Source organism: Salvelinus fontinalis, chromosome 4 (genome assembly GCF_029448725.1).
Source record: "Salvelinus fontinalis isolate EN_2023a chromosome 4, ASM2944872v1, whole genome shotgun sequence".
NCBI classification, from domain to species: Eukaryota; Metazoa; Chordata; class Actinopteri; order Salmoniformes; family Salmonidae; genus Salvelinus; species Salvelinus fontinalis.
The window spans coordinates 17,306,674-17,363,186 of record NC_074668.1 but is presented as its reverse complement, the minus strand read 5'-3'; the positions used below and the strand labels follow the sequence as shown (position 1 = coordinate 17,363,186).

Genomic DNA, 56,513 nt, shown 5'->3' with positions numbered 1-56,513 from the left:
CTTATCTGTAACCCATCTGTCTAATCCTGCCATGGGTTTGTAGCACCTCATAAAGCAGGTCTTGTCTGCTACGTGAGCTGGACTGGAGACTCTAACACTGCACATGAATCAGAGCAAATAACTACTCTGTCTGGCTTGACTTCCTCCACCCACTGCAAGGCCAACAGTATGGCCATCAGCTCTGCCATATATACAGCTTGATGACCTGTTATACATTTCCTGACGTCCACCCCACATTACTGCACTACAAATGCTGACCCAGTACGTCCTGTCCTTGGATCTTTTGAACCATCTGTGTAAATGGCAACAAAATCCTGATACGTCTGCATACTGTGTATCTTAAACAAATCAGATGGATCAACACCCTCCCTATCTTCCTGTAGTCTCTCCAACACTTCTAGATCAACTACTGGAGGCGGGAGTAGCCATGGTGGATTTACAGGAATAGCTACCATTGGACTAAACTCCCTTCCATACAGTCCCATCCCCTTCGCCTGGGTATTACCCACCCACCCAAAGCTCGTGTTCTGTCTTTGCTCATGTTCCCAGCGTGCCTGTAAAATCCCTTTCGTAGGATGAGACACCCCATGTCCCTGTAGGTTGACCCAATAATTAATTGCCTGCTGCTGTCTCCTAATCTGCAATGGCATATCCCCCATCTCCACCTGTAGTGCAGACACTGGGGAGGTCCGAAACGCCCCACTACATATTCTGAATCCTTGCTCCTGTATGACATCTAGCCTTTCCAATGAGGTCCGGGCTGCTGAACCATACGCTATACTGCCATAGTCTATTACAGATCGGATCAATGAGGAACACCCAACCCACCACTCCTTCCCTGTCAGACAGCCATCACATTTAGCACCTTCTTACACTTTCCCACAACTCTCTCAATGTGTTGTGCTCAGGTTAGTCTAGTATCAAAGTATACCTCAAGGAACCTGGGTATAGTCCAAGTTTTTCCCATATAACCTCATCTCCCACCTTCCTCCTGGTAAAGAACACTGTCTGCGTTTTCTCTACAGGGAACCTGAATCTCCACATTAATGCCCACCACTCTACCTCATCAATTGCTTCCTGACTATGTATGGGACATTGTTTTAGTTTAATTTAACTAGGAAAGTTAGTTAAGAACTATTTCTTATTTACAATGACGGCCTACCGGGGAACAGTGGGTTAACTGCCTTGTTACAACAGGGGCAGAACGACAGATTTTTACCTCGTCAGCTCAGGGATTCAATCCAGCAACCTTTCGGTTACTATCTCAACACTCTAAGCTCAACACTTTAAGCCATTTCGCCACAACTTTGGAAGTATGTTTGGGGTCATTGTTCATTTGGAAGACCCATTTGCAACCAAGCTTTAACTTCCTGACTGATGTCTTGAGATGTTGCTTCAATATTTTCACATCGTTTTCTTGCCACATGATGCCATCTATTTTGTGAAGTGCACCAGTCCCTCCTGCAGCAAAGCACAACACAACATGATGCTGCCACCCTCATGCTTCACGGTTGGGATGGTGATCTTCGGCTTGCAAGCCTTCGGCTTGCAAGCCTCCCCCTTTTTCCTCCAAACATAATGATGGTCATTATGGCCAAACAGTTCTATTTTTGTTTCCTCAGACCAGAGGACATTTGTCCAAAAAGTACAATCTTTGTCCCCGTGTGCATTTGCAAACCATAGTCTGGCTTTTTATGGCGGTTTTGGAGCAGTGGCTTCCTCCTTGCTGAGCGGCCTTTCAGGTTATGTCGATATAGGACTTGTTTTACTGTGGATATAGATACTTTTGTACCTGTTTCCTCCAGCATCTTCACAAGGTCCTTTGCTGTTGTTCTGGGATTGATTTGCACTTTTCGCACCAAAGTACGTTCATGTCTAGGAGACAGAACACGTCTCCTTCCTGAGCGGTATGACGGCTGTGTGGTCCCATGGTGTTTATACTTGCATACTATTGTTTGCACAGATGATCGTGGTACCTTCAGGCGTTTGGAAATTGCTCCCACGGATGAACCAGACTTGTGGAGGTCTCCATTTTTTTCTGAGGTCTTGGCTGATTTCTTTTGATTTTCCCATGATGTCAAGCAAAGAGACACTGAGTTTGAAGGTAGGCCTTGAAATACATCCACAGGTACACCTACAATTGACTCAAATGATGTCAATTAACAATCAATCAATCAGAAGCTTCTAAAGCCATGACATCATTTTCTGGAATTTTCCAAGCTGTTTAGTGTATGTAAACTTCTGACCCACTGGAATTGTGATACAGTGAATTATAAGTGAAATTATCTGTCTGTAAGCAATTGTTATAAACATGAATGGTGTCATGCACAAAGTAGATGTCTTAACCGACTTGCCAAAACTATAGTTTGTTAAGACATTTGTGGAGTGGTTGAAAAACAAGTTTTAATGACTCCAACCTAAGTGTATGCAAAATACCAACTTCAACTGTACATGCGATGTTAAAGCTATTGGCCGATAGTTTGTTGGCCTTGTTTGGTCTTTTCTTGGCTTCCGGATTGGTACAACTACTGCCTCCTTCCAACTGCCTGGTAGTTTCCCCTACTCCCACACACTGTTGTACAACACCAATACCTTATCCAGTGACTCATCACTAAGATGGGCCAACATAACATAGCACACCTCATCTTTCCCAGGTGAAGTTAATCCAGCATTACATATTGCCCTTTTCACCTCTGCCATGGTAAGTGGTGCATTCAACACATACTTTACTTCCTCCCTCGTATCCAGCGCTCCAGGATGCTCCTCTCTCGTTCTCCTTATCCCCCTCCTTTGACAAATTTGCCAAGCAATGCACTTTGACAAATGCTTTGGCCATCATCTCTGCCTTCTCCTCGTCTGTTACTGCTCGTCAACACTGGATAATCCCACTCCCTTTTGACCAATGGTGTCGCCCTTCCAATGGTGTCACAGAACCAACGCTAACAGTACCTCTTTGCCTGACGGATAGTTCTCCTCAACAGGGCCTGGGCCTATTTATACTGAATCAGATGTTGGAAGTTATGCGTCCTTTTCAGTACTCTAAATGCCCTGTTCCTACTCCTCACCATTGCCCACACTCATCCGTCCACTATGGGACTGCTTTCCTCCTCCCTGAACTCTTAGGTATAGCCTCAGTAGCTGCCCCCACTAACGCTGTTCTCACCCAGTTATTCATACTATCCACATCCCCTCTCATATCCACACGAGCCATCACCTGCTCACTCAGTTCCTGAAACTAATCCAACTTTTCCCTTCCAACACCCACCTGCCTACTCCATCCACTGACCCCTCCCTCTGGCCTACTGTGCATACTAGGGGGTAATGATTACTCCCTACTGTCGACTCTTCCCATACCTCCCACTCACAGATTCCTGCCATCACACTAGATACCAGAGTGAGGTCCAAGGCAGACTCTTCCTGTGGCTACATCAATCCTGGTCCCTCTGCCATCATTCAGGCACACCAGATATTTCATTTCTATCAGGTTTTCCATCACTTGGCCATTTCCAACCATCTGTCCCAAGAGCATATTGTGGGCATTAAAATCCCCTCACCACATTACCTTACTTCTATCCTGGCCCTCCACCCTCTCCAGCACTTCCAGGTCCAATATCTGACAAGGATTATAGTAGTTTACTACCACTAGCACCCCTCCTCTCAACCACACCTCCACCACCACATATTCCTGTTCAATACCTTTGACTAGCAGTCATCCGAGCCTGGGAAAAAGCACAAATATGATGGTATTACGTTGCACCTTTGGACATGAAGTCCCACAGCATAGCTAGCTATCGCAATAGCCAGCAGATCCGACACGCTCACTTACAGCTGCACTAGCGTCAGACAGCATTCCTCTAAATATTAAAGCTGCTGAATGTTACTTTTCTGGTGACCCCACCAAATTCACATAGAAATTCACATATAATTAGCACTAGCGCAATTGGTAACTGGCGTTATCGCAATGATGGAAGTACCAGATACCTATAGACTTTGTGTACCAGATACCCATAGACTTCCAGTCATTGTGCCAACCCTAGTTAGCATTGGTTTTCAAAACTACCTCTAACATCCTTCATACTGGACACAGAGACATACAAATGTTATCCCCTAGTTCATCTGACTCTGGGGAAGTAGATAAAGGGCATCATTGCCTAGTTTTTGCATCTTTTACTTTCGTTTTTTTACACCAGATTCAAACAGCTGAAAATACAATCTTTGGTTATTGAAAAGATATTTCATAGCGGTTTGTCACAAACTGAAATTAGGCAAACGATTAGAATTTTTGCAACCAGGAAATGGAGGAGCAATTTCTTCTTATTGCACCTTTAAGACACCGCGTAGCCCCTTCGAGATATAGTCCAAAAAACATACCTCAATCCAGGGATGATGGAAATGCGTTGTACTCCGAATTGTCCCATTATACCAACTGTTACACCAAGAAGATTGAACTACTATTTTTTTGCAGTCGTTCAATCTTCTCAGTTTAACAGTTGGGATAATGGGACAATTCGGAGTACATTGCATTTCTTATCCTTGGATTGACGTACGTTTTCCGAGCCATATCTCGAGCCGGCTCCACAGTAATGCTGTCCGACCTTAATACAGCTGTAAGCAAGCTGGTCGGTTATGCTTGGAGGTTCGCTTTGGGTGATAATTTCAGGCCAGTATGGGGGTTTTGCCCCCTATTTTGTTAATGGTGTATGTGATGTTTGATCCGCGTTTATGACCAGCTTTCATTCGTGCCGTGTTCACATGCTAGTCGGAATTAGGACACTCTGAAAAGTACGACTTGCTAACCAGTTGTAGTTATACAAGTCCAGTGTTCAACGAATCAGTAAGTCGGAAATGTCAGAGTTTATTCGTTTCAACTAGTATTTGAACGCAGCATCATAGCTGCTCCTTATGGAACGCCGTTTGGGTCTTTGCGTGTCAAAAAAGATACACGTCAAATAACACGATTTGACGTGTAAAATAAGCTTGTTGTCCAATCAGGGCTTGAATATCACAGCACGTTACATAATAATTGAACATGTTCATACATTTTGGTTGTAGTTATACAATTTGGAAATACTAGGAGTTTCCTAGTTCCAACTATCCCATGAACGCAGCATTAGAGCTGCTAGTCATAATTTCGTGTCGTGTCTAAAAACTAAATTTGCATTTTCGCCTTGTTCACGCCTCCTGGCAGTTCTTCTTGACATTGAGGGAGTTATGTTAATGGTAACGCCCCGGGTGAAGCGGGTTAGCATTGATTGTATTCGTTTTGGAAACCGCGTTCGAGCCAGGTGATCCGTTTTGGCCGACAGCGAAGTCGGCTCAAAACAAAAGTGATGTAGGTTAATTAAGCACGTGGATGAGTAGCATCAAAGATTGTGTACTATATTGTCAAGTGATCGCTCTAAAGATGGAAATACATGTCCTAAAATATGGAAGGAGGCGAGATCAGGTGGGACCATTTTAGCCAATGAGAGGACATATATGTGTGTGGAACAACAGGTCATAGATATAGATAACGATGATATAGATAGAGGCTATGTGTCTATGACAGCATGGGCAGTGCCATTTAGTTTTTTTTTATTGAACCTTTATCCATTTTAAAGTAGTCAATTCTTTTTCAATGTCTAATTGTTTCCAATTTATAGGAATCCCCACACTGTTGACTACTTTAAAATGGTGGAAGCCCTCATTGGGCTCCCAAGTGGCGCAAGGCACTGCATTTCAGCGCAAGAGGCGTCACTACAGTCCCTGGTTCGAATCCAGGCTATATCACATCCGACCATGATCGGGAGTCCCATAGGGCGCAGCATCGTCCGGATTTTGCGGTATTGTAAATACAAATTTGAATTTGTTCTTACCTGACTTCCCTAGTTATAATAGAAATAATAATAATAATTTGGCAAAGTACATGCTAAATCAGGTTATATCCATGATGAATCCTCTATCTCTATGACAACAGGCACAACCTGATATAACCTGTTTATTTTCCAGAATTTGCCGAAATGACACGTGCGTCCACTTATATCAGTGCATTTGTAACAATACGACATTTATATTCGATCAAATACGCCTCATGTAGCAAATTAGCAATTCCATTTTTTTAAACCAAATTCGACACTATAATTAACCTCCATACAACATTTCCTCACTTCGTAGTCTTATTTTCGTGGACAGATTTTTAAAAAGTAAAACTTCTCGATTTGCCTCTTTCTCTCTGGTACGATTCTGTGTTTTCACACTGGTGGGTGATATGTATGTTTCTGATCAATGCATCATGCTGCCTTGTTGACAACATGACTGTGCGGTGCAGATTACTGTTAGATTTTCGATTTTTCCTGTTCTCGTCAAGGCCTCGTTTCTACAGCCCAAGTCAAGGTCCGGACCCTAATTTCTCCAACCGAGTAGGGGGTTTGTATCATAACGTCGGGGCTTTTCAGGCAACACAAATACGTCTATGAATTGGCTCGCCCTAATGGGACAACAATTCCTTTCAATATAGGTTCGAAAAATGTATTTGTTTGAAGTATTTTGCATGGCTAGTACATGTCATTGTTTACAAATTTATGTCTAGCTAGGTAGCCAAATTAGCAGGAATGTTAAATTATCTAGCTACGTTAACGTCAGCTAGCAAACTGAATGGACACTGACTGAGCAGGTGCAATGTGGGCTGTGAAGTCCTTAGCTCGCCAGCCAGTTATCTCGTAAACCAGTCAGTCACTGCTAGTTAGCTGTCTAGCTGATTTCGCCGTTGTGCTAACTCTAGTTCTGTTGTTGTCAATGAAGATTTGCAACACACTTGACAGATGGGCAGCCTGGCCAGATTACGCTGAATAAGCACAACAGCCTGGCCAGATTACGCTGAATAAGCACAACAGCCTGGCCAGATTACGCTGAATAAGCACAACAGCCTGGCCAGATTACGCTGAATAAGCACAACATGACCACTGAGAAAGGGTGAGTAACCAGTCTTGAACACATGCGCCAGGTTCTTTCTCTGTGATACGCATGTGTGTGTGTGTGTGAACACAAGTGTTTCTGCCAGATTCTCTTAGTCTCTCACACACTGCCCCTTGCCCTCATATGCTACACTCTTCTCTTGTTTGCTCTATGTCTTGTGACACTGTAAGGTCAGTCTTAGGACAGCAACACCACAGATCATTAAACTTGCTAGGGCCTGTCATGATACCATCTTGACCCTAGCTATTGTTGGGTTCCTCTGTCAAACATTACTGTTTGGGGGTCAATCACTTTTTGGGGCCTTGTAATAACTAGCCTATTATCACTTTAGCCTTAGTCTTGCGTCGCCAGACACTGAGGCAGAAGCTAGCCTATTTTTGCTTCTCCACCTGTAATCATTAGCTTTTTTCCCTATAGTAAGAAGGCCTAACATTTCAATGGCAAAGCACAATTTCTAGGCTACATTTTGATAAACTATGAACTCTGAAAACAGTCAATGTTTACCCTCTTGTAAGGCCTTGGCAGAATGTTTGACTGAGTGTGAATGTCTGTTCTCTTTAGCCTAACTAATGTGTCTGTGTGTGTTAGTAATGCATGAAGGTATATGTATGCGCATGTGTATTTTTGCTTTGGTAGATTTGTTTGGGCAGTATCTCACTCCATCTCCCTCTCTCACTGTATTTTGGTCTGTGAGTTTGTTTGTCTCTCTTTTTTCTCTGTCTGTCTGTGTGCATCTCTCACTGTCTTTCTTTATAAGGTCATATGAGAGACATTGGGTCTATTTCTACATTTTGATTCACTCTCCCATGGCTGTTGTCATTCCAAAGTGACCTTTGACCTCATTGCCCCTTATGAGCTTAATATAACCATAGAGCAGGGTCATGTTCATTAGGGCGTAATACGGAAAATATTTGCTTTATGAGAGCATGGGCTGATCATGTCCGGCTATGTGTCAAGTATTAAACCTCTCTCTCTCTCTCTCTCCCAGCATTCCCAGTAATTCCAGGGTGCTGATGTTGTTTGGCCAGCTGGAGAAGCTGAACAGGGAGTCCATGCTGGTGGACCCTGAGATCGCCAGGCAGATCACTGCCAAGGTCCTTCACCTCATACAGACTCAAGGTGAGAAGAGTGCTAGCCTACTGTATACTACCCCTTTCACACTCACTGAGCCTAGCTGATCAAGCTAGCCTGTTACTCATTGACCATATAGTTGCTGAAACCATGCCATAAAGGCCAATGGGAAATAATATCCTATATTAGAGTCAGCAAACCGTAAAACTTCCATTAAACGCTGAGTCTCCAACAAGTGCCTGTTTCTTGTAATAGCTGGGTATAATTTCACATTTTTGCAAATAAACGCTAGCCTCTAATAAACGCTTGTTCAAAAAAAGTATAATTAAGCTGCACACATTTTGCCAGTCTACTTGGTGGAATTTCACAGCATCTCTAGCTCACACTGAATGATTGCTGGCAATACAGCCTGATAATAGCTGCACCCTATCATATTTGTATAACATACATATCTGATCATACCTGTATCGCATGTCTTTGTGGAACCACTCAAACAAGTCAAGTTGAGGCACTTGTGCTACAGATGTAGGATCTTAATTTGATCACCCTGTTGTAGTATAACTTTCCTGCAATGCAGGACATTTTAAAGTTGTAATGTATTTGAGGCTTCAGACTTGATTTTCCCAAATGAAAAATGTATCGACCCCTACAAAAATGTCAATTTAATTATAATCCAAATAATAATTCATATTTTCTGTTGCTGCAGGATTATTTCCCTGCTGTAGCAAACTGGCTCAAATTATGATCCTACATCTGTACCTTTGTGGCTGCATTACACCTGCTCCAAACCTATACCTCACCTGCGTCGCCAAACCCCAACAACGGCTCATAACAACACTTCAACATTATTTGTATTCTTCTCATGGCTGCACCTCCCTTCAGCTCAACTCCATTACAGTATTACTCTCATTACTTACAGTATTATGCACACATGACATTCACTCACTCACCCCTGTTATTCCAGCTGGCACATATAGCATTATCAAAGGTTGTCTTGGCCATCTTCTCCTCTGTACCTCAACTCTAGTGCTGATGTTGTTGTAGCTCATTCTCTATGGTTATCCACCATGTTGTCTTGGGCCTTCCTTCTGGAGTCCAGATGCCGTTCATGATTCTTTGGAGACAAGTTGTGTGGAAGGTGTATATATTTTTTGGTCATTTTCAGCACTTAGAATAACCTTATAAGCCTGCTCCTAGAAGTGTTGTTAGTAAACCGCTCTGGTAGATATTGAGTTTTGTGTTGTCTTGATCTTAAAATTAGTTTGAACTTTGAAGGTTGTTTGTTGGGCTGGGAATTGCCAGCGACCTGACAATACAATATTATCACGATACGTAGGTGCCGATATGATATGTATTGCGATTTGATACTGTGATTTTATTGCGATTCGATGTTCCAAACATGTTGCTCACCAAATGTTGGCTGCAGAGGGACAAGACAGAGAACCTTGAGAAAGTTTTGAGCAGTCATGGAAATAAAAGTGCTGAAAACAAATTTGCTCCCTATTTAAAAGAAGATTGACAACAAGCTAGGAAGGAAAAATACTGTTTTGGTGTAGGTACAGCCAACTAACGTAAAAAGGATATTGCGATATTGTCAATGCGATATATAGTCATCACTAGTCGTTTGTTCTTTGTTGATCCTAGTGCTGGTACACTGTCATGGCAGATGGTGCTCCCTAGGTATGTAAAACTTTGTCAATTAACTCCAGGTCATGTTCCTTTTCTTTCTTTTTTTTGTTGCTGTGTTGATGGGCATGACCATTGTCTTGCAGTTAATAACCAGTCTGACTTGCATCTCAGTTTTTTTTCTTGTAGGGTAGTTGTTGGTGAGTTTTGTTGGTGTGTGTGTGATAAAACATCCTGGTCATCAGCAAAGTCAAGGTCTTCTGGAGATGAATACAAGGTCCATCGTAATTCCTCTTACCTGATCTTGTTTTTTAAAATTTAAATGTAATTTTATTATGTTAGTTGCCGCATGACCCAGTCTATGGCAAGGTTGAAGAGTAGTGCTGACATCACACATCCCTGACGACCTCCGGACTTTACAGCAAAGCTTGTGTTTGTGTGCATGAACAATTTGCTGTAGAACTGTTTCATGATGTTCAAAATATGGGTAGGATAGCTATAACTTCATAAGCTCTTCCACAGGCTTTCGTGGTGGATGCTGTCAAAAGCCTTCTGGAAGTCAGTAAAGTTGATGTAGAGCTGACCACTTACTGTCCTGTAGCCTGTCTTTAGCATCTCTGGGTAGATGAGGACTGTGGTCAAGTGACAGCCTATAGGATATGTGAATAGGTCAAAAGGTATTTGGGCGGCTAAGTAGATGTTTGGTGACATCAAAGGGTATGTGTTTCAGTTGGTCAGGGAAGATTTACGAGGGTGAAAGGAGTGTTGGGATGTTAGTGGGTAGATATTTGGGGTGGTTGTCCTAGGATGGCTTGTTGCATGTCTTTAGTGGTGGAAACATTTTAGCAGAGGGACGGTTAGCTCTGTAACTGGGCCCCCCCACCCAGTGATTGCTCAACTCTCTGCCCCATTGGGAGTGATACCTGACACCCTCCACCCCTCTTGGACTGCCCTCCTCCCTCACCAATGTGAGTTCCTCTTAATCCTTCCTCCTTCCCACCCCCCTGCTGGCTCTTACGTCACAGAGAATCTGACATTTGAGGAAAAGCTGTTTCACTCAGTTTATAATTACCCAGCCAGCACCCCTCAGCGAATCTTCCCAGACATACTGCACTGAGGAAGGCCATCGAGTGTGTGTGTGTGCGCACACACACACAGGTCCTGGTTTGAGTGAATAACAAACATTTACATGTCGTTATGCTGTATAGGGCGACTGCTTCAGAAAAAAGAAAAGCCTTACAACTAATCTGGTGTATCACATCATTCCGAGGGAAGACTGCTGGGTCAACAGCTGATGGAGAAAGTGAGATCCCGTCACTTCGTTCATTAGTCAGCAATGTGATACTGTTTGGGAAAAAAACACATTGGCCTTTTGCTATTGAGATAAATGGCATAGCGAGAAATATAAATGTCAGAGACTCGCATGACACAGCTGTGTTGTGGACACTCCCATCCATATATAGACATCTGTTGTGATGACAAGGGTCAGTGGTGCTAGGTTTGTGGCACTAGAGCAAAGTTGAGACTTTGAAAATGGAAACGAGAGAACTGGATGTCAACATTGATTGAAGATCACTTCAAGATCAGCATTAACACATGGATTGGTTTTTCGTGCCAAGTTGAGTTAGATGTAGAGCACAGGAGGTTGGTGGCACCTTAATTGGGGAGGACGGGCTCATGGATAACAGCTGGAGTGGAATGGAATCAAATGCATCACACATGATTTCCATGTGTTGGATGCCATTCTATTCACACCGTTCAAGCCATTATTCTGAGCTGTCCTCCCCTCAGCAGCCTCCACTGATGTAGAGGTCACTTGGCTGGATCAAGTTCTTCATTCTAAGCTCATAGCCACTTAGCAAAACTTGGCTTTCAGCCATTACACCTCTTTGTTTTAGATCTGTTTCTTTGAACATGGGCAGCAAAGACTTTCCGATGTCTGATGTAGCCAGTAGAAGTCACGCTTCAGCACTTTTGGATTCATTGAAGGTCATCACATTATCTATTTGGTTGTTGTTGCTCAAATAGGTTTTCAATCAAAAAAACATGATACTGTATGTGTCTTATGGAAATATAGTCTTCTAGAGAGGGAATGCTGTCTCACAGCTGTAGTTTCTAGCTGAAATCAGAGCAGCGGTGCGTGTTGAAACGTGAGCGTGTCTCTCTTGGTGGGACGTCCCTCTTGCAGTGATAAATCTTTGTGGTCCTGACTCCTGCATGCTACAGCTCTTCTCGGGCTCGGCCTCCGGCCACACCCTGACACGGTCAGCCCCACTTGGGAGACATCCAGACCTGTTTCACACAGTCATCATTAGGGTATAGAATAGTCAGGGACCTTGGTATATGATATAGAATTGTGAGAAAAGCACATGTATCGACACCAAATACATATTGGCACCAAATTATCATGATTATATGTATTTCGATTAGATTGTTTTGTCGTGGAAATTCTAGAGAGACTAGATTCTTCAAACAACTTTATTATAAGATTTGCAAAAATGGAGCAATCATCAATCACTCAAATAGTTCAGGGTTGAAAGCCCAACGAATAAAGTTGGCTCTCTCCTTTTATAGAAAGTAAATCCTCTTATCTATGTAACAGTTAGCAGATGTGCAGAAACGGGGCCGGGGAACAGAGTTGTAAGAAATAATTTGTCTCATCTGTGCAGATCAAGAAAGCTGATATCGCCACCATTCTCTGTTCCTCCGTGCAATTCCCACATGGCTGAATTCCTGCCGATTGTAGACACAGGAGGTCACATACTGTGGTCGCACCCAAATAGCTCATAAATCTGTACGCTCAGATGTATGACTAAGTCACACAAGACAAGTTTGTATGAGTAAAAATATTTAAGTAAAAAACAGCATAGTATGTAATTAATTTCCTCCAGTTTCCTCTCAATGTTTTTTGGGGGGGGGGGTTGTGGTGCGGGTCCGTGAATCCCCCCAGGATCATTTTTATATAGAAGTACTGAAGGACAGTTCTGGGGACTTTTTAAAAGGACATTCTACTCCAAAATTAATGAAGTAAATGTATAAAATATAATTTCCACCTACAGAAATGAACCCAATATAATTTTGGTACAATTATTTGTTTAAATTATTTTAACATATTGGACCATGGATATAATAACAAACATGTTTTATTGTCACATACACCAGATAGAGATAGGTGCAGTGAAATTAGTTGTTTTACAGGGTCGGCCATAGTAGTAAAGCACCTCTGGCGCAAATTATGGTAAAGTTCCTTGCTCAATGGCACATCGGCAGATTTTTCACCATGGCGGTTCGTGTATTTGAACCAGCAACCTTGCGGTTATTGTCCCAACGCTCTAACCGCTAGGCTGCCTGCCACCCTATCCATAGTTTGGTGGATGAGGAATAATGGTCTGGGCCTGTTTTCCTGGTTCGGGCAAGGCCCCTTAGTTCCAGTGAAGGGACATCTTAACGCTACAGCATACAATGACAATGAGCGTTGTCCGGGTTTGGCCGGAGTAGGCCATCATTGTAAATAAGAATTTGTTCTTAACTGGCTTGCCTAGTTAAATAAAATAATTAGCTAGATCCCAAATGTGATCTTTTGACTAGTTAGCATCCTATTGATTAGTTTTATGTCCCAAAAAACGTGCATAAACACAGTCTATTTTGCAGGCCTACCTGTTAGACTAACTAGGGGTAACTCGCAACCCGGGGTAACGTTCCCCCTGCCTGTACTTCTCACAGAAACCTCTTCATGTCACTGTTTCTTCCCCCAACACTTTCCATTGTTGCCACTACTCTTGCTCAACTAAAAATTTAATCTGTCTCATCACAATTTAAGTCAGTCCAAAACAGTCATTTTGAAGTAGGGTGGCATTTTTAACCGAAGATGTCCTACAATTGACCCAAGTTACATTTAGCCCCTCTCCCCTATGCACTCACAGAAAATTGGTGCGCAAGTAACATGCTTACCATGCTGCTGATAAAAACGGGGTTTAAAATAGTACAGTTCGAGCATATTTAGGAGTTGAGAAATAAGAAAGTAGGAATGGAAAGCTGGGATCCCCCTCTTTTAAACAAAGGCTGTTTTCCCCGTGATTGCAAGAATTGTTGTGCATTGACTGCATGTTTCCCTCCCTATGGCACTCATAACTTGAATGTGCCTCGAGGAATATTTATATTGCATAGGTCGGCTTGTTGTTGTGTGTTCTAAGTAAATACTGTAGATGTAAACTAGTCTACTATGGGGTAATCTGATTTTTCTATTCGTTACTCGTTTTGTTTGCCAACAAAGTCAATGTGGACTTTTCAAGCATAAATATTTTTTCATGTTACAGATTTTATAAACATATAACTGCAGTGGAAACACTGGCGATTTGATACTGTTCATTTTATTGCAATTTGATGTTCCAAAGATATTGCTCTCTATATGCCTGCTGCAGAGAGACGCGTCACTTATTTCCATAATCAGTCATGGAAATAAGTGCTGAAAACATGTTGGCTTGCTATTTTAAAAAGAAGATGGAGAACAAGCTATTGGATGAAAAAATAAGTGTTTTTGTACAAGTACTGCCGATTAGCGCTAGCTAACGCTACCTAGCAAAAACGAAATACATTTGCAGTCAAAGTATCGACGTAATATCGTCCAAAATAATATTGTGATATGGAACTGTATCCATCGGGAGGGAGAGCGAGATAAAAGGACAACTGCCTCCTATCTTTCTATCCATGCCTGGGTATTGTGCTCACTGTATGCATAGGAGGTGCTGTCTGCATGGCTGGAACGCAGTCTGGTCTGCCTGACCATCGGTCTGGGCTTGAATGCTGAGTGGATGCTGGGTAGTGTTGTAGCCTTCTAGGTCTAAACTTTTAGAGTGCACGTGCAGGAGGAGGTGCTAAGAGCTGTGTTCTATCCTGGTTGGGCTTGGGGGCGGTTAGCTTCAGTGTACTCCTGGCTGTTTGGGGGGATCCTACCTCTGGGGAAGATGGAATATAGATACACGGAGAGATCTAGCCGTTTGGCGGAGCCCGCAGAGCGATCCACCTCCCCAGGTAAGGAATGGGACTGCGACTGAGACTGGGGGATGAGGAAGAAAGCACTACAGTTGTGCAGCCCCTGTAGTGCAGAACACCATTAGATCTACCACAGCTACTGTAGCTACTGCTTTGAGCAGTTTGTGCAGCTAGGCTACTGTTCAGTGGGACAAAGGTTTCTATAGAATCTGCAAATCTTGTATTTGCACAAATTAAAATCACTACTCTGTTATTAAAATAAAGTTGTGTAAAGTTTAACTGATTTCTGAAGTGTTTACGGTTCACCTTGCCAGCCAATATGTCAGTGTAAACCCCACTGTATTCTATTATCCTGTAGATTACTTCAATAACCAATAAAACCCTTGTATTGGTTATTTCTTGTGCAGATAACACAACATGAATATCATAACACCCATGCCCATAATAGAGGTCCTTACTTTCCTATTACAAGACTGTTACAGTGAAGCCATTGGATAGTAACATTTGTAACATTTGATTTGAACCATTACGTTTATTTTACTTGATGAATTTTTTGATAGGTATTTGCATTCTTAATTTGTTTTGTTTTTCAGGATCAGCTGTGAGCTATTGTTTTTGTTTTCGAGGAGCTTTAAAAAGTCTATGACAGAAATGATTTTAGAGGTCACTTTTTCTCATAGCCACTGACTGTTGAAGTGTGTGTGTGTGCGCTGGGGAATATATGAGAGACTGGACCGGGTCTTGTGAAGCTGAATTATGCACCAGGGAGTCTGTGTGGGTGTACGTGTGGGTCTGTGTATGCACATGTTGGCTGCCCCAGTGCTGAAACCTGATTTGTGACGTGTGCTTTATTTATGAGCCTATAAATCAGAGGGGGGATGTTTCACACTTTTCATCTCCATATTCCCATTCATCCTGGTGTTCATAAGGTCCGCTCCATCAACCATTTATTGGTCCGGGTGGTGTGACTCTATTTGATGGGATATGAGCTGCCCTGGGTGCTGTTGACTGAGTTTTATAGGCCTTATTTTGTTTGCGTTCCTAGACTTTCTGTTATTTCTGTAGGTTTCTACGCCGGAGGGTATACATTGGGGCACACATTAGTTTTTGCTCCGTTGGTTTTTTTGTGTGTGAGTGAGACCCCGCTAGTATTTTTACAAATTGTTGAGGAGCCGTCACGGAGAGGTTGCTGGAGTGTCTTGTCCATCTGTGTGGTTAGTGTTTCAGAGAGAATCTATGGCAGGCAGAGGCATAGGTTTGACTTCAACCCATCATTGGGGAGGAAAATATTGCTTAATTTGTTACGTTACAGCCTTATTCTAAAATGGATTACATTCATATTTTACTTCATCAATCTACACACAATACCCCATAATGACAAAGTGAAAACAGGTTTAAAAGATACCTTATTTACATAAGTATTCAGACCCTTTGCTATGAGACTCAAAATTGAGCTCAGGTGCATCCTGTTTCCATTGATAATCCTTGAGATGTTTCTACAACTTGATTGGAGTCCACCTGTCAGAGCAAAAACTAAGGCATGAGGTCAAAGGAATTGTCCGTAGAGGTCCGAGACAGGATTGTGTCGAGGCACAGAACTGAGGAAGGCTACCAAAAAATGTCCGCAGCATTGAAGGTCCCCAAGCACAGTGTCCTCCCATCATTCTTAAATGTAATAAGTTTGGAACCACCAAGACTCTTCCTATAGCTGGCTGCTTGTCCAAACTGAGCAATCGGGGGAGAAGGGCCTTGGTCAGGGAGGTTACCAAGAACCCGATGGTCACTCTGACAGAGCTCTTCTGTGGAGATGGGAGAACCTTCTAGAAGGACAACCATCCCTGCAGCACTTCACCATTCAGGCCTTTATGATAGAGTGGCCAGACGGAAGCCACTCCTCAGTAAAAGGCACATGACAGCCCGCTTGGAGTTTGACCAAATCAAAGTTTATCACGTGCGCCGAATACAACAGGTGTAGGTGTACAACCGGTGTTCACCTTACAGTGAAATGCTTACTTACAGGCCCTAACCACAGTGCAATTTTTAAGTAAAACATAGGTATTTGGTGAACAACAATAGATAAGTAAGGAAATAAAAAACAACAGTAAAAATACAGTGAATAATAACAGTAGCGAGGCTTTGTACAGGCGTGCTAATTGAGGTAGTATGTACATGTAGGTATGGTTAAATTGACTATGCATATATGATAAACAGAGTAGCAGTAGCGTAAAAGAGGGATTGGTGGGTGGGGGGACACAATGCAGAAAGTCTGGGTAGCCAATGTGTGGGGGCACCGGTTAGTCGAGCTAATTGATGTAGTATGTAGACTAATGTATAGTTAGTGACTATGCATATATGGTAATCAGAAAGTAGCAGCAGTGTAGAGGGGTTGGGGACACACACACACAATGCAAAGTCCAGGTAGCCATTTGATTACCTGTTCAGGAGTCTTATGGCTTGCGGGTAAAAGCTGTTGAGAAGCCTTTTGGTCCTAGACTTGGCGCTCCGGTACCGCTTGCCATGCGGTAGTAGAAAGAACAGTCTATGACTGGAGTGGGTGGGGTCTTTGACAATTTTTAGGTTCTTCCTCTGACACCGCCTGGTTTAGAGGTCCTGGATGGCAGGCAGCTTAGCCACAGTGATGTACTGGGCAGTACGCCCTGTAGAACCTTCTGTGGACCGATGCAAAATCTTTATATTGTCCCGAGGGGGAATAGGCTTTGTCGTGCCCTCTTTACGACTGTCTTGGTGTGTTTGGACCATTCTAGTTTGTTGGTGATGTGGACGCCAGGGAACTTGAAGCTCTCAACCTGTTCCACTACAGCCCCGTTGATGAGAATGGGGGCGTTTCCTGTAGTCCACAACCATCTCCTTAGTCGTGGTTACGTTGAGGGATAGGTCAGGACCCGTCAGGAAGTCCAGGATCCAGTTGCAGAGGGAGGTGTTTAGTCCCAGGATCCTTAGCTTAGTGATGAGCTTTGAGGGTACTATGGTGTTGAACGCTGAGCTGTAGTCAATGAATAGCATTCTCACGTTGGTGTTCCTTTTGTGCAGGTGGGAAAGGGCAGTGTGGAGTGCAATAGAGATTGCATAATTTCTGGATCTGTTTGGGCGGTATGCAAATTGGAGTGGGTCTAGGGTTTCTGGGATAATGGTGTTGATGTGAGCCATTACCAGCCTTTCAAAGCACTTCATGGCTACGGACGTGAGTGCTACGGGTCTGTAGTCATTTAGGCAGGTTGCCTTAGTCCCTGTGCCCAAGAACACTATGGTGGTCTGCTTGAAACATGTTGGTATTACAGACTCAATCAGGGACATGTTGTAAATGTCAGTGAAGACACCTGCCAGTTGGTCAACACATGCCAGTTGGTCAACACATGCCCGGAGCACACGTCCTGGTAATCCGTCTGGCCCTGCGGCCTTGTGAATGTTGACCTGTTTAAAGGTCTTACTCATGTCGGCTACTGAGAGCGTGATCACACAGTCATCCGGAACAGCTGATGCTCTCATGCATGTGTTTAACTTTAGTCCGTCCCCTCGCCCCGGGCGCGAACCAGGGACCCTCAGCACACATCAACAACAGTCACCCACGAAGCATCGTTACCCATCGCTCCACAAAAGCCGCGGCCCTTGCAGAGCAAGGGGAACCACTACTTCAAGGTCTCAAAGCGAGTGACGTCACCGATTGAAACGCTATTAGCGCGCACCACCGCTAACTAGCTAGCCATTTCACATCGGTTACACATGCCTCAGTGTTGCTTGCCTCGAAGCAAGCATAGAAGTGATTTAGCTCGTCTGGTAGGCTCGTGTCACTGGGCAGCTCACGGCTGTGCTTCCCTTTTGTAGTCTGTAATAGTTTGCAAGCCCCGCCACATAAGTCGAGCGTCAGAGCCGGTGTAGTACGATTCAATCTTAGCCCCGTATTGGCGCTTTGCCTGTTTGATGGTTTGTCGGAGGGCTTAGCAGGATATCTTATAAGCTTCCGGGTTAGAGTCCCGCACCTTGAAAGTTGAAGCTCTACCCTTTAGCTCAGTGAGAATGTTGCCTGTAATCCATGGCTTCTGGTTGGGGTATGTAGTCGCATTCCGCTTCGCTCCACAGGTAGTATTACATTTCATTTCATTTCATTACAGTACAACGGTTTGATTTGTTTGATCTTAGCTAGCTACATAGCCGTCTTTGTATCTAAGATAATTGTGTAGTTTAGAGGAATTATCGAGGTTCGCTAGCCAGCTATTTTCGTCCTTCTAACGTAACGTAGACAACACTGCTAGCAAGCCAGCTAGCCACCGAATAGCAGCACTGTATAAACTATTACATTACAACGGAACGACTTGATTAGTGTAGTGTTAGCTAGCTACATAGTTGTCTTTGTATCTAAGATAATTGTGTAGTTTAGAGTAACTATCGAGGCTAGCTAGCCAGCTATTCTCGTCCGCCGCGCCACCGTTCTCCAAAACTGTTCGCTGCTCTGGCACCCCAATGGTGGAACAAACTCCCTCACGACGCTAGGACAGCGGAGTCAATCACCACCTTCCGGAGACACCTGAAACCCCACCTCTTTAAGGAATACCTAGGATAGGATAAAGTAATCCTTCTGACCCCCCCCCCCCTTAAAAGATTTAGATGCACTATTGTAAAGTGGCTGTTCCACTGGATATCTTAAGGTGAATGCACCAATTTGTAAGTCGCTCTGGTTAAGAGCGTCTGCTAAATGACTTAAATGTAAATGTAAATGTATGTATGTACAGTCACTGTGGGGACGACGTCCTCAATGCACTTATTGATAAAGCCAGTGATTGATGTGGTGTACTCCTCAATGTAATCTGAAGAATCTCTGAACATGTTTCAGTCTGTGATAGCAAAACAGTCCTGTAGTTTAGCATCTGCTTCATCTGACCACTTGTTTATAGACCGAGTCATTGGTGCTTCCTGCTTGAATTTTTGCTTGTAAGCAGGAATCAGGAGGATAGAATTGTGGTCAGATTTACCAAATGGAGGGCGAGGGAGAGCTTTGTACACGTCTCTGTGTGTGGAGTACAGGTGATCTAGAATTTTTTTCTCCTCTGGTTGCTCATTTTAACATGTTGATAGAAATTAGGTAAAACTGATTTAAGTTTCCCTGCATTAAATTCCCTGGCCACTAGGAGCGCCGCCTCTGGGTGAGCGGTTTGCTTATTTCCTTATACAGCTGACTGAGTGCGCCCTTAGTGCCAGCATTTGTCTGTGGTGGTAAATAAACAGCCACAAAAAGTATAGATAACTCAATTGGCAAATAGTGTGGTCTACAGTTTATCATAAGATGCTCTACTTCAGGTGAGAAAAATCGAGAGACTTCCTTAGATTTCATGCACAAGCTGTTTACAAATATGCACAGACCCTCCCCCCTTGTCTTACCGGAGTGTGCTGTTCTATCTAGCCAGTGCAGCGTATATCCTGCTAGCTGAATATCCATGTCATCAGCCACGATTCTGTGAAAAAAAAAAGGCACCTAAAGGACTCTCAGACCATGAGAAACAAGATTCTCTGGTCTGATGAAACCAAGATTGAACTCTTTGGCCTGAATGCGAAGCGCCACGTCTGTAGGAAAACAGGCACCGCTCATCACCTGGCCAATACCATCCCTGCGGTGAAGCATGGTGGTGGCAGCAACATGTGGTGGGGATGTTTTTCAGCGACGGGACTGGGAGAGTAGTCTGGATTGAGGGAAAGATGAACAGTGCAAAGTACAGACGACCTCAGACTGGGGCGAAGTTTCACCTTCCAACAGGACATTGACCCTAAGCACACAGCCAATACCATGCAGGAGTGGCTTCGGGACAAGTCTCTGAATGTCTTTGGGTGGACCAGCCAGAGCCCGGACTTGAACCTGATCAAACATCTCTGGAGAGACCTGAAAATAGTTGTGCATCGATGCTCCCCATCCCACCTGACCAAGCTTGAGAGGATCTGCAGAGAAGAATGGGAGAAACTCCCCAAATACAGGTGTGCCAAAGCTTGTAGTGTTATACCCAATAACTTGAGGCTGTATTCGCTGCCTAAAGTGCTTCAACAAAGTACTGAGTAAAGGGTCTATTTAGGTTTATTTAAAAAAAAAATATATATATATATATTTGCACAAATTTCTAAAAACCTGTTCTTGCTTTGACATTATGGGGTCTTGTGTGTAGATTGATGAGGGGGAAAAAACGATTTAATACATTTTAGAATAAGGCTGTAACATAACAATGTGGGAAAAGTAAAGGGGTCTGAATAAGGCACCGAAGGCACTGAATGTTATTTTTATCTTTGCTTATACACTACTACTCACTTTCACATGAACTCTGATATTTGATTAAGAAATGGCATGGTAAAAAGGCCAGCATGATGATGATGATGATGATTACTTGTATTACAGTAGCCTATTTGTAAACGCTAACATAGTGGAGGGAAATGTAATGTAACTAAGGTCCCTCTTTGTGTTACAGAGAAGACACGGAAGGAGATCATGTCCAAGGGCTCCAGTGGCATGGAGGTTATCCTGGCGACTTTGGAGGTGAGTTTCCGCCGCATTCCACTATAGAGTTAAGTTAGTGCCAAAAATCGAGCTTACATGTCACTAATTTAACTCCATATTTTGATACTATACAATACCACAACATAATAAGGAGAGGGAATAAGGAGACTAACACATTCATAACAAGGAATATTGTGCTGGCGTTATTAATTTATTTTCAGTTTGCCTTTTTTAGCACTTGTCCAGCAAGTATGGTGGATGCGTAACCAGGCCAGTACTGTACAGCTTGGTTCAGTCGTGTGAAAGGGTACAACTCACTTATAACAATAACTATCAACTAGGGCTGGCCGGTATGGGTTTTTACTTTACCTTCTGTAACGGTATTTGAATGTTTGGTTTGTTAAATGTGATACGCCATGTGTAATGTCAATTTTTATAGTTTATTTCGCTACTTGAGTCATCTCGCTCCGCTCTTTCTCTCCGTGCCACTTTCCACACAGACCTAGCCATGCCCCCTTTCACTCAAGGAGTGCATTTGATGTTTCTCAACCACAAGGCACTTGCGTTCAGTCTGCATGATCAATGCAGCACATGCAACAATGTTGATGACAACAATGCTGTTTTCACTTTGCTTCTTAATATAAATCCACTAGCGTTCTATAATGACACTTTGTTTGTGTTTCTTGCATCAGCAAACAGCTAGTTTGTCTTTTCATAGCATGTTGCCCTAAATCTTTTGAGATGCTAATTGATAGCCGCTAATGCTAATAGCTAGCTAATAAATGTACTGAGTAAGAGCAAACGTAGCTAGCTAATACAGCCTGATAATACCAGTGATGGTGTACTGTATACCTAAATCAGCATGTTTGTGCAACAGTATCTTCTAAATCGAGAGGAATATGCAAAGCAAGAATATGTTAGCTACATGAAGTAGCTAAGAGAAAACATGCACTATAGCCGAAGCTTATAGGGTCCCCTAGGAAACACTCATCAACACTTTAGTTCTTACCATGTCACAATTACTCCTCCCTGGCATTTTAATTAATTGTCTCAAACACACTGTATTCAAAGTGCCCACTATTATATTCTATATTCTCATTCTATTTCCATGATTCCAATAGTTTTGCTCTAATTCACAAGTCAAATTGCAATTGCAACATTTGGTTAAAAATAAGTCCTAGATTATTTGCACATATAGTGCAGCCCTACGTGGCAGTGTGGAAGTTATCTCAATTGAGCAGTGGTGTAAAGTACTTAAGTAGTACTTGAAAGTATTTTTACTTAAGTTGTTTTTTTTGGTATCTGTACTTTACTATTTTTTATTTTTGACAACTTTTACTTCACTACATTCCTAAAGAAAATACTGTACTTTTTACATTAATTGGACCATTTCCCCTGACACCTAAAAGTACTCGTTACATTTTGAATGCTTAGCAGGACAGGAAAATGGTCCAATTCACGCACTTGTCAAGTGAACATCCCTAGTCATCTACTGCCTCTGATCTTGAGGACTCACTGAACACAAATGCGTTGTTTGTAAATTATGTCTTAGTGTTGGAGTGTGCCCCTGGCTATTCGTAAATTTTAAAAAAACAAGAACATTGTGCCGTATGGTTTGCTTAATATAAGGAATTTGAAATTATTTATACTTTTGATAATTAAGTACATTTGATCAATTACATTTACTTCTGATTCGTAAGTTTATTTAAAACCAAATACTTTTAGATTTTTACTCAAGTAGTATTTTACTGGGTGACTTTTACTTGAGTCATTTTCTATTAATGTATCTTTACTTTTACTCAAGTATGACACTCAAGTATACTTTTTCCATTTTTTTTTACTCAAGTATACTTTTTCCATCATTGCAATTGAGTGCAGGAAATGCAGAAATGATAAAGGTGCTGAAATTTGTTTTGGTTGAAGTTGAATTGAACAGTATAAAACAATCAGAATGGAGAAAGACTCATTGAAATCACTTAGAATGTATGTGTTGCCACTAAAAATACCGGCCAATTTTTTTTTTAAATACCATGATATAATATTTTGGCTATATCGCCCAGCCCTACTATCAACGTCATGGTATCCTAAAAGTATTGGAAATAATTGTCCTCCCGAAATACAGTTTACATAGCACACACTTGGTTTTGCCAGTGGCTTTTAAATCTCCCCGTCTAGTTATATCTCCCTATGTCTTTATATACTACTTGATGACAGATCAATTTATGAGTTGGGGAAAAGCCATTCCTATTTGTAGAGACTGAAACCTAAGTGAGAAGGTTTGTGTGTATGCGTAGATTTGGTGGTGTGTGCATGAATGGCTGTCTGTCTGTGTGTGCACGCATGAATGTGTTTATCCATGCTCACGTGTTATTGAGTGTGTTGGTAATACCCAGCATGCTCTCTGTTTTTGATAGAACACACAGGATCTGCAAACTATCCTGAACATTTTGTACATTCTGAATGAGCTGTTAACCGTGGGTAAGTGGTAACCGCTCTGTAATTGGATAATGGGGGCAAACGGTGTTCTGTTTGAGTGTCCTGCTCTCTGATTTGCCAATTGTCTTGGGTGGAAACAGTGCTTTGATTGGGTAGGTTTTGACTGCGGTGCTGAGTTCACGCAGACCATCTGAGAAAATGTAGACTCATTTCAACTGGTGTAGATTGTCAGGTTGTAGAAATTTGGAACCCGTTCACACAAAATCTGAGACTGATCAATAATCTTAAAAAAAAAAAATGTAAACAGGATTTTGTTCGTCTTTTTTTCCCCGGTCACACTGCCAGACCAATGGAATCCAGTTGAGATCAGACTAGATTTTGTCACATGGTTTGTGTGAACTCTCCTCAATAACAGCTGAACTGATAGCTTGATTTTGTGGAAACTGATGGGGATCATTTGACTTGTGAAAATTTAAATGGTGATTGATCAATTTGTGGGGGCTGTAGTAATAGGTGTTTGTGTGTGTGTGTGTCTCTCTGTCCCAGGTGGGGGTCGCAGGATTGGTGTGTTTGTGTCCAAGGGTGGCACAGGCATCTTGCTGCAGCTGGTCATCAGAGCCAGTAAAGAGTCTCCCCCTAGCGAGGAGTTCATGCTGCAGCTCCACTCAGTCCTGGCCAAGGTTGGACCAAAAGGTACTCTACCGCTGTACCAGGATCCCCAACATTGTCATTCAAACTTCTACCATAAACTAAATCCATACCAGTTTTAGCATGTACACCCCTTCACGTCTGTCTTTCTCCAGACAGGAAGTTTGGTGTGAAAGCCCGTCTGAACGGAGCTCTAAATGTCACTGTGAACCTGCTCAAACAAAACCTACAGAACCACAAGCTGCTGCTGCCCTGTCTGCTGGTTCTACAGGTCTACTCCTCCAACAGTGAGTCTGACCTTACATACTGTAGGAACCATACATCTGACTGACAGTTACTAACCCAACCTAATGTTGCCATAGGAACCATACATCTGACTGACAGTTACTAACCCAACCTGCTGTTGCCATAGGAACCATACATCTGACAGTTACTGACCCAGCCTATTGTAGTGTGACTTCAACTACAGCCAACTACTTTCTGGTGGTATTGTTGAGGGCATTGAGGTTTGTCTGCCTTCAGCTGTGAATGCTGTGTCCCTGGGGAAGAATGGAGTGGTGGAGCTCATGTTCAAAATCATTGGACCTTACAGCAAAAAGAACACCAGTCTGCTGAAGTAAGTGGTGTGTGTATGTGTTGAGGATGAATGGTGTGGGTGCTGCTGTTTTTGACCCTTTTCTCTGACTGTCTTTTACTCAACAGAGTATCCCTGGACACACTGGGGGCCTTGCTCAAATCCAGTAAGTGTCTCTCTCTCTTCCCCCGCTCTCTCGCTCTGCAGTGTTTAGGACAATGTCCTGTCATGGTTCTTCAATAACAGTGCTATTGTCAGTGGCTATTATCAACCAGTCTCCCTCTCTCCCCCTCCCTCCCCCTCTCTCCTTACATCCTTCCCTTGCTCACTTCCTCACTCCTTCTTCTCTCCATCCCTCAGAGACGAACGCCCAGCGGGCGGTGGTCCATGTGCCCGTGCTGCTGTACATCTATCAGGATTGGCACCGCAACGACACGCGCCACCGCCACATACTCATCCGCAAGGGCATCCTGGGCTGCCTGAAGAACATCACCAACATCAAGCTGGGCCGCAAGGCCTTCATCGACGCTGATGGGATGAGGATCCTCTATAACACCTCCAATGTGAGTAGGGTGACAACATTACCAAAACCTGAGCTCAGTCTCAGCCCCCCTCCTATGTTCCTAGCTTTATCCCCAATGCTGTCTTCAACACCCTCACCTTGAGTCTCACCTTTTACATTACACCAACACTGATGATTATGGTGGTGATGATGGTAAATATTAATATTAATGATGGTGATGTGTTGTTGTTAGGAGTGCCTGCCAGTGAGGACTCTGGACCCTCTGATCAACACCTCCAGCCTCATCATGAGGAAGTGCTTCCCCAAGAACCGCCTCCCTCTGTCCACCATCAAGAGTGTCTTCCACCACCAGCTGCTTTGTGTACCCGCAGGAGGGCCAGTCGCTCAGCTCTACAACCAGCCACTGGGGGGTGAGGCTCACACACACACATTCTACACTCACAATACTTGCGAGCCACTTAAATCACCCCAATGGTCATTGCACACAGTTAACTTTCACGCTCCACACGTCCTAAAGACCCATTTACCAGTTCTACACCAAGCCCCCATGGGGTAAGACTTGTCACAATAAATAGCAGCAGCCTAACCACTACTGACTCACACTCCTCAGTGTGTCACACTGCTAACAGTATAATACACCCTGTCCTACATCAAGGACCTGTAACTCGAGAACTTTCACACTACTTAGTTGTTCATTGACGTCACCTCACTCAACAAGCCAATCAAGACACCAGCGCTCTCTCTTGCTCTCTCTCTTGCTCTCGCTCTCTCTCACTCATCTCACTCCTGGCTGCTTATTCTCAGTCACCTTTCTCTAGTGCACAATCCAACCAACCAATCAGGGGTGAGTTTCCAGAAATCATAAATATCATCTTTAGCATTTTAAATTTTTATTTAACTAAGCATTGATTATTGTTCATCCTTTGCTTACTAATGGACTTAAGATTGTCTTTGTTTTTTGGAAACGCTAACCCCTGTAACCAGTCAGGTTACGCCTTCATCTTGGGCTCAATTCAGGAAGTACACTGAAAGTTAACTAATGTCTGTTTTACTTCCTGGCTTGACTGATTTGAAATGGAATTGATGCTAACCCTGCCTGTTTCCCTGTGTGTGCTTGCTAGTGGATGATGTGGTGGACGAGAGCGACAATTATGAGGATGCAGAGGCCGAGAACGACACGGAGAACGAGATGGAGGAGAAGGACCGCCACGCTGGGGTACAGTGACCATGACCACAGCCTTTTAATTTAAACCGCACCTTGTTTGACTGACCGCAGAATGACCACAGGAAAGGTTACACTGCAGTGACCAGACTGACAGACGTAATATGCAAACATACAGTATATCAAAAGTGAGTACACCCTTCACATTTTTGTAAATATTTGAGTATACCTTTTCATGTGACAACACTGAAGAAATGACACTTTGCTACAATGTAAAGTAGTGAGTGTACAGCTTGTATAACAGTGTAAATTTGCTGTCCCCTCAAAATAATTCAACACACAGCCATTAATGTCTAAACCGCTGGCAACAAAAGTGAGTACACCCCTAAGTGAAAATGTCCAAATTGGGCCCAAAGTGTCAATATTTTGTGTGGCCACCATAATTTTCCAGCACTGCCTTAACCCTATTGGGCATGGAGTTCACCAGAGCTTCACAGGTTGCCACTGGAGTCCTCTTCCTCTTTCATTATCATGTTGGAATACTGCCCTGCGGCCCAGTCTCCGAAGGGAGGGGATCATGCTCTGCTTCAGTATGTCACAGTACATGTTGGCATTCATGGTTCCCTCAATGAACTGTAGCTCCCCAGTGCCGGCAGCACTCATGCAGCCCCAGACCATGACACTCCCACCACCATGCTTGACTGTAGGCAAGACACACTTGTCTTTGTACTCCTCACCTGGTTGCCGCCACACACGCTTGACACCATCTGAACCAAATAAGTTTATCTTGGTCTCATCAGACCACAGGACATGGTTCCAGTAATCCATGTCCTTAGTCTGCTTGTCTTCAGCAAACTGTTTGCGGGATTTCTTGTGCATCATCTTTAGAAGAGGCTTCCTTCTGGGACGACAGCCATGCAGACCAATTTGATGCAGTGTACGGAATATGGTCTGAGCACTGACAGGCTGACCCCCCACCCTTTCAACCTCTGCAGCAATGCTGGCAGCACTCATACGTCTATTTCCCAAAGACAACCTCTGGATATGACGCTGAGCACGTGCACTCAACTTCTTTGGTCGACCATGGCGAGGCCTGTTCTGAGTGGAACCTGTCCAGTTCAACCGCTGTATGGTCTTGGCCACCGTGCTGCAGCTCAGTTTCAGGGTCTTGGCAATCTTCTTATAGCCCAGGCCATCTTTATGTAGAGCAACAATTATTTTTTTCAGATCCTCAAGAGTTCTTTGCCATGAGGTGCCATGTTGAACTTCCAGTGACCAGTCAGTATGAGGGAGTGTGAGAGCGATGACACCAAATTTAACACACCTGCTCCCCATTCACACCTGAGACCTTGTAGCACTAACGAGTCACATGACACCGGGGGAGGGAAAATGGCTAATTGGGCCCAATTTGGACATTTTCACTTAGGGGTGTACTCACTTTTGTTGCCAGCGGTTTAGACATTAATGGCTGTGTGTTGAGTTATTTTGAGGGGACAGCAAATTTACACTGTTATACAAGCTGTACACTCACTACTTTACATTGTAGCAAAGTGTCATTTCTTCAGTGTTGTCACATGAAAAGATATACTCAAATATTTAGAAAAATGTGAGGGGTGTACTCACTTTTGTGATATACTGTATATACTGACCACAGCTGCTCTCTCTCTCTCCCCTCTCTTTCCTCCTCTCTCTGGTTTGAAGTAACAACAATCTAATACAGGGTTTTCTATTGGGATCCTGTTCCTGCTTTTTCAGGTGTTTGATGATGATGTTTTCCCCTCTGCAGAATGATGACGTAGAAACGGACATCAATAAACTGAGACCCAAGGAGACCCATAGCAGGCCGTTTGAAGAGCTGAAGATCTATGAGAGATTTTTTATGGAGCTCTCAGAGGATTTCCAGGTAATGCGCAGTACACCTTTGTGTCTTTGGTTTAATAATAGTATTTTTGGGGATATTTTTATATTTCCGGTATACACTTGTACTAGTGTGTAATGGAAATGTTTCTTGCAACTCCCCCTGAGACACCTGCAGGGAGTGAGGTCATGGCCAGGGACCCCATTGTCCAGCGTCCCTGAAGCAATTGGGAATTGAACCAGTGACCTTTTGGTTCCTGGCCCAATGCGATTACTTCGAGGCTACCTGCCCCCCACATTTTCAACATTCCATCTTAAAACTTACAGAAGTGTGTTTTTAACCTGGGGACCACACTGGTAAGTGATCAGAAAGCAGCCTGAAGTCCAATTTCCTTTGTGTCTATGCAGGTATTTAACTTTGACAACCCAAAGAGAGGTGTGACGGCCACCCCAGCAGCTCCCAAGTCTCACCGCCCAATCATCGTTCCCACCACCCAGGCCCTGCCCCCGAAAAACCCCACTGCTGCCCCCCTTCAGGGGGAGTGCCCCCATCCGGCCCCAGTCCCTGCCCTGGACCTTGACACCATCAACATCACCAAGGACCAAGATGGCTGTGGTGACCACACCCACAGCCGATCCCACCCTGGGGCGGGGCTGGAGCAGGAGCTGGTGCAGGGACTGGAGCGGGTGGCCCTGGATGGGGCTGGACCTCAGGCCGGAGGAGGAGGGGTCAACAAGCACAATAGACAGCCCCCAATACTGGCTGGGGGTGTGGCTGCCCGACTGGGGGGAGAGGGTGAGGAGATGTCAGCGGAGGACTGGGCTGAGGAGGAGGAGAGCGGCGAGGGGGCAGTGCTGCATGTGCCGGACACGGCCTTGCTCCTGCCGCTCCACGACCCTGACCTGTACGTGGAGATGGTGAAGAGCACACGCTCTGTGCCACAGTTTTCTGAGGTGGCCTACCCAGACTACCTTGGCCACGTGGCGCCCACCTCCCGAGAACACATCCTGGAGAGGGTCTACGGCGTGCAGAGGTGAGACCCCTAGACACTGATCTAGGATCTATATGACTGTCTGCCCCCTCCCCCAGTTGTTTTACTGCTGCTGTTGTGTGATGATGATGTCACTCAGTCCTCTGCCACCCTTCAGGACTAAGATCTTCCAGGACATTGAGAGGCTGATCCACCCCAACGACATCCTGGATAAGGTGGTCTACGACTTGGACATACAGAGGTGAGCACCAGTGTCCGTCCAGGGAATTGTGTGTGTGTGTGTGTGTCTCACGGTGTGGGCCCTGTGTGTTTCAGTTGTACAGTGGTTGACGGCGGCGGATCTCTGAAGTTCAACTCTCAGTTTGAGTCTGGCAACCTGAGGAAAGCAGTTCAAGTCAGAAAGTGAGTGTTGTTACACAAACTGGGATAAAAAAAACTTATTTTTTTCATTAATGTAGACCGTTTAGTCATACCTGTATACGGGTTCAAAATGGTAGATTTGGGCACTAATAAGTTTGAACGTAGTGGCTGTCATTACGCTAGGGCATTTTCCAGAGCTCTGGCTCTGCGCTTCAGTGCTGTGTGGGTTTTCACTGACAGCCATTCTGAACTTGAGCAACGAGCGCGACAAGATGATTCCCCGATCGCTCGTGCTAATTGGGCAACTTTTGCAAATTTTTTGTTGTCAGAGTGAGGGGAAATGCTGTAAATTAAGGTCACTATGTATTTTGAAAGATGAGACGTTGAGGGTTATAATGCATATTGCTTTGATGTCGTACAAGCAAGCCAAACACCCATGAGTCCAAATGTGCTCATCTCATTTCCATCTCATAAAACTCATGTCCTATACAGTGTCAATGTTTATGATCACTGTGTTTGATGTACAGTTACAAGACAACATGGCGTCATACCCTGGGTTGTTCTGAACAGAATGAGACAATGTTTTTTATTGTGAAGAAGATCTGCCACAGCACACGCACCTGAATGCACTCAGGACTCCTTTTCCTTTTTGGGTGGGATAATGTTTTACAATTCAAAGCATCCACATACAAACAACATACAGATGTACACAAGCATCCCCAATATCACCCCTTCCCAGATCCCCCATCTCCAGCCCGCATCACTTTCCGCCACATGGCCTGAATCTACACCATTTTGTTTCTTTCCGTCGCACATGCACTTTCAACATTTAGATAATTTAAGCATTGACTCCTTTCTATTCACACTAAAATGATGATCTGTTTCTCTGAATTACCTTATGAAAGCCTAAAACTGTAATATCGTATTTTGTAATTTAGCTAGTCATGTTGGCAATAGACCGTTTTCCAGTACACGACCCGATGACGTCAGGTACAGATGCCCTCGACTCTTGGAGGCAGTAAGAAAGCCATCGCCAGCTGCGCCCATTCAACATCGCCTAGATGTATGTTTTTATTACTTCTAAACAAAATCACTTTTTGGGGTTCTCATACATTTACAGTGATGTTTTAATTCTTGCTTGAACAGTCGCTTAGATTATATTTGTTTGTGGTCTTTGCAAAATAACTATTTTGGATGCAGCAGTTGTTAGCTAGAATGCTGACCCTCATTGATATAGGCTGTAGTAAAAGCTAGCCAAAGAGCCATTTTACTGCTTGAAGTTTAAATGTTTTTTAAGTATAATGCAGGTGATTTGCGATGATGACGCAAACATTATATTAAGCAGGACATTCATACAAGCCTTAAAATCCAATTTATAATTCAACATGTAAATAGAGGCTTTTTTGCTGGCGTTCTATAAGAACTTCCCCTTGTTCTGCCACCAACGTGTGGCAATGTTTGCAAACACAGAAAGGGGTCTATAGAACAAGCTTTCAAATCATGCGCACCTGACCCAGATTTTTATCGTTTTTTGGATTGCGTCAACAACAACAGTAATTGTGTGACGGTTGGGATACAGGGTTGTGTTCAAAACAACTACAAGTGTGCTTGCTCGAGTTCCTCAATGGTATATCTAGCAGAGCTAAAAAAAATAATAATAATAGTACCGTATAGTTGAAGACTTCTTTGAGTTATAAAAGTGCAGAACTGTGCACACGTTGGAGAAGTGTGTCCCCACTTGGAGACACAAGTTACTCTTCTCACTTAAACCCTTGTCATTGTTTTGTCTCATGTTGCACCTACCCCACATTATCCAGAAATATTCTTATCATTTTACTGAATGTATCCAGTGTATTTTCAGATTTCGTTATCAACAAATGCGGTAAAGTACAGTAAATGTAAAATGCACATAAAATCAACAGTGTAATGTTTGGATTCAGTCTTGTCAGGTGAACTGTTGTGTACTCCCCTTTGGTCTAATCATTTCCCCACTGTCTCCAAACTGTTCCTTTTCAATTGCTACCATGGTTATGCATATGCTTCTCATATTTCTTAATTTTGCCCTGTCCATATAGGCCAATTCCCACGACTGTAAAGAGTTAATTAAATAAATAAAATAGTAGTAGATGTTATTGTATTCAATTGTCTTTGCCCACATGTATGGGCCATTTGGTTTGCTTAAAGGTTGAGCTGATGTGATCTGTTTGTGTTCCAGGTTTGAGTACGACCTGGTCCTAAACTCCGACATCAACAGTAACCACTACCACCAGTGGTTCTACTTTGAGGTGAGCGGCATGCGCGTGGGATCCCCCTATCGCTTCAACATCATCAACTGTGAAAAGTCCAACAGCCAGTTCAACTACGGTAAGTGACTGACTGACTCACTGACTTGGTCCTTTTTTGTTGCATTATTTAGCCAATGATGTTTGGCAAAGCTTCTGTGTTTCGAAAGAAATGCTAGTTCAGTTTTCTGTGTGTATGGAATTAACGTCTCCTTGGTATTGTCTTCAGGTATGCAGGTTCTGATGTACTCTGTACAGGAGGCCATTAGCGGCAGGCCCCGTTGGGTTCGCACCGGAACGGACATATGTTACTACAAGTAGGTGTGACTGTCCTCCTTCACCCCGCCAGCAGAGGCAGTAATCACACAGCCCACCGGACAAGTAGTGTACCTGTCAGGAGAAGTGAGCCCCGTTCCAATACTTTAGAAATGCATCCTTCCGACCTGTACCTTGAAGTAACGCCAGATCTAAATTGATTAGTGTATCCCATTTTTAGCCGCTGCTAGCAGCTTTTACCTTCTGCACAGACACCAGCCCTGTTATTAGCCTGGATATTACTCACCAATTTACCAGCATCGGACTGTCTCTCGACAACAACGCCGGATTCCTGCCATAATCCCTGCGCCACTACTTCTGATCCTCACAGCTAGCTTGCAGCTAGCGCCACTGCCACGAAGCTAGCACCAGTTAGCAAACACAATTCTACAATCAAAACCTCTCTTTCGCCATCGCCATCCGGCTTGGATTCTCTGTCGACACGACCACGTCTGGTCTGCAGACGAATACCCCATCCGCTGTGCCCTCAACCGGCCTCCGTCTGAGAAGACCCCCTCCGTCTGAGCAGACCACCCCCCGGGCTACTAACTTTAAACGCCGCGTGCTAGCTTAGTGGTGGCTTCCCTGCTCCATCTACGGCTGCCCCCTGGACACTATGATCACTTGGCTACATAGCTGATGCCTGCCGGACTGTCCATTAATTCACGGTACTCCATTCTGTTTATTTGTGTTTTATCTGTCGGCTCTGTGTTTTAACTCAGGATCTGTGTGTAGTTAATCCGACCCTCTCTGCCTAGTTGTCGGCATTTCTACCTGCTGTTGCTGTGTTAGCTGACTAGCTGCTGTTATCTCACCTGTTGTTTTAGCTAGCTCTCCCAATCAAGACCTGCAATCACTTTATGCCTTACTGTATGTCTCTCTCAAATATCAATATGCCTTGTATACTGTTGTTCAGGCTAGTTATCATTGTCTTGGTTTGCAATGGACCCCGTAGTTCCACTCTCCGTACCTCTGATACCTCCTTTGTCCCACCTCCCACACATGCGGTGACCTCACCCATTGAGACCAGCATGTCCAGAGATACAACCTCTCTTATCATCACCCAGTGCCTGGGCTTGCCTCCGCTGTACCCGTGCCCCACCATACCCCTGTCTGCACATTATACCCAGAATCTATTCTACCACGCCCATAAATCTGCTCCTTTTATTCCTTGTCCCCAACGCTCTAGGCGACCAGTTTTGATAGCCTTTAGCCGCACCCTCATCCTGCTACTCCTCTGTTCCTCGGGTGATGTGGAGGTAAACCCAGGCCCTGCATGTCCCCAGGCACCCTCATTTGTTGAATTCTGTGATCGAAAAAGCCTTGGCCTCATGCATGTCAACATCAGAAGCCTCCTCCCTAAGACCACCGACCACCCCTCATCACTGTCAAACGCTCCCTAAAACACTTCTGCGAGCAGGCCTTTCTAATCGACCTGGCCCGGGTACCCTGGAAGGATATTGACCTCATCCCGTCAGTTGAGGATGCCTGGTCATTCTTTAAAAGTTACTTCCTCACCATATTAGACAAGCATGCTCTGTTCAAAAAATGCAGAACTAAGAACAGATATAGCCCTTGGTTCACTCCAGACCTGACTGCCCTCGACCAGCACAAAAACATCCTGTGGCGAACTGCAATAGCATCGAAGAGCCCCCGCGATATGCAACTGTTCAGGGAAGTCAGGAACCAATACACGCAGTCAGTCAGGAAAGCAAAGGCCAGCTTTTTCAAGCAGAAATTTGCATCCTGTAGCTCTAACTCCAAAAAGTTCTGGGATACTGTAAAGTCCATGGAGAACAAGAGCACCTCCTCCCAGCTGCCCACTGCACTGAGGCTAGGTAACACGGTCACCACCGATAAATCTGTGATAATCGAAAACTTCAACAAGCATTTCTCAATGGCTGGCCATGCCTTCCTCCTGGCGACTCCAACCTTGGCCAACAGCCCCGCCCCCCCCGCTGCTACTCGCCCAAGCCTCCCCAGCTTCTCCTTTACCCATATCCAGATAGCAGATGTTCTGAAAGAGCTGGAAAACCTGGACCCATACAAATCAGCTGGGCTTGACAATCTGGACCCCCTATTTCTGAAACTGTCCGCCGCCATTGTCGCACCCCCTATTACCAGCCTGTTCAACCTCTCCTTCGTATAATCTGAGATCCCCAAGGATTGGAAAGCTGCCGTGGTCATCCCCCTCTTCAAAGGGGGAGACACCCTGGACCCAAACTGTTACAGATCTATATCCATCCTGCCCTGCCTATCTAAGGTCTTCGAAGGCCAAGTCAACAAACAGATCACTGACCATCTCGAATACCACCGTACCTTCTCCGCTGTGCAATCCGGTTTCCGAGCCGGTCACGGATGCACCTCAGCCACGCTCAAGGTACTAAACGATATCATAACCGCCATCGATAAAAGACATTACTGTGCAGCCGTCTTCATCGACCTGGCCAAGGCTTTCGACTCTGTCAATCACCATATTCTTATCGGCAGACTCAGTAGCCTCGGTTTTTCTAATGACTGCCTTGCCTGGTTCACCAACTACTTTGCAGACAGAGTTCAGTGTGTCAAATCGGAGGGCATGTTGTCCGGTCCTCTGGCAGTCTCTATGGGGGTACCACAGGGTTCAATTCTCGGGCCGACTCTTTTCTCTGTATACATCAATGATGTTGCTCTTGCTGCGGGCGATTCCCTGATCCACCTCTACGCAGACGACACCATTCTGTATACTTCTGGCCCTTCCTTGGACACTGTGCTATCTAACCTCCAAACGAGCTTCAATGCCATACAACGCTCCTTCCGTGGCCTCCAACTGCTCTTAAACGCTAGTAAAACCAAATGCATGCTTTTCAACCGTTCGCTGCCTGCACCCGCACGCCCGACTAGCATCACCACCCTGGACGGTTCCGACCTAGAATATGTGGACATCAATAAGTACCTAGGTGTCTGGCTAGACTGCAAACTCTCCTTCAAGACTCATATCAAACATCTCCAATCCAAAATCAAATCTACAGTCGGCTTTCTATTTCGCAACAAAGCCTCCTTCACTCACGCCGCCAAACTTACCCTAGTAAAACTGACTATCCTACCGATCCTCGACTTCGGCGACGTCATCTACAAAATAGCTTCCAATACTCTACTCTGCAAACTGGATGCAGTTTATCACAGTGCCATCCGCTTTGTTACTAAAGCACCTTATACGACCCACCACTGCGACCTGTATGCCCTAGTCGGCTGACATGACCCTCCAGCATGACAATGCCACCAGCCATACTGCTCGTTCTGTGCGTGATTTCCTGCAAGACAGGAATGTCAGGGTTCGGCCATGGCCAGCGAAGAGCCCGGATCTCAATCCCATTGAGCACGTCTAGGACCTGTTGGATTGGAGGGTGAGGGCTAGGGCCATTCCACCCCCAGAAATGTCTGGGAACTTGCAGGTGCCTTGGTGGAAGAGTGGGGTAACATCTCACAGCAAGAACTGGCATATCTGGTGCTGTCCATGAGGAGGAGATGCACTGCAGTACTTAATGCAGCTGGTGGCCACACCAGATACTGACTGTTACTTTTGATTTTGACCCCCCCCTTTGTTCAGGGACACATTCAATTTCTGTTAATCACATGTCTGTGGAACTTGTTCAGTTTATGTCTCAGTTGTTGAATCTTGTTATGTTCTTACAAATATTTACACATGTTAAGTTTGCTGAAAATAAACGCAGTTGACAGTGAGAGGACGTTTCTTTTTTTGCTAGTTTAGGTCTGTGCTTACCTCAAGGAAGCGAGGAAGGAAGGGTGCATTTTGTAGTTAAGTATTTGAACAGGGCCATGAAATAGGTCACTTGTTGGTCACTTCCGTAGATACTGGTGTCATGTGAATGTGTTTCTGAATGTTATTGTATCAAGCTTTTGTGAACTTCTCAACCCCCCTTTACCTAGAAACCACTTCTCCAGGAGCTCGATAGCAGCAGGCGGTCAGAAGGGGAAGTCCTACTACACCATGACCTTTAGCATGACCTTCAACCACAAGGACGATGTCTGCTACTTCGCTTACCACTACCCTTACACCTACACTACTCTAAAGGTACTGTATACCACTACCCTTACACCTACTCTAAAGTTACTGTATACACCTACTCTAAAGGTACTGTATACCACTACACCTACTCTACTGGTACTGTATATCACTACACATACTCTACTCTAATGGTACTGTATACCACTACACCTACTCTACTGGTACTGTATATCACTACACATACTCTACTCTAACGGTACTGTATACCACTACACCTACTCTACAGGTACTGTATACCACTACACCTACTCTACTCTAACGGTACTGTATACCACTACACCTACTCTACTCTAACGGTACTGTATACCACTACACCTACTCTACTGGTACTGTATATCACTACACATACTCTACTGGTACTGTATATCACTATACCTACTCTACTCTAACGGTACTGTATACCACTACACCTACTCTACTCTAACGGTACTGTATACCACTACACCTACTCTACTGGTACTGTATATCACTACACCTACTCTACTCTAACGGTACTGTATACCACTACACCTACTCTACTGGTACTGTATATCACTACACATACTCTACTGGTACTGTATACCACTACACCTACTCTACTGGTACTGTATACCACTACACCTACTCTACTCTAACGGTACTGTATATCACTACACCTACTCTACTCTAACGGTACTGTATACCACTACACCTACTCTACTGGTACTGTATATCACTACACCTACTCTACTCTAACGGTACTGTATACCACTACACCTACTCTACTGGTACTGTATATCACTACACATACTCTACTGGTACTGTATATCACTACACCTACTCTACTCTAACGGTACTGTATACCACTACACCTACTCTACTCTAACGGTACTGTATACCACTACACCTACTCTACTGGTACTGTATATCACTACACCTACTCTACTCTAACGGTACTGTATACCACTACACCTACTCTACTCTAACGGTACTGTATACCACTACACCTACTCTACTGGTACTGTATATCACTACACCTACTCTACTCTAACGGTACTGTATACCACTACACCTACTCTACTGGTACTGTATATCACTACACCTACTCTACTGGTACTGTATATCACTACACCTACTCTACTCTAACGGTACTGTATACCACTACACCTACTCTACTGGTACTGTATATCACTACACATACTCTACTGGTACTGTATACCACTACACCTACTCTACTGGTACTGTATACCACTACACCTACTCTACTGGTACTGTATATCACTACACATACTCTACTCTAACGGTACTGTATACCACTACACCTACTCTACTGGTACTGTATATCACTACACCTACTCTACTCTAACGGTACTGTATACCACTACACCTACTCTACTGGTACTGTATATCACTACACATACTCTACTGGTACTGTATATCACTACACCTACTCTACTCTAACGGTACTGTATACCACTACACCTACTCTACTCTAACGGTACTGTATACCACTACACCTACTCTACTGGTACTGTATATCACTACACCTACTCTACTCTAACGGTACTGTATACCACTACACCTACTCTACTCTAACGGTACTGTATACCACTACACCTACTCTACTGGTACTGTATATCACTACACCTACTCTACTCTAACGGTACTGTATACCACTACACCTACTCTACTGGTACTGTATATCACTACACATACTCTACTCTAACGGTACTGTATACCACTACACCTACTCTACTGGTACTGTATATCACTACACCTACTCTACTCTAACGGTACTGTATACCACTACACCTACTCTACTCTAACGGTACTGTATACCACTACACCTACTCTACTGGTACTGTATATCACTACACATACTCTACTGGTACTGTATACCACTACACATACTCTACTGGTACTGTATACCACTACACCTACTCTACTGGTACTGTATATCACTACACATACTCTACTCTAACGGTACTGTATACCACTACACATACTCTAAAAGGTACTGTAACTTTTGGTTACTGGCCCAACACTCCTAACCACTAGGGTACATGCCGCCCAGCATAGCACTACCCCTACTGTACTCTAAAGGTATAGAAGCTAAATCAACTCTTTAAAAAACAAGTTTCACTGGTTTGATGTTTGCGCAATACTAGCGCAACAGAGCTCCACCGTTGTGTAAAGCCTACTTACGTCTGTGTTCCTGCCCAGATGCACCTGCAGAAGCTGGAGGCGCTGAGGACCCCTCAGACCTACCTGCGCAAAGACGTCCTGTGTGAGACTCTGGGGGGCAATAGCTGCCCCCTCCTCACCATCACCGCCATGCCCGAGTCCACCAGCAACGACCAGATCTGCCAGTTCAGTGAGTACTGACTGACCACTGACTACTGGGGTAGGAACACTGACCTGAACTGAGTTAAAGATATCACTGTCTGTCAGATTACGGTCTCCTCCTTCTCTGGGGGGTGTGTGTGCTGCTGAGTGTATTTCTATGTGATGTGTGTGTGTCCAGGGAACCGTCCGCTGGTGTTCCTGTCATCGCGGGTGCACCCAGGGGAGACCAACGCCAGCTGGGTGATGAAGGGCACCCTGGAGTTCCTGATGGGCAGCAGCCCCCTGGCACACAGTCTCAGGGAGGCATACATCTTCAAGATAGTCCCCATGCTCAACCCTGACGGAGTGGTCAACGGCAAGTAAGTGTACACACACACACACACACACACGCACACACGCACACAATGCGCGTATGAACATGTGCGCACACACACACACACAACCAATACTATATTGCAGACACATGCGCACACAAACTCAAGTTGATTAACTACTCTTTCTCATTCCATTTCTCCCGCCGCTCCCTCCAGTCACCGTTGTTCTCTGAGTGGGGAGGATCTGAACCGACAGTGGCAGAACCCCAGTCCTGAGCTGCATCCTACCATCTACCACACTAAGAGCCTGCTGCAGTACCTCGCTGCCATCCAGAGGGCACCATTGGTGAGCGCCACGGTTACATACCGTACCCACCATATGTGCCATAGCACGACTCCCTTACAGCGCTGGTCGCACGTGGCTAACTCTGTCACGCTAACTCTTTCCCTAGCCATTACCTTAACCTTTTCTCTTTCCCTAACAGTCGTGGCAGGAAAGCCAGGTTGATGAAGTTTGATTGTCTTCATACATTCACAATCTCTGTCCCCTTCCCTGTGTGTCTGAGTCCTCTCCTTCCCTGTGTGTCTGAGTCCTCTCCTTCCCTGTGTGTCTGAGTCCTCTCCTTCCCTGTGTGTCTGAGTCCTCTCCTTCCCTGTGTGTCTGAGTCCTCTCCTTCCCTGTGTGTCTGAGTCCTCTCCTTCCCTGTGTGTCTGAGTCCTCTCCTTCCCTGTGTGTCTGAGTCCTCTCCTTCCCTGTGTGTCTGAGTCCTCTCCTTCCCTGTGTGTCTGAGTCCTCTCCTTCCCTGTGTGTCTGAGTCCTCTCCTTCCCTGTGTGTCTGAGTCCTCTCCTTCCCTCTGCTTTGTAGGTGTTCTGTGACTACCACGGTCACTCCCGGAAGAAGAACGTGTTTATGTACGGTTGCAGTTTGAAGGAGACTGTATGGGAGACCAACATCAGCGCTACATCCTGTGAGCTACATGAAGACCTTGGTTACAGGGTGAGAACACACACAAGTATACACACACACACACACCTAGGGCTGTGACGGTCATAGAATTTTGGATGACAGTAATTGGCCAGCCAAATGACTGCGGTCTCCGTAATTACCATTTGAATAGAAAAACGCATTTTCTCCTCCGGTCCTGACTGCATGTGCTGCCATAGAAATAGAATGAATAGAACGGGCGTCCCCATTCAAGTGAATGATTGCATAATGGGTGGGACTGGCGGCCTTTGCAAGTGTACATAGGAGCAAAGCAGGGAGCGTACCCATTAATATGTGCTGTGATTTGTTGATTCAACTGACATTACAAAAAATACATTCCATTGCATGAGCCACATCAGTTATCACAATTTTAATGAACAATTAAATTATTGCATCACAATACCAGGCAGCCATTGCGAGTGTACCCATGACTTTACCATTCAAATTTTCAGGGTTAGAGGTTCCAAGCCCATTCTATTGATTCTATTTCTATGCTTTGCTACAACACCCTGCTTGTTTCAGAAAGGAGCAACAAAGTTTCATCACGTTGTTAAAGTCCATGTCACCACAGAAACGGAGTCAACCGCACAAATGCTCTGTAATTGTGCCAGCCCTACACACACACACACACACACACTGACTTCCCTTATGTTCGTTAATGTATTAAGGCTCTGGCTCAGAAACATATTACTTGCATTTAGCCAATGAAACCCTGATGATAAATCAGAACAGATTACTATCAGTACAGCTGTGATCCCTCTTATAGGAATCTCTGGATATGCTTTCCACATTTTTCATGGAATTTTCATGGCTGTTCAATTTTGCTCAGGTCAACTCAGCAACAATATCTCTCAAATAATTTGCATACAGGGAGAGACCAGGCCACCTGGAAACAATGCGGACACAGTGGATAGTTACACACACACACACACCGACTGTTTCTCTTTTAGATCCTCTCACGTACATCCATCCACAGGCATGCCCTCATTGTCTATTGTCTATGGGTGTTGAGCTCAAACTCTTCCCCCGTACTCCGTCCCTCAGACTCTGCCTAAGATCCTGTCTCAGATGGCACCGGCCTTCAGCATGGCCAGCTGTAGCTTTGTGGTGGAGCGCTCCAAGGAGGCCACGGCCCGCGTGGTGGTGTGGAGGGAGATCGGAGTCAAGCGCAGCTACACCATGGAAAGCACACTCTGCGGCTGTGACCAGGGCAAATACAAGGTGGGGTGTGTGTGTTTCGATACAGCCTAGTGTGTGTGGACTAACAACCAGCAGGGGGAGCTATAGTCCTGTAAATGATACTGTTAGTGACTAAAAGCAGCATCATCGGGCTTATGTCATATCCACTAAACACAGGACAGAACTGTGTGTGTGTGGTTTTACTGTCCCTGTGGGGACCAGAAGTCCTCACAAGGCTAGTAAAACATGCGCCTGTCCCCACAAGGAAAAAGGCAATTTTAGGCTTAGGGGTTGGGGTTACAATTAGTGTAGGGAAAATTAGATTTTGAATGGGAATCAACTGTTTGGTCCACACTAGGAAGGTATAAAAAACACATGTGAGTGTACTGATGAAACCTCTGGCAGCTCCTAGCCCTCTCAGCACTGGAGTTGCCAATGTCAACATCTGCAGAGCCCAGGGGCAGGCTAGGGTTGCCAGTTTGGTACGGTCCCTTTCTCATCCTTCCTGATTGGGTTATGTATTTATGGGGAAAGTGTTTGGACAGATGTGCAGGAAGCCAATTTTGTTGACGTTCTATTTGTCATGCTCGCTCCAAGCCAGTGTCCTCATTTATTTTTTACCATTATTTAACTAGGTAAGTCGGTTAAGAACAAATTGTTATTTTCAATGACGGCCTAGGAACAGTGGGTTAACTGCCTTATTCAGGGGCAGAATGGCAGATTTTTACCTTGTCAGCTCGGGAATTCGATCTTGCAACCATCCGGTTACTAGTCCAACGCTCTAACCACTAGGCTACCTGCCTCTGCTCTGAATCACAACACAACCATTTTACTGGAAGCCCACTGTAGACTTGAGATTGCACATGGGACAGACGTGTGTGTGTATGTGAGTGAGATATGTTTTTAAGTGTAAATAATACAGCGCTGACTTCATTTAGAGGACTGATCGATTGTTTGGTCGATAAGCTGTTGGTCGACCGAGATTTCTTAAGTCGAGCAGTAGCAAAAAATAATAATTAATGGTGTACAAGACACCTGTCTGATTGGCGCCTGTCTGTGTGGACTAATCCATTGTGGAGGCCGTGGGGATGGCACAGTCCATCACTTTAAGACGTGCAACTGAAATTGTATATGGTTATATTACATAAGAACAATGGTGCAACACTAATAAAAAATATTATTTTATAACAGATGCACTTTCTCCCGCGTTAGATAATGGTCGCTGTCCATGGTTCTGAAACACATCAGTGCGCTGTTGAATTGGCGCCTTCCTAGACCATGTTGCTATGTGTACAATAGCAAGGTTAACCAGCGTATTGGTGTTGAAAACAATGCAGTGGAGGCAGCAGCAGAGTTAGAAAACAGCCCTTGCCTTAATTGTCTCAGAAAAGTGAGGAGAGAAGAAACCCCAACTTTATTAGGTCTATAATCAATAGCCTGTTAACTGTGCCTGGCTTTATAAATCATCCCTACTGTATATATCTAGCTACAGAAATAAGACCGATCCTGCTTGAGTGTTTGTTTAATAGCCTACTGATTCCATAAGTGCCAAGCCTCACGCAACCACAACATGTCGGATAAACAATTTAACAAATTCGGCTGTTTTTAATCTTCGCTATTCTGTAATAAATGCGTTACTTTTTTTCGTTAGAACAGCCTCTGATATTATTTATAATTGATTTAATAATGAGAAAAATTATAACTCTCCTTGTTATTCTTATGATCATCATTATACTACTAGTAGGATTGGCATAGCAGCCTTGTATAACCACCATCGAGCTGTAGGCCTAAGAGCGCAATCTGTTTAGTCTTAATACCGTAACTTACTTCGGCCTATATTTCAATACTTTTTTTTATAGGCTACAGTACTGTATCAATCATTAATTAGTTCATGTCATCTCACAGCATACGAGTCATTCATGATTTAAAATGCAATCAAGCATTTTAGTTTTTAAATAAAATAATAAAGTGACTATTGAATAAATCTACAAATCTCTTCTTGCATTTATTGATTTATCCATGTATAATTAATGTATTTACAGTGCATTCGGAAAGTGTTCAGACCCCTTGACTTTTTCCACATTTTGTTATGTTACAGCCTTATTATAAAATCTATTAAATAGTTGTTTTCCACTCATCAATCTACACAAAATACCCAATAATGACCAAGCAAAAACATGTTTGTAAATGTATTAAAAATAAACTGAAAACCACATTTGTGTAAGTATTCAGACCCTTTACTCAGTACTTTGTTGAAGCACCTTTGGCAGCGATTACAGCATCGAGTCTTCTTGGGTATGACGCTGCAAGCTTGGCACCCCTGTATTTGTGGACTTTCACCCATTCTTCTCTGCAGATCCTCTCAAGCTCTGTCAGGTTGGATGGGGAGCGTCGCTGCATAGCTATTTCCAGATCTCTCCAGAGATATTTGATCGGGTTCAAGTCTGGGCTTTGGTTAGGCCACGGAAGGACATTTCGAGACTTGTCCCGAAGCCACTCCTGCGTTGTCTTGGCTGTGTGCTTAGGGTCGTTGTCCTGTTGGGAGGTGAACCTTCGCCTCAGTCTGAGGTCGTGAGCGCTCTGGAGCAAGTTTTCATCAAGGATCTCTCTGTACTTTGCTCATTTCATCTTTCCCTCGTTCCTGACTAGTCTCCTTGTGGCTGAAATACATCCCAACAGCATGATGGGTTGGCGCCCCACCTTGGTTTGTGCTGTGGTGGAGATCTTTGTGGGCTATACTCGGCCTTGTCTCAGGATGGTAAGTTGGTGGTTGAAGATATCCCTCTAGTGGTGTGGGGGCTGTGCTTTGGCAAAGTAGGTGGGGTTATATTCTTCCTGTTTGGCCCTGTCCGGGGGTATCATCGGATGGGGCCACAGTGTCTCCTGACCCCTCCTGTCTCAGCCTCCAGTATTTATGCTGCAGTAGTTTGTGTCGGGGGGCTAGGGTCAGTTGGTTATATCTGGAGTACTTCTGTCTTATCTGGTGTCCTGTGTGAATTTAAGTATGCTCCTTCTAATTCTCTCTTTCTTTCTCTCTCTCGGAGGACCTGAGCCCTAGGACCATGCGTCAGGACTACCGGGCATGATGACTCCTTGCTGTCCCCAGTCCACCTGGCCTTGCTGCTGTTCCAGTTTCAACTGTTCTGCCTGCGGCTATGGAACCCTGACCTGTCCACCGGACGTGCTACCTGTCCCAGACCTGCTGTTTTCAACTCTCTAGAGACCGCAGGAGCGGTAGAGATACTCTTAATGATCGGCTATGAAAAGCCAACTGACATTTACTCCTGATTATTATTTGACCATGCTGGTCATTTATGAACATTTGAACATCTTGGCCATGTTCTGTTATAATCTCCACCCGGCACAGCCAGAAGAGGACTGGCCACCCCTCATAGCCTGGTTCCTCTCTAGGTTTCTTCCTAGGTTTTGGCCTTTCTAGGGAGTTTTTCCTAGCCACCGTGCTTCTACACCTGCATTGCTTGCTGTTTGGGGTTTTAGGCTGGGTTTCTGTACAGCACTTCGAGATATTAGCTTATGTACGAAGGGCTATATAAAATAAACTTGATTTGATGCTGCCACCCATGCTTCACCGTAGTGATGGTGCCAGGTTTCCTCCAGATGTGACGCTTGGCATTCAGGCCAAAGAATCTTGTTTCTCATGGTCTGAGAGTCCTTTTGGTGCCTATTGGCAAACTCTAAGCAGGCTGTCGTGCCTTTTACTGAGGAGTGGCTTCTGTCTGGCCACTCTACCATAAAGGCCTGATTGGTGGAGTTCTGCAGAGATGGTTGTCCTTCTGGAAGGTTCTCCCATCCCCACGGAGGAACTCTGGAGCTCTGTCAGAGTGACCATCGGGTTCTTGGTCACCTCCTTGACCAAGGCCTTGCTCCCCTTATTGCTCAGTTTGGCCAGTCGGCCAGCTCTAGGAAGAGTCTTGGTGGTTCCAAACTTATTCAATTTAAGAATGATGGAGGCCACTGTGTTCTTGGGGACCTTCAATGCTGCAGAAATGTTTTGGTACCCTTCCCTAGATATGTGCCTCGACACAATCCTCTTTCGGAGCTCTACGGACAATTCCTTCAACCTCATGGCATGGTTTTTGCTCTGACATGCACTGTCAACTGTGGGACCTTTTATATAGACAGACAGGTTTGTGCCTTTTCCAAATCAATTGAATTTACCACAGGTGGACTCCAATCAAGTTGTAGAAACATCTCAAGGATGATCAATGGAAACAGGATGCACCTGAGCTCAATTTCGAGTCTCATAGCAACGGGTCTGAATACTTACGTAAATAAGTAAAAAAAAAAAAAAAAAAAAATGTTTTATATACACTTCCAAAATAAACTGTTTTCGCTTTGTCATTATGGGGTATTGTGTGTAGATTGAGGAAAAAAATGACTTTGTTACATTACAGCCTTATTTTAAAATGAATAATGTGGAATACTTTCCGAATGCACTGTATTCATTGACTCCCATCAAGTAGCCAGGTTAGAGACCTCAGGGCTTGGCTACAGGCTCATCACAGCTTTATGCTTTTTCTCATTTAATATTTAAGCATCAGACCAATGATATCATAACAATAGGATTGGAATTGTGTGCGTGTGTTTCTGTGGTAGGCTATACCCCTTGCACAGTCTTCACATTTTTCTGCCATAACAGACCAATGATATCATAACAATAGGATTGGAATTGTGTGCATGTGAGCATGTGTTTCTGTGGTAGGCTATACCCCTTGCACAGTCTTCACATTTTTCTGCCATAAAATGTAATCTAAAAAGTAATCTAAAAAGTACAAGTCCCTACAATCTACACATTTTCAAAGTGAAAGAAAAATGATAACATTTTCCAATTTACTAAAAACACAAAATGAGAACGTATTGATTGTGTATGTCTTCACACCCCAGAGTTAATACATTGGTAGAAGCACCTTTTTGCCATTACAGCTGTGAATAATTTTCAATTATATTCCTACCAACCTTGCACAACTCTCAGGGACATTGTTTTTGTCAACATTGCTAGGTTGTGTAAATCTGTAGGACAAAAAATATAATGTATTCCCTTTTTAGATTTAGTTTTAAGGCAACAAAATTAGAAGCCTATGCAAGGGCTGTGTAGATGTTCACTAGGCCCTGTATGTGTACAGTGCAAGTGTGTGTGTGTGGCTTTTGTGTGCATGCACGTGTGAGTGGCCGGTCCGGTGTAAGTGCGGCCCTTGCAGTCTTTCTCTAATGGACTGTAATGGCTCAAGCTCTCTCACTCTGGGACCTTAATACTCCTCTCCAGACAGCACTCTGTCCATCCCATTACAACCCGTCACACCCTCCTCCTAATCCACTTTACCTTTTTCTGGGGCGGAGAGAGGGTTGGGGCGTGGGGCAGGGGTCAATGACTGAACCCCCCCCCATCCACTGTCTCCACAGGATCTTCTTTCAAAGACCTCACACCATTAAAAACCATTAAAAAAACACTAAACATCTGAGACATTTATCCATTAAACCACTAAACCAATGCGTAAGAAGAGATGTCTCTATCAAAAACGTAGCACAACTAGTGATTGATTAGATTTTTGTCGTTGGGTTAGTATTATTTTACGTGCCTGAACACTAGTTTTATCTTCTGAATTTCTTTCTGAAATCGTATAAATCATTATACCTCATTTCTGTCCAGATCTGTGGTCAAATATTTTTTGTTTTCATTCAAATACTTTGTGTTCAATCATTTGGTTGGTGTTTTATGTTAGTCCTATTTCACACATTGAGCCTGCCTAGAATGTCTGTGTTGTGTTGTCAAGCAGCAACCCGAGTACGTACTTGTTGGAGGATGAAGAGGCATCCTTCATGGAGGAGGTGGACTACAGCGCCGAGAGTGGCGACGAACCCGACAACGACCCCAACACCGCCGACAACCACCTCTCTGAATCCAACAACCATAGAGACTCACTCACCTAGCTCAAACCCCCTGATCACTACCCAACCCCAACCAGATATCCCCATTTTGCTCTGAAGTTACTTACTCCTCTCCCTCTGGCCTTGGTGCATCATGGATACCACATCCATGCTATATTTGCCTTGCATATCTCATGCACATTTAGAGCGTTATAGAATGAATAGACACGTTAGACAAATAACACAAGTTAACACAAGGGTTTTGTTGCAATGTCACCATTTGTCATAAAGTGTTACACAAAGAGAATTTCTAAATCTCTATTTACGTATGTCTATAGGTAATTCTATGGTTAGACACAAGTTGAGATGGAATGTACACCTTGGTTGTATTTGCATAAATGGTACAGTATGTCTCAATGACCTACTAATAACAGTAGCGCACAATTGGCATACCGGAAAGGTAGCAAGCAAAGTAGAACCATTTGCACATGTAACACATCAACATGCATACCGTACGCATGAACACAGGTACAGGGCAGAAGAAAAGGTCAAAAGCTCAGGCCAAAACTGACATTGATGTTGTGGATCTGTTTTGTGCTACTGAGAAGTACATGTATTTCTGTAGTCTGTCTGTAAGCTTAGTTGGTTGTCTGTACAATGCAATGGTACTGAGTTTTAGGAAGGATGGTGCTATTTGGGAGTAGTTTAGAGAATTTTTATAACATATCTTTTTTTTAACTTGTATTTTTTCTAGATGTAAGTAGGTATTACGTTTTGGTTGTGTTTGTACAGTCGGTGCATAGCTATTTAAATGTAATTTTTCTTATTTATTTAGTTTGATTTTATTTGTGAGACGTATCCTGTGTGTTTTAGTAGATGGAAATGCTAGACCACCATTAGAACTGGGCAGCCAAATGCTCTGTTTGTGGGAGTAAAAAAAGAAAACTGACTAAACCTTTTAATTTGATTGTAACACAAATAAGTTAAAGCTTGCAATGAAATCGTGGGAAATAAATGTGAATGTGAAAATATCAGGATCATTTTGCGGTGTATTATTATCCATTTAATCATGTGAATGTTGAGCCCGAGTGTGGGTATTTTGTTTTGAAGGATGTGTTTTGTGTGTGTGTGTGTGTGTGTGTGTGTGTGTGTGTTTTAGAATTTATCTATTTATTTTTAGAGGTGTTTGTTGATTCTGTTTGAGTGCAAGTGATGTGTGCCCACCGCTAATGTCCCTCTGGCTGTATATGCCAATCTGAGGTCGGACCATTGATACAGAAAGTGGACTCCTCTTTATTTCTGTGCCATTATAGTGTCTGTGATAGCATGGGCAGCGCCATTGAGGCTACAACCCATAGGAAACCCCACCCAGTTGACTACTTTAAAATGGCAGAAGCATGGTGGAGGCCCTCTATGGCGCTGCCCATGTTAAAAAGTGATTTTGGCCACTAGAGCCTTCTCATTCTCTATGGGTTAGACAAAGCCTCATGGAGAAGGTCAAAGTTCATCAGGGGACACATGGAGAGAGGGTGGTGTCTCCAAACCAACAACCCACAGGTACCATGGCATTGGACAGAGGGAAATCTAGAATGAAAGAGGGGTCATTGAAGACAGAGCATATTAATTAATATGTACAGTGTGCATGTCAATAAATGAGCCAACGAGTCACCTGTCTGGAGGACATGCAGTCAACCTCTCTCTCTGTCATCGCATTGTGCCGCTGATGGGCAGAGTGACAGCGGAGGAGAAGAGAAAAGCTGCAGGACACAGAGAGCCTTGTGTTAGGAGGAGGATTAGTAGTGGAGGAAAATGTTAATCAGAGATGCAGAGCATCAACAGCCTCTTTCCTCTTTCAGCCCTACGCCCCACTTCCTGTCTCTGCCTGCCCTCCCCTGTGTCAATCACACGCTCGGAAATGTGGTGAACAAAGAACTAAAAGACGTCCTCCGCCCCCAACCCAATTACAGTTCCGGCTTCTCTCTGTCTGACGATGGGGGGGCATTCAGCTGCTGCCGAAGATCGCCATGTTCATCACACCCACACACACATCACTTGGGCGCCATGCACGGCTTTCAGTCTCACAGTCTCTTATTGGCCTAAGCTGAGGCCCTTACACGACATGGGCAATTAACATAAGTGTCCGTGCCCAACTGTATACTTTGTCCCTGTCAAACTGGCCATCAGACCTTCAACATGAGCTTTAAAAAAATCCACACACACACTTTCTCTCTGACATACTCACATGGGCATAATTGGTTATGTGGAAAGCGGAGCTGACTTCAACCTCACGTTGCCACGGTAACTGTAGACCTATTTTCTAGGACGTGCTTACTCCCGTCCAGCGTGTTATTCATTCAGCCTCCTCACAAATGTTTTTCTTTTCTCCATCTACATTCTATCTCCTCCGATGCGATCCCTGTTCACATGCATATGCAAATAAACCCAATTCTCGAGACCAATTAAAATGGGATGTAAATGCAACAGGCCCTTAATGGGATGTGAATGGAACAGGCCGTGAGTTGTGGTAATGAGATAGGGACGGGGTACAGGCTAGAGCTGGGACGATAAACAGAAAATGATCGACACCGACCATACCGATTAATTATCGCAGGCATTTTGCTGCCATCGTTCATTACGATAAGTAGCCTTTACTAGAGAAATGTGAAGTTTGAAATGAATGCAATCAATGCAAATAGTCCGGGTAGCTATTTGGTTAGCTGTTCAGGAGTTTTATGGCTTGGGGGTAGAAGCTGTTTAGAAGCCTTTTGGTCCTAGACTTGTGCAGTAGCAGAGAGCAGAGAGAACAGTCTATGACTAGGGTGGCTGGAGTCTTTGGCAATTTTTAGGGCCTTCCTCTGACACCGCCTGGTATTAGAGGTCCTGGATGGCAGGAAGTTTGGCCCCAGTGATGTACTGGGCCGTACGCACTACCCTCTGTAGTTCCTTGCGGTCGGAGGCCGAGCAGTTGTCATACCAGGCAGTGATGCAACCAGTCAGGATGCTCTCGATGATGCAGCTGTCAAACTTTTGGAGGATCTGAGGACCCATGCCAAATCTTTTCAGTTGCCTGAGGGGGAATAGGCGTAGTTGTGCCATCTTCACGACTGTCTTGGTGTGTTTGGACCATGAAAGTTCATTGGTGATGTGGACACCAAGGAACTTGAAGCTCTCAACCTGCTCCACTACAGCCCCGTCGATGAGAATGGAGGTGTGCTTGGCTCTCCTTTTCCTGTAGTCCACGATCATCTCCTTTGTCTTGATCACGTTGATCACGTCACGGATTTAAGTTTTCCTGCATTAGAGTATAGTACAAACATTACTTATATTTTGTAATGTGCAAATGTGCAACCCTGGGGCTGCAGGTAGCCTAGTGGTTAGAGCGTTGGACTAGTAACCGAAAGGTTGCAAGATCGAATCCCCGAGCTGACAAGGTAAAAATCTGTCGTTCTGCCCCTGAACAATGCATTTAACCCATTGTTCCTAGGCCGTCATTGAAAATAAGAATTTGTTCTTAACTGACTTGCCTAGTTAAATAAAGGTAAATAAAATAAAAAGAGCTGGGGCTTTGTGTCTGTGTGCATCTCTTTGCTCTCTCTCTCCCTCTTTCTCTCTCGGGCATATCAGGTTGTCATTGTGGGAGAACAGGAAGTGGTGCCCTATAGCCAGAGCTCTCACTGGCCTGGTGATAGATGGGGCAGTTCAAAATAATAACATACAGACTGACATACTGTAGTATTTTTGTACCCTAGTTTATAACTCTGTTGAAAACAGACTCATGAGACAATGTATTACCCAGGGGCTGGTTATTTATTCTGTAGTCTTTCCAATATCTAGGGTACCAGAGGTCAAACTCACATTTATGTATGAGGACAATGTTTAGATGTGAAAGAGTGTGAGTGCCAAAGAGAGAGCGAGGGCGAAGAAAAAGGAACATGAACATGAATCCTAAATAGCACATAATGTTCTGTGAACTGTATGTTTTCTTAGAGCTTGGTGAAAGCGTGTTTGTCCTATTATGGTTATTTTGCACACAACCTTCCCACAACTTTCTGGTAATGGTGCAGGATAGTTGCATGGCTTTGGAATATTTAAGAAAATTGACCAAAAAAACTATTTTCTTGATATTTCATAACTTTTTTGGTAATGATCTAGAAATGTTTTCCAACTAGTTTGAAATTAGGGATGTTCTCAAATAGTTCAGAGAATGTTAAGAAACAACGTTCTTCTGTGAGAATTTCAGTACTTCACCAGAACGTTTCCTACAAGTTTCCTCGTGATTCTATTTAAAGCCATGTTCTCAAATTGTTCAGAGAATGTTAAGAAAACTTTCCTTAAAAAGCACAAGAAAACTTTAGTAACGTTCAGAGAATGTTCTAAGAATGTTATATAAAAACATACATTCCATTCTCAGAATGTTTAAAAAAATGTTCCGTTCCCACAACTTCCAAATGTACTAGCTGGGATGTTTGCGATGGAGTGAGTGATTGATGGACATTAGCTGACGACTGACGGGCTAGTCCTATGTCAGCGGGTCCTGGCCAGGTCGACTGGGATGTCGATGGACACCGTCTGAGTTAAAAGCAATAACCTTCAGGTTAAAGCAGGGGGCAAGCAGGCTCCAAGAGACACTGGCGCACACACACACACACACACACACACACACACACACCCTCTCATGAGCATAGTTGACCTGCGAATTAAAGTAGGACTGATAGACTTCGAGAGTAACGGAGAGCATCTCACTCTCTCTCTCTCACGCTTACACTCACACTGACTCACTCTCTCACACCCACTCCCACCACCAGCCCTATCAAACATGTGCAGGTCTTTAACTGGCCAGAGAATAACAGGTGAGGGAATAAGAGCATAGCTGCTGGACATGTGACAGGTGAAAAACATACAGTATGTTTAGTAAGGAATTACAGAGTTGTCAATCAAATAGCTCTTCACTTCCATCACAACAAGTCACAACAATCAGAGCCATAGTTTGAGCTTAACATTCTTGTCTGAAAGGTCCTGCTAGCAGGTCATTTAGGGTGCAGTGTTGAGAGGTCAGGGACAGAGGCCCCGTACACACAGTTTGCAGCAAAATAACTATTCACCCCATGAATTTGCAACCTTGGTCAGACACGCCCCATGATTAAGCCGGCTAGAGTCAATGAGAGGACATGTTTGTTTTTACCGCAAGCTGTTCTGATAGAGGCGTTGGTATTGGTGCTGAAATCTCCTTGAGCCTCCAGTTGTTAAGTTGTGACAGGAAGCCCCAAAGGAACCCGTCATTACAACACTAATCTCCCACAAGCCTCTGCTCCCCCTGAGAGTGTTCAAGTGTCATCTCCTTTTCACTGTGTTCGATATCACAGTGTTTGGTTAAGAGTTTAAAAAGGTCAGTGTTGAGGGATACCTGAGCAAGATTATGTTTGATTACCCAGACTTCTAGATCAGCACTCCTACTTTGAGATGCATTATGCATACAGGCCTTGATGTTTGTCATATCTGAGGTGTCTGGCCCTCCTCATAAGAGCCAATGCAGTACCTCCAAAACAAACCATGATGGTACTGTAGCTAGAGAGGGCAAGTCTAGACTCTAGAGATGGATGTTTGTGCATGGGTTTGTTGCTCAGATTAGACAGTTAGAGTGAGAAAGGCTGGCTGTGATTAGAGAAACCTGCATCTGTGTCATGGTTCTATTCTGGCCCTGGTTAATGTGGCCTAGAGAAACATCACATTATTATGACACATCACACTATTACTCTGGAAACATTTACTGTCTTATGAACACACACACTGCTTTATTTTCATGACATTTCTGGACTTCTTGTGAGTAAAAATGTTAGACCATTAAAAATCCATATTCCCTTTACCTAACCCTACCCCTTAATCTAACTTTAAGACAAACCCTAACGCCAAAACCCTAACCTTAACCCCAAAACCCTAAACCTAACCCTTAAGCTTAAAATAGCAAATTACAAATCCACACACACTCTACGAAGGGTAGAGGTTCTTTCTGGTTATGTCAATTATTAAGCGGTATAGAAAGAGCATTATTGATTGATTATCATAATGATTAATAATTTATCTGTGTAATTGCTACTGGAGGGAGATGGGAGGAAGGAAGGCACTGGAGACAACTTGGAGCTTGGGAATGGGGGGCTGTGGGGTGAGGCACACAAGGGAGGGGGGACCTGGGGATAGCAACGTTACATCAACATTAGCAAGGTTATTTTTGTAAGGCCTATTATGGAGCCAAGTCAGTGTTGTGTGCTTGTTTTGGACCTTTATCAATAAACCTGTGTGATCCATTTGATATCTGACCCGAAGTCAGTGCTAAAAGTGTGGTTCTCCTTTCATCACATTCCTGTGATCCTCTTGTACCTGACCGTGGATCAGTGTTATTGTGTGGGTTTAATGAAGCCTCCCTCTCCAAGGGCAGCAGTGTTTAGGTGGTTTTCCAGTGTGCAGCTTTCTTTAGCTTGGCATCAATCTTCTGCCTGCTTCTTCTGATTTGATTTGATTCACAGTGTTCCAGGTGACCACATGATCCAATTTCATATGGAACTCAACCGTAACATGAAGAGGGTAACAGATAGTGAGCGTGGTCGTGATGTGCGGCTTGTGATGGGAGGGGCTTCATCGATTGTTGTACGGATCAGAACATGCTGAGACGGCAACAAAGGACTTTACACTATTTTCACATGTTGAAAATAAAACATGTCAGCCACACTATGAAGCAAGGTGGAGTAAATGAAATGTTCAATTCGATCAAGCCTTATAGAAAACAATGGGCAATTTTCCATCCAGGAAGTGAATTTCAATTGAATGAATTGACCCCCCCCCCCCGCCTGTCATCAACTAGTGAATCCAGCTGCACTTAACATGATTTACAGGCAGGCTGTTTTATGTGCTCCTCTGAACAACAATAACAACCTGTGTAGCTGAACTGTAATGCCACTTGTACGCCCTGTACTGTTAAACATTTATACATAAGGGGAGTCCTCCAGCAACTGAAGCACCACTCCGCTTCAAAATGAATGGAAAGGATTTTTTAATTCCTCTTTCTTGTAAGGAGAGCAATTGGCTGGATTATCATTCACAATGTCCCTCACCATATTACACACACAAACACACTCTCTTACTCACACTGACCTTGTTACTCTGAGATAAATCATGTTCTCACTTTCCCTGACCTACGAAATCATCAGTACGCAATTATCAAGAACTCATACACTCGCGCAACCACACACACTATGTACATTAAACACATTTAACGTTAAACCACCTTTGACTTCCATTGAGCTCTTTAAATGGATGGTGGTCAACCTAAGCTGTGAACCAAATCAACAATTCCACTGAGAATGAAACCCAACCAAAATCACAGTTAGTCCTAAACCACAACCCCCATGTTCATGGACCACAACAACTCCTCTCTCCTTGCCTGTCCCTGACAGTATTATATGTATGTATGTGTGTGTGTGTGTGTGTGTGTGTGTGTGTGTGTGTATGTGTGTGTGTGTGAGAGAGAGATTGCATTATTGATTGTTCTGGATATGTTTTTTTAAAAGCATTTAGCAATCTAGCAATTAGTTAGTGCTTAATGTACAATGTCAAAACAGCTCGCATCGACCGGGTCATTGATCAGTTGACTCATTATGTTCCTGGCACCGGGCAGTCATAACCAATGTGCATGAATCACCGTCAAAAGACCATCCTTCTCTCTCTTTGTCTTTCCCTCTTTGTCTTGCTAATTTTCAGTCTATGTCCACTGACAACCTTTATTATTATCGTCCTCTTCTTGTTGTCGCCGTGGTGATTTCATGTCTTTCTAAGTCTCCTCAATATTTATATTATCTTTTTAGCAGTCATAAAGTAAACAAATGGATGCATACAGTAAAATGTATTTAATATTTTCAGTATATACACTACCGTTCAAAAGTTTGGGGTCACTTAGAAATGTCCTTGTTTTTGAAAGAAAAGCACATTTTTTGTCCATTAAAATAACATCAAATTGATCAGAAATACAGTGTAGACATTGTTAATGCTGTAAAGGACTATTGTAGCTGGAAACGGCAGTTTTGGGGGGGGGGGGGGGGGGGATATCTACATAGGCGTACAGAGGCCCATTATCAGCAACCATCACTCCTGTGTTCCAATGGCACGTTGTGTTAGCCTTTTAAAATTATAAACCTGGATTAGCTAATTGATCATTAGAAAACCCTTTTGCAAGTATGTTAACACAGCTGAAAACTGTTGTTCTGACTAAAGAAGCAATAAAACTTGCCTTCTTTAGACTAGTTGAGTATCTGGAGCATCAGCATTTGTGGGTTCAATTACAGGCTCAAAATGGCCAGAAACAAATAACTTTCTTCCGAAACTCATCAGTCTATTCTTGTTCTGAGAAATGAAGGCTATTCCATGTGCGAAATTGCCAAGAAACTTAAGATCTTGTACAACGCTGTGTACTACTCCCTTCACAGAACATCGCAAACTGGATCTAACCAGAATAAAAAGAAGAGTGGGAGGCCCCGGTGCACAACTGAGCAAGAGTACAAGTACATTAGAGTGTCTAGTTTGAGAAACAGATGCCTCACAAGTCTTCAACTGGCAGCTTCATTAAATAGTACCCGCAAAACACCAGTCTCAACGTCAACAGTGAAGAGGCGACTCCGGGATACTGGCCTTCTAGTCAGAGTTGCAAAGAAAAACATATCTCAGACTGGCCAATAAAAAGAAAAAATTAAGATGGGCAAAGGAACACAGACACTGGACAGAGGAACTCTGCCTAGAACGTTGGCATCCCGGATTCGCCTCTTCACGGTTGACGTTAAGACTAGTGTTTTGCTGACAAGGTAAAAATCTGTTGTTCTACCCCTGAACAAAGCAGTTAACCCACTGTTCCCCGATAGGCTGTCATTGTAAATAAGAAATTGTTCTTAACCCTACTTGCCTAGTTAAATAAAGGTTACTTTTTTAAATTATGTGCGCTACACATAAAATTACACTAAGGAAAATTGTTCCATGTTTGCGGCAAGGGAGCACGTACCTGGGGTCAATTAAATTGATACGCCTCTTAAACTTCCTTTTCGACTGTGCTAATTGGTAGCATGTCCTTAGCAATGCATAATAGCATTTGTGATGTCTTTTTTAAAAATGTTTGCTTGTAGGGCATAAACGCTATCAGGGTTGACTACTTCGGGCGAACATGCCTAGATTGGCCTGGAGCTTGAGGGGCGTTTATCAATACCGTGGCGCAAACTCAAACTTCCTGCATGTTCCAAATAGTGATTTTTGCTTCAGATGAAAAAGGTTTATAGTATTACCAGATTTCGTAGCCACCTGTTCACGACACAATTTGCACCGAACATTGCTCTGCTCTTTGTCGGACTTCAAAAAGCCAAACCACTTCCAAATTACTGAAACAGTTTAACCCTTTTTATCAATCATTTCATTGTTGGAAGCTGCTCCTTCTCCATGGCTATCAATGCCACTGTTT

General features: G+C 43.9%; 1 protein-coding gene across 15 annotated transcripts; it reads left to right on the top strand.

Moving 5' to 3' along the window:
• Window positions 1-4,530: 4,530 nt before the first annotated feature.
• Window positions 4,531-48,054, top strand: LOC129853206 (cytosolic carboxypeptidase 1-like). 15 transcript variants are annotated; one of them, XM_055918975.1, is made up of 26 exons: window positions 4,531-5,332; window positions 6,781-6,951; window positions 7,943-8,073; window positions 21,108-21,175; window positions 21,372-21,443; window positions 23,551-23,614; window positions 24,119-24,265; window positions 24,376-24,507; window positions 24,743-24,836; window positions 24,923-24,960; window positions 25,155-25,357; window positions 25,550-25,727; window positions 26,439-26,533; window positions 28,266-28,382; window positions 28,745-29,370; window positions 29,468-29,569; window positions 29,644-29,730; window positions 31,904-32,052; window positions 32,200-32,287; window positions 36,216-36,360; window positions 38,536-38,686; window positions 38,837-39,017; window positions 39,189-39,318; window positions 39,839-39,970; window positions 41,003-41,179; window positions 46,933-48,054. In XM_055918975.1, the coding sequence occupies exons 2-26, from the start codon at window positions 6,935-6,937 to the stop codon at window positions 46,960-46,962; spliced, it is 3,354 nt and encodes a 1,117-aa protein (XP_055774950.1). In that variant the 5' UTR covers window positions 4,531-5,332; window positions 6,781-6,934; the 3' UTR covers window positions 46,963-48,054. The 15 variants fall into 15 exon arrangements, with proteins under 15 accessions (XP_055774950.1, XP_055774945.1, XP_055774949.1 ...); XM_055918970.1 differs by having other exon boundaries at window positions 4,531-5,446; XM_055918974.1 differs by lacking the exon at window positions 4,531-5,332 and adding an exon at window positions 5,471-5,822.
• Window positions 48,055-56,513: the final 8,459 nt, after the last annotated feature.

Coding starts and splice junctions, on each gene's coding strand:
- LOC129853206 (XM_055918975.1), top strand. Junction 32,053..32,199: donor CAACAGCCAGTTCAACTACG/GTAAGTGACTGA, acceptor TATTGTCTTCAG/GTATGCAGGTTCTGATGTAC. Junction 38,687..38,836: donor CGACCAGATCTGCCAGTTCA/GTGAGTACTGAC, acceptor GTGTGTGTCCAG/GGAACCGTCCGCTGGTGTTC.